The following is a 69,795-nucleotide window of genomic DNA, read 5'->3' on the forward strand; positions in this document are numbered from 1 at the left end:
CTCTTGACGTTTGGACTTCGGAGAATCAGATCGCGATAATGGGTATCATGGGTCATTGGATCTCACCCGAGTTTGAAAAGCGAGAAGAGCTTCTCGAGTTCACGGATATCAATGGACCACATTCTGGAGAAAATCTTGCGGAGATTGTGCTAAAGATGCTCGAGGAACTGGACATTGCGCCTAAACTCCTGACTATCACAGGAGACAATGCGGGCAACAACGGGACTCTCTGCGATAGTCTGCATGACGAGCTCTGCAAAAAGTACGACAACGATGATGACCGCTTTCGCATCAGGCCGCTAATGCGGTTCCATGGACGACAGAGCTTTATCCCTTGCCTTGCCCACGTCCTCAATCTGATTTGCAAGGACGTGTTAGCTTCTTTGAGGGCCGGCTCGGCACGAGAGGCGAAGGCGATGCTGGACGACTTGGCCGTCAATACTAGCTCAGCATTTAACTCCCTTCACAGCACGAAAGGAGCAATCATGAAAATCCGGCTTTTGACGCTATGGATCGCCCGCAGCCCACAACGCCGCCAAGATTGGAAAGAAGTGTCACCAGGCAAGCAAATCAGCTATGATGTTGACACCCGATGGAACTCAACATATGTCATGATCCAAGACGCCCTCCGGCTACAGACTGAGCTGGGGCAATTTGTCCGGATACATCCAGAAGTCCAGGCCCTTCAGCTCACCGATGACGAATGGTCGACGCTTCAGCAAGTAGCCAAGACTCTCAAGCCGTTTTGGGACCACACAAACTCCGTATCAAAGACTCGCCCGACAATTGTGGAAAGTCTACCAATTTATTGGAGCTTGGACGACTTGTTGAACGACGTTCGGAATGCCGCGGGAGACTTTGAAGATGTGAACACTGAAATTCGAAATGCAGTGGAAAGAGGGATTCGGAAGATGAACAAGTTTGCCAGGAAAATGGACGACAACCTTCTTTACTACGTTGCTTCCGTGTTGGATCCGCGTATCAAGTCGTCCTTGATTGTATCGCAGATGAGTGACCAGGATGCAGGGCTCATCATTTCTCAAGTGCGCGAGTTTCTAAAGAAAGAATATCCTCCGGAGGCCTTTACCTTGCATGAATCTGAGAACTCACGTCCGCCAGGGATGTCGGAAACCATGTGGAAAACTCTGCGCAAAGTTCAGCCTGCCCAAGGAAAACTTTCATCTGATATCGATAAATATTTGGACTCACCACCGGTCAGCTGGTCCCACCATATGATCGGCGATGCGGACAAAGAATGGGTCCTGAAATGGTGGAGGGCCAACGAATTTAATTTCCCTCTAATGGCAAAAGCCGCTCGCGATTACCTATCGATCCCCTCAGCAGAGGTCGGTATTGAACGTGAATTCAGTAATGCCAGAGATATGTTGGGTCTCCGAAGACACTGCCTAAATGCAGAGACTATGCGATGGTTGATGCTACTGAGAGAACGGTATCAAGCATAAATTTCTGGTAATTCAAACTTCAAAGCCTCGCATTATTACGCTGCGTAAGAACAAAATGATGAACCCTATTGATGTATTGGGATGTAATGAAATGAATGGTAATGTATGGGATCTGCGTATTTGGGATAAATATGAATTATTCATTTATTCATGATTAATGCGAATATGAATAGACGGCTTATTCATATTCATATTATTCAATTCATTTAATTCATATTCGCAGATATTCATGATTATTCACAAATAATCATATTCTTTCGGAGCCCTACGCGGAGCACTGACGGAGAGCTGGTTCGGACTCGGTCTGGTGCGCTGTCAACGGTTTCCTGTCCGTCGTTAGCTTGTCGATCGGCAAGGCAATGCATGACTCACATGTTCTGAAAGACGACACGGGAAAGGGCACCGTGGCTGGTGTATATTGGATGGAATGCATGGATCTTTGTTTCGCACCGTCTTTGAAGTCAGTCTAGTCTCGGATAGGGTCGCGCGGAGACAGACTTACCTCGACCGCTCTTCTGCATCGGTATATTCAGGAGCGGACAGTGGTCGGCTGCTATGGTGGACAGATGTTCGCATAGGTACTTTGACTAGCTAACCCAAATCTGCTTCTTGATCGGCTGGCATGAGTGACATAGTGGACCTGGTGGTCGTCGCGTCTCACAAGCACTTTCTAGCTTGTCGGTCCACGATGTAACTATAGATGTCAATACAGTGAAATTCCAGTAGGTCAAAGGGAAGAACTTATCAGGAATCGAAGACCTGCTCGACTCTGCATAGCCAAGTGATGGTAATGGAGAACAAATTGCTGGGCGAAGAGGACGTATTTATAGGTTCTCGGCTCCTGTAGCACGCGGGCTCTACTAGAGAGCAAACGTTGAACACGATGTCTATCCTAAGTGAGGCCTGTTGCAACCCATGCCTTCATTCTACCGCAACTATTAGCAGCGAAATTCGTGGTGCGATCTTAGATGCTCATCGGGAAAACATGCTAAAGTCATGTTGAAAATGAGTCAAAGTGAGTCAGTCGGTTAAACGTTGGGTCACTGTTGAATCTACGGTCTTAATATTGAGGCGACGGAAGCTGTTCATTCTTTGATCTTACCAAGAGCGCTCACATTTTCATCTAAGGAAGATGGAAATTTTCTGGCCTCGCTCGAGTGTTGATTGTCTGAACTGTGTGTGGTTCTGTTCGTCTAGGCTGCGGAAAGCGTCAGGCCACGGTCGTGCGCGGGCGCGGGTACGTACTCGACCCGTCAACCCGTTGAAGCTTGGCCGTCCTTGTTGATGAGAGTCAACTTTTGAACTTGTGATCATGGTTGAGATGGATACCTTGTTTTTTCGATTTTCTTTTTCAATCCTCTAAGTTTTACTCTATTTACTTTTGGAATTTCTGAGCTCTCAAACGAATGTGGAAAATGCGTTGTGATTGAATATATATCTTTTGGACCGTTCATCACCGGAAGCCAATAATATGAGGCACATTCACCAACCATCAACACCACGAGACTGATCACCAGCACCATCATTAAACGGACTGCTAACAGAGTGCTGAGATTGAAAAGCGATTGAAAAGCTGACTACGCTGATTAAATTTCATGGTGAAATGAGACTGAGTACCTAGCCACCGATGTCTTCTAGTCTATAAAAACCTCCAAGAATTAGTGGACATACTATTGCCCAGATACTCGACTTTCCCCTGCGATCAAGATGGATGCCCTTAACAGCACGCCAGACCAGGAAAAAGAAGGAGAACAACAGCCCAGTGCATTGTCAATCGTTTCTGAAAAAGAGAATTCGCAGGAGGCTTCTGATAATATCCCTCCACTGGTAAGTATGGCGGCTCAGCTTCCAATGCTCTTGCTGACCGTCGCAGCTCTCTCCCTCGCAACAGGAAGCAGAAACAAGACATACCTTGGCGACCGAGCCCTTTCAACCTATTTTGAAGGTGCTAGCAGACCTCGAACGCGACGATCCCAAGTTTGCCTTTCCAGCAGGTCGAATTGTCGGACTCTATCGACGCTTATAGGAGTCGTGCGTGTCCAAACACATCGATGGCCAGAAGCTAGAGCAGAGCAATCAGACCTTGAAGGAAGCTAGCAGACACCTGACTAAAGAGAGGGATGGACTTCAGCTGCGCCACGACAAGCAGCTGTCTCGGCTGCGCTTCTTTGAGCAGGCACTGGAATCATCTCGGGGTCGATTGACTAGGATCCTCGATGACTGGGATCACCCTTGCAGACTCAATCTACCAGGGTTCTTGGACAACGCAAGAGAAGAGTGAAGCATTGCACATTTATATCTGACCTATGTCTTACTTTAACAACTTGGAGATAATACGACAGAGCCGCAATTGAAAAAGAATTACCGCATGGAAGCATTCTATATTTGGCACGTATTTACAGAAGAAGGGCATGAATAGCCGTCGAGGAATGCGGTAAAGGCTCCATACTAGGCGATAGGGTCATGCGGAAGCTAATGGCTATTGCACCAATCCTATGTCGGGGGACTTTGTCTAGCAACTGCCTGCGTACTCGACACAGATTCCCCAGGACCGTTTCAACCCGGGGAAAAAGAACATATGCTCTCCTATAGTCTCGCCAAATGTCAACCAGACCGAGCTAGTCGACACTCTATCTATTGCACCTCTTCGGGGAAAAACAAGCGAACGCTGACATGTAGAATTATCGCTAGCCTGAGTAGAAATGAACGGAGAATCTGGACCCGTCCACTTGAAGCCGGAGAGATTGTCGTTATTGGGGTTAAAAAACATTCATTCAAGGGAGACCCCCGGTCCCATATTCTGCAGGCTCGGTTTCATCCTAGATAATATGTCGCGGATCCAGATTCGTGGCAAGACATGAGGGCGTTGTCGATATACTAGAAGACTTCTGCCAGATAGCGTGAAGGTCGAGATCCAAACCACAGTCACTAACTTTAGCGCAAAACACGCATTGAAGAAACATGTACAGACAATACTTGTTCATTTCGTCCATTTCAACTCAGGATCTGCTGGTGGGAAATTACAGAAGTGTATAAAGAAGCAATTAACGGGTTGGGAGGGACAAGATGCCGCAAGCTGAGCAGAGATCTTATTTATCTTCAATTATAAAAGACCAGGGCACGTTAGGAGGGCTTCACGGCCAGATCCTAAGGTCTCGAAAACCAAGCGCTGGAAATATCAACAGCTGTGGAACGTTGACACTTCGTCACAGAACCCAATTAATTTCATCCGCAATTGCATTCGCATTCTCTATAATCAGCGAAGATAACTGGTAGAGAGCACCAATACATAGCAGAAATATCCAAACGTGTCCTTACCCAAGCGCGTCAAACAATACTGAGACCTTATCAATTCCCATCAACATGATAGGCTTGAGGATCGCTCGCTTGCAAGGCTGAAACCACGCCGTTACAAAGGGCCTGAACTGCTCGTTTTCGATCCCACAATATCAGTTTCTGTTCCTCGCAAAGCTGCAGAAGGATGTCACTGTCGCTTGCTAGCCACTCATTCAACTCTTGAAGCTGTCGCTGCTCATCCTCAAGTCGCATCTTCTCGGCAGATTTGACCACGTAGCATTCCCATAGGCAAAAGTACAGGTCAAGCAGTTTCAGGGCTGGCGTAGCGAGGGTGTCATTGTATTGTAGAATTTTCATAAACTCCGCCGTCAGGGCACCAGGTGTCACTGGGATCTGCAGAGTGTTAATGTATCTGTTCATTTCCTGCCGAAGAGGGTATGACTGACCTTGGGCTCGATGATTGTGCCGTTTGAAGATTCTTGTGGGTGGTTTTCCAAGGACTCATCTTCTCCATCTTGGGACATCCGACGCTGCCTCTTGGCTGGCCGATCAATTGGAGAAGGCGAGGTAGGATGGTCCATCGCGGCTGTAGAAATGAAATGGAGGAAAAGTTCTGCTCGAGAGCCTTTTATAGACCGGCAAGTCACAGCAAGGCTGCTGTGATTGCACTCGTATCCCCTCGGGTCTGGTTTTCAACAGCGCTGAATAGTTCAGTAAACAGTTACTCAACTGTTGATGCTCGATCTCGCCTGTTGTTCACCCAAATACTCAGTTATATGAAGAATTGGGCGACAGGTGAAGCCTTGCAACACACATCGCAGATGATATCCCTAATGGTGGCCTGCAAGTGTATTCCTGATGCATTGGATCCTAAATCGAGTAGAGTTCGTTGAAGTTAATTGTAACGTTATTGTGACTGCGAACCATCTGAACGACGGTGATGCAGATTTCGATTTCAGATAGCGCTTCATATCACGGGAGTTACCTAAATTAAATATCACTCGCTCTTACAGACCACGGCCCATGTGTCTCCCTGGCAACGGCGCCAAAATCGTTTGACCGGAGTTATCGTCTTCTATCCGGTTCCCAATGATCCTTCGGATGTAATAGTCACTTCCCAACTCTAAAGATCTCCTCAAACTACCATTTTGTCAGACTTCTACACACTACAAGTGCAAATACAATCGGGACTTATCAAAAAAATGTTAACTTCTTGTTTCCCAAAGCTTAAGCGAAAGCTTCAAAATTCATCCAAAGTCTTTTCTCCCTGTCGATCAAAATATCTCCCAGATATCCCTGCCACCGCTTCTGAATCCGAACGCATGCGGCGATCAGCTGCCCCATCCCCAGAGGTGTCCCCAACAAACATAAAAAACCATGAAAATGAAACGACAGACACCTCGATTGGCTTGCAGTCCGTCACCACAGAGCGTCACAAAACAGAGTCAAGCTCAACTCATCATCTGACTCAGATCCCGCGAGGAGAGTAGCAGGCGGGGCGGGTGGGTTTTGAAAAAGCAAAAGTTTTCGGGTGGCCACTTCCGTGGGAAACATGCGACAGTTGCCAGAGAACGTCAATCAACTTTCTTTATCGGAGAACACCGTGCTTATCACTGGAGGCATGTAACGGATACAGCTCAACTGAAGGGGTTTCTCGTCTTGAGAAGATCCGGACGACGGATTTTCACGGCTCCGGCCAACCTAAGCACCGCTCGATTTGCCTCTTCGGGCAGTCTTTCCTTGTGTTTGAGAATGCTTCATTGGGGAACACGGCCATGTCAACGCTGTAGGGCATGCTGCTTGGCCACGCATGTACCAATAGAGGCGAATCATGAATTTCCGATTGACCCATGACATCTTTGGCTTGATCCAGGCGAGCATCTAACAAACGCAAAATTTGGTCGGCCCACACCTTTCGTCGAGAGCTATGGCGTCTGCACTCAAAACAAAAAAGTTGCTTTGCAGCCAAAGATAATCTTTGCGCTAAAGGATATGCGAAAGAAGAGTTCTGGGAGAGCTGAAAGCACAATACTCCGTTTATCCGGGAATCAATCGGCACGGTGTTTTGACAGTGATCCCATATGCACCGCTCACGGTGCAGGGGATCGCCCAATGCTTGGCCCAATACCCGTTGGAGATGAGTAGGATTCCAGGCCATGATGAGGAATAGCTGTAAATGCCTCGGGGTGATTGTGAGATCTGGGGTGTAATCTTCCGTTTGGAGAGTTCTATTCTCGAGTGGTATCTGTGATCAAGTAGGAAGAGTGCAATATATAGATGCTTGAGAAAGCACGTAGTGGGACTTTATTCTCGCTGGGCCCTTACATGCTTGAGCATGAAGTCTGGGCTTATTTGGCGACCGAAATTTCTCGTCTCATTCCTGAAAAACGGTGTTAGTTCCTGGGAGCTCCAGTCGCGTTGTTCAAGGTTATATATGAAGCAGACGCGATGCGTGGAGAAACGATATGCGGGACGTGTATCTGGGATCCCTTGAATGCGAGGAAGCAGAAGCGGCTTTCTCGCGCTGCGTCTTGTAGTTAGAGTCAACTATAGTTGTTCTTAATATGGATTATTCACCTCGAGACAATACCAGCCTCTATGTATACGTGAGGCTTTCACACCCGAACCAAAAGCTATTGGGAGTATCGCTTCATTTCCAGAACGAAACCGAGTCCCAATATAGTTCTGACGCGCTAGTACCTTGTCTGGGGTTTCAGCTAAGTGCAACCTTGTTGAGTGTGAAGACACCCAACTTTGGGGTCGGCGAGATAATCTTTGACAAATCCTTTTGTCAGTTTTGATTGGACTCTGGGAATTAATGCATTGGCCCTGGAAACGCCAACAGCAATCCTAGGAGCTGTGTATTCATTGGGAGCATGTGAGGGTCTCACTTATACATAGAGGTGGATAGTGTATCAAGATGAACAGTCAATCTTAAGAACAACTATAGTTGACTCCAGGTACAAGACGTAGTGCGAGGAAGCAAAAGAAAGGTAGCTTCCTCGCGTTCAGGGGAACCCATGTACACCATGTGGGTCCCGCGCAGATCATATCTCAATCTCAATCCGTCCCGTACACTTCATGTATATCCCTGACAGAGCCCCAAGTTAGCTCTTAGGGCCCTTCATATTCTCGAGGAACCAAAAATTATTCCTGGGGCCTTCAGTACAGTTCCTGAATAAATAAGAAATGGCTTTGGGAACATTTCGGCTGGATCTAGGAACACTTGCACTCCTGAGACCTTGTTTCTGGTTCCTAGAGCTAATTTTCTGTCTCCGAGGGTCAAGTGGAGTCCTCACAAGATCCCCTCGCCAGACCTGCGCACAAATCCGCGCCATTAATTATTCCCAGAAGGCCAAGCTGTGGTCCCAGGAGTTAGTGAAGCTGGCAACAGGAACAGGACTTTCGATTCCTCGAGGCGGAAGTACAGGGCCCCAGAATTTACGTCGTGTTTCCTGGAGGCTACATGGCTCCTAGAAGCTGTTTATATTCTCCCTGAAACCGCACACAAGCCTCTGGGAGCAGGAGAGCTCCCAGGCCCATGATGAGTGTTCCTAGCACTGATAGAGCTGTCAACAGAAACGTGACTGATGATAGTGGGCATGGACAGACCTACAAGCTACTGTACGTTTGATTTCCTGGGGCTCTGTGATTCCCGGGCTACTCACATGTTTCCATGGTCAGCTTTTGAAGTCTTCAAAAACAGAAATGCTGGTGAATACTTACCAAAAGGGTGGCCAACTATTATCTGTCTTTTAAATTAAGCCGCTCAGAGCACTGCTCCATGGCCGGCCACGATGGACCCGCTAGTCAGATCAAGAGATGAACACGCTTTAATTCCAATTATCAAATCCAATTGCTAAATTATTTTAGCAACTCTGGAGTAAATCTATTCCTTTGCATGACTTTGACCGTCGTATTTTTCTAATATTTTCGAATTCCACATCTTCTTCACTCATCCATCGAAAATTCATCATGACTATTTGCGACAGTATTCATTCGAAGTGCTCGCTATCTAGTTCCTTCACAGCCCTACTTGTTGGAGCACTTCGGACCGCCACTTTCACTGTTTTGTCGGCTCAGTGTGCGTATTCAGCTAGAGACCAAACAAGTCACGTACGACAAAACGAACAAGTGACAAGATGACCACTAGAGACCCAAAAGCGGCCTGGCCAATGGCCCCATAATACATAATCTTGTAGTATGGAAAGTGGTCCTCACTGTCAAAAAACTCGAAGGATGTCTGAAACCCGTGGACGTGGCTGGCAACATAACCCCCTAGGGAGAGAACGGCCAAGCTCACGATGATTTGAACGCAACCGTAGTAAACTCGAGCGTTGCAGTTCTCTTGTAGCCACTTTGGGTAGATCACAAGGACAAACCCAAAGATGGAAAACAAGGCTGAGATAAGGGCCACAATCACCATGCCCTCGACGACGTTGTCCATGAGGTTTTGGAATGTGACGTCCAAAATAGAGTCGCTCGGGGTGACGAGGTCGGATTTTGCGCAGTCCCTCAGGACGACTGCAAAGCGTACAATGGCCGAACTGAGACTGGCAAGGGCCAGCCAGGTGGTGGTAAGGAACAAAATCAGGAGACGTAGCCGTATCACGGCCCCAACAGTATTCAGAGGCATTTTGAGTCCACAAGCGCAGATTTATCGAATGCAAGAATGTGATGCAGGTGTCGTTTCAAGGGAACAGTTAAACAAAATATGGAGTGAGAGGGAGAAAGATGAAGCAGGTCAATATCTTCGGGCGCCGTGAAGTTTATATGTGCTATGTGCTCTTCACACAAAGGCTGCCTTTTCAAAGAGCAGCACAGCCGATATCGAGCCGCCACAGACGCCTTTTTAATCACCTGCTGCCTTATTGGCAATCCTTATAGGAATTTACCGGATGAGAATGTTCCGAGTTGGAGCACTCTTACAGTAAAGGTTGACGGCCTTGGAAAACGTGTCCGATCCCTTGGGAGTAACGCGGGTCCTGGAATCGTCCCGTGCGTTCCCAGGGTTTACTTTCCTGTAGAACGGGGCAAGAATACTTTCAACATCTTCAAGATTGTGACAGGTTGTACATAGGCCATATCATTTTCGGTGAAATCGTGAGACGAGGAAGCTATGCTTTGCTGTTGGTTGACAAACTCCCGAACCGTTCCTCAGGAAAATGTAGCCACCAATTTTTTGTCTCCTCTGTTGAGCTTGTTTTGCCAACAATGTTAGGATCTGTTTCCAACCGTGCGACAACTGCCACTGTTTGGTGAATCAACGCGGCCGATCAAGAACGAGTTTGCACTGATCAAATTAAACCAAGTCCCACTATCAAGAATGTGAGCAACACGGCTCAGATAGATATCTTCCATGGGCGGAGGATTCACATGTTTTGGTGTTCATTGTTGTTTCATGTTTTAACGTTGATATGGACATGATATGTGACACCATTCACCACCCGTACATCCCAGAGATGCTGGAATGAGAACACTCAACTGATATTTTCATATCGGCACAATAATAGCGGACTGTGAACCAATAAACCTGAAGGCCCCAGCGCTCGTGGAACGGCAAAGAGACTCCGCTGGTTGAATGTTTCTTTTTGTAGCTTTCGGGCACCCAAATCATGACGCAATAACAACCGCCGAGGGACCGGAAATGCAACTCCCTTCCACACGTTCCAATTAATAACCAACTATGATCTGGCGGCCATGTTGCTCCTGGGAATAGTCGCACGAAACCCCGGGGGCAAGATAACTCCTAGGGCAAATATGTGCGTTCCCAAGGCTGATTGAGCCATCAACAGGTATATGACTTTCACAACTCGAGGTGGAGTCAGTCGAGTTCAACCATAATATGACACGGTGCTTCGCGCATCACCTTTTATTCCTACTAGTGTCTTTTCCATTTGGTATCCTGATGCTTTACTAGCAGAATTTGCATAGCACAAAAACAAGCCACGTCCAATTTTAAAGGTAATTCGGCGCAACTTTTCACTCAAACTTGCTACCATCTAGTAGAATGTAAGTCATTAAACAATCATCACATGTAGTGCTATGCAAAGTGATCAAATTCAATGCTACCGTGTCGATTTAATATACTCCACCTTCAATTGGACCTTGCTGCAACTGGAGGGGATAGCGGCGTCATGATCGCGGTTCAAGTAGAACAACTGGGGCACATTGTGATACCAGTCGCAGACTATCGAATGTTAGGACTAAATCTTCTTCTGGGGGAGAGCACCGACGCTGGGGCCTTACCGAGCCATCCACCGAAGCTGCTGACTTCTGACCACTGGAAGTTGTTGCCTTTGACAGAGAATCCATTACTTCCTTGGCCTGCGTTGATCGAGATCGGATCCCAGGCTTGACAAAGTTCGTTAGTCCGTATTCAAACCAGTATGCGACGTTCCAGGGGCGAGTACTCACAGGTATATTTGGTATCGCCGGTGGCGACGACTCCCCAAGAGAATTCAGTGTTGAAATTGAAAAGGGCTTTTGTGCCAGTTAAGAAAACAGAGCTTGCAGTATTCACATCCTTGGTCAGAGCAGCATCATTGAGGCCTGGGCCCGTGTGGTATGCGTAAACATAGAGGTTGTTATGCTCTTGGTTGGTGGCGCCTCTGGACTTGAGGTGGAAGTGTTTGGGGAAAGAACTGGCGATAGGTGCGGCGATAGCAGAGGCAGCCAGTAGGGAAAGGCATGTGAGGGGCTTCATTCGGGAGGTTGGAGGGAGTAAATTGTGAACTCTAGGTTAGAGTTGGAGAGCGAAGTAGGTAACTGAGTTGTGAAGTGGGAGTTCGTAAAGTTCAAAGGCCGGTCAAAGGCAGGGAGCAAGCAGTATTTATATGCATTGGGTTCAATGACTTTTTATTGCAAGTATAGTGAAGACACATTACATTATCAGCACACGATATTTCTAGCTGAGTTTTTACTTCTCTGCTTTTTTATTAAAAAAGTAATTGAGTGCGAGCCACGTCTTCATTCTCCAGTCTGAAATGCAAATTTGCCTTACGGTGAATATGACAAAGGCAAACAGAGTTCCGCAAGAGCATGAACCGCAATTGGTGATGTCGATGGAGCTATTGAACATTGCTCTATACATTTAGTAAACACTGCTACTCTCTCACTGACACAGATATGTTCAAGCGCCTCACTAAAGCATATTTAGTTTGACACGGATTTTCATCACCACCGTTCATTCGCCGCGTTTACCCTGGTTCAGTGCAGTCCATCAACCATGTTGCCCATGAGTTTACAAATCGAAATTATGGACAGTTCATCTCATTCTCCGCTAATCTTCGCGTCTAAAACGCTTTTTGTTTCAGTACAACAATCTCAACTTCCACATCATCTTGGTATATAGGGTTCAAAAGGGTTATATTGATGTTCCAACTCATCCGATAATTTCACGGTCAAACATGAAAAATCCGAACAGTTGTGGGATCTGCAACTGTTAGAAGTCTTTTTGGCAAAATTTGTAATGCCGTGACTTACAGCTTTTGTCCAACATGTATGTTTCTTCGTATGATTTGACATGAAACATCTCAATGGCAACGACTTTATCCGCCTTGGACCGCTGGATCTCATGCGTGGTCTTGAAAGCAACGTCCAGGCGCTGTGATGTAAGTGACCTGAAAATGTCGGCGAGACGTAAGGCCAGGTTGGCTATACCCATGTCAAAGACCGTATCAGTCTGGATATCAATTTACTTACTTCTTTCAAGTCCTCTCTCCATATTGCAAAGTTGGTGCGGACCAGACAGGGTAGGGATATCAATAGCTTCACCCAAAGAGTCCAATATCTTTGGCAACAACATCGGATTCAAAGCTAGAAATGCCCTTCGGTAATATCCCGCCACTTCTAATTGGCTATCAATTCTCAGGATCCGGGGTTCCATGCTGGAAACACGGATTTCTTCACACTGAAAAGCTCTCTGTAGGCTTAGTATCATAGACTGCAAATGATACATTGAGACCTCGGCACCAAACAGTGGCGATTCTTTGAGCCGGCATGCCATCGTTGACAGAAAGGTTTGGTCACGAGTCCAGATTTCCTTGGATTCATATCCCTCAAGTTCACCAGCCTGTATGCCTTGAAAAACATGACAAATCAATGCGACGCTTGCCCTCACTCCAAACGGCCGGTACGGAGCGTGTTCGGTTTGCAAGGTTTCAGCTAGAAAGCTCGAGTGAGGGGATGCATTTTGCCCGATAAGGAACAATATATACCTTGTTTGGAGTTCTATGTCTTCCAATGTTACTGTGTGCAGCCCGTCGGACTCAGTCAAAGCTTCGCGGGCACCGATTAGCCATCCTTGAAGATGACCATCCAGCAAAACAAAGCTCTCTTCCCAGTCACGGCCGCGGCGACATATGACCTTCCACAGAGCTCCTACATCCATAGGAAGCATTGAGGAAATGAAAAGATAACTTAGAACCAACAAGAGTTGGTGGACTGTGGGTGGACCGTAAATGCTTTTCCCAGCTATGGTAAAATCAAAATTCGGCCGTGGAGGCAAAGAGGTCTGGTTGACAGTCAGTCGTGGGTCTCAAAGCCTCATAAATTGTGATTATCACCGGAGGGGTCATCTGCACAAACGGCTTTGTCGTTTGAGAGGTTGACAAGCTTCGACCCCGTTCCATAATATCTTCAGCAGCTGTAGGGCCATTTGTTTGGGAAAGCGACTCCGCCACCGTAGCCGCAACAATCTTTGGTAGTATCTCGTAAGGCGGATTTTGATCTTGCTTGAAACCCTTCTTCTTCAAGTGCTGAATATGTTCATCATCTGTACACCCTACGACGTGGTGCATAGCCTCAGCTGTACTCGTTCCGTGTTGCAAAGCCTGTTCGGTTGGCGGTTCTTGTACTTTCCATGTAGTTTGGTAATCACCAAATTCACCCTCTTGTACCTGCTTTTGCTGATTTGGCCGTAGCTCTGAGAGAGCAGGTCTCCGGTCTGTCCCTTTCATTGCATAAACACACAATTTACCACGCCTGACACAAGCTTGACAATGGGGAACTTCACGATTGCATCGAATTTTCAAACTGCGGCATGATTGGCAGGAATGAAGAGGCATTGTGGTTGGACTGGTCAAAATTGCAAGCTACCACCGTTGCATTCCAACTGTTTAAGCAAGACGTGTGATAGCTATAGGACGCGTGGACATAACAATTGGTGATAGACTGTCACTCCCGATGCACTGCAATAGGATATGTCAAACGCTCTTCTCAGCAGGTGCAGAAGCGGAGGGCGCATTGCTGAAAGGCGGTTTCAGCTCAGGGCGAGTGGTACTGCGACGCAGAAGAATCCAGTATGTAGCGGCGATTGTTGTAGCACAACACGGTCAAGGTAACCTGAAGCTATACGGGTAGAAGTGAAACAGTCCATAGAAGAGGAAAACCGGAACTTATAGTGTCTGTTGGTTTCAAAGACTGTATACAGTAACTCAAGATATGTAGCCAGGTTTGATGATTACAGTCCGCTGATTCCGGATAAGTTCCTAGGAAGGGGTTCCTTCGTCCTAGGAGCAACCGGCATTATTGTCAGAGATCGAGCATATATAGTAGCTTGGGTGTTTGGTCGCTGACCAAACATTGTGCCTTTTTGGCCAGATGGCGTAGTGGTAAAACCCAAGCATCCATGAACCGTACAATTATCTAGATGATTGAGCTCTGACAGGAGGAGTTCCTTGGATATTAGGAATTATGAACAGTGCCCTGGGAGCCGCATTGCCTATCCTGGGCTCGGCTTTCTGCTGGAAATTAAAGTTAGAGTCCAAAAGCCTTTTGGTAGGATTGAAAATCATTAAGCAAACTTCAAGCCATTTCTGCACACTTCTTGCACTTACTAGTTCCCCGCTGTTTCCCTCATCATTTTGGGTATACCACCTAGGCCAAATTCCTGGAAGCCATTCGCTGAAGAAAGAGACCCCCTTTCACCATACGTCAGTAGCACATGATAACCTCAAGAAGCCCATGCGCGTTTTCAGTAGGGCAACTTACACACATTCAACTTCAATTTTGCTAAAAGTATTGGGAAATCATTGAAATGGACTGCTCGTCTTTTCGGCAGAGTGATTTCTAAATCTTAGCTGGACAAGGCAAGATAACCCCTTTGCTGCGGCTGTTTTCTTGCTTCTTTCAGTTAGAGGGCAATGTGACTACCTATTGATAAGTGCCTTCTTCCCAAAGGTATTAAATACGCGCTCTACCCGCCTATCAGCGGAAGGAACCTAAGCGCCGGTATCACACCGAAATTCATCTATACTGTAATTCCACTGGTTTGATTTGATGGTCTTATAACTGATTAGGGGGATGTAATCTTTGGAGACACGGTATACCATTGATGCTCTTGCTTGGTACTTAGTCTCAAAGTTCTCCAGATATCGATTCCTTGTGTTACTCTGTACTTAAATTAGAAATTCGTTATTAAATGTCCGCCGACCGTACAATGGGGATTTGAAGACAACGTAGATGGCTTCCCTATTTTCTCATGGAAGAGGCTCGCAATTTTTCTCTATATCGCTTTAAAAATTCGGCGATAGATATCGACTTGTCCATTATTATCTATGTAATAGAAGAATCTCTAAAATATGTCCCATGAAAGCAACTGAGGTAGGAATCTCGTATATCTTCTCTTTTTTGATGCTGCAGGTCTCTTAAGGGACGGAGAAACGATGACAATGTCAAGCTTCCTTGCAGTTTATAGTGTGGTGGTCATTGATCGATCAGCCGAGGCGTTGGGTCATTGACGTACAACCGGACTGGCCTGCCCTGAGCCCACCCTGAGCCCACCCTGAGCCAACCCTGAGCCCACCCTGAGCCTACCCTGAGCCAACCCTGAGCCCACCCTGAACCAACCCTGAGCCGACCCTGAGCCCACCCAGAGCTTACCCTGAGCTTACGTCAACTGAAGTGGGGGAAAATCCGTAGGTGTCAACAAAAGAGGGTCGCAATTTTACTAGTGCGTCCGAGGAATATTCAGCACCCCCTCTGCCTGATGATCGTAAGGCTCTCAACGACCTTACTAAGCTCATCCCCTATTTATTCTGCACTTTCTATAGTATATAAAAAACACACTCTCAAGTACTCAATTGGCTATGCCCGTACTAGTCCGTACTGTAACGACCACGTTCCGACAGTAGGCTCCCCGCACTGTATTACGGTATTCGCTTATTCAGCAACAACCACATTACCGTGTTCTGTATGGTAATTGCGATCATACCGGAAAAATTATGTCGTAACACGCAGTACATAGCTCATTGGATTATTTTACTAATCTAACAGATCCTCGATCAACCATCTTCATTAGCCGACTATATTCGTTACTGGCTGAATCGGTATCCAGCATCCTGAGAATCCTCCTCATTCGAGCAATTGGGTGCAATGAGATTGATTGACTTGGATATTGAATAACGATATCATCCCTTGTGACTGTATTGCCCCAACAGGATGTCAACACTGGGTTGGGTTCTATTTAACAATTTCAAAAGTAATCAAAGACGATGACCAATCCAATTCTAGAGCCCTGATCATCACAATCTTCACTTCCTATGCGTGGCTAGACAGACGATGGGCCTTTTCAGTCTTCGAAGATCCACCTCATGCGCTAAATCAAGTCCATATATGTGGCAATTTCAATAGTCTAAACAATAGTCTAAAAGATTTTATCCAATATGTGAATTATGCCCAGCAATAACAATTGAGCTACTCGAAAGCAAAGCGCTGTGGCAGATCTGCGATCCTGAAAGCTACGCGCACACACGCTGAGACATACCGGTACGTCTGCAATTGTTATCAAAATGACTTGAAGATTTACGATATTTCCAATGTCATAAATAAAAAGAGGCAAGACTAGAACATCATGAGATCAATCGAAGGATAAGGGAACGGATGACTGTTTTTTCTTGTGAGTTGTACTCCAGTAGACTTGTATTGACCCCTTGCTCCGCCCGGGGAATTGACGTGAAAATTGCTTGATCACCTCTGACCAAGAGAGTTTCTGCTTTTCTCTTAGCTTCGTCAAAAGGTGATCTTCCTCCCCGGACCACGGCTGTCCTTTTCTCGAAAATGTACCTTGCACTTCAGCCCGTTCAGTGTTTAAGCTTGTGTGATCACAGTCGTAGCTCACATCAAATTGGCCGGGGACCGGTCTTGACGGAGAAGCGGCATCGGGGCTGGAAGGCGAAGAGGCGCAATGATATAGAGCACCCTCAAACAGCCAGGAAAGGAACTGTAGTCGGTCTTCGACTGAAAGGGCCGAGAATTGAGCACGGACTGTAGGGAAGGAAATGCTTTGACGATGACCAGAGCTTTTATTGAACCGGCCGGGGCTCTTGTTTATGTGCCTTTTCCCAGGACTAGAACGTTTTGTGGTTTTCAATTGGCAATCAGCGCCCACCGTCGCCTTTGAGTTCTGTCGTCTGCGTTGGAGGGATGATGCTTTCTCCTGAGAGCGAGTGGACCTCGCGGGACAGTCTTCCCGGATTGTCGCGATACCCTCCGCTGTTTGCGGCTGCTCAGCATCCTGAGAGTCATTGCCGTTCAGGATTGCAGGATCAATTATTTCAATACCTGGTAGCTCTCCATTCTGAGCATCGTCTTCAGAATCGAAAATTTGAGGTTGTTGACCAGCAAAGCCGGTAGGCTCCGAGCCGCCCGATTCCAAACCCAGGGGTTGATGCTCAGCGTCCCGACGAACACCATCAGCAAGAATCGCAGGAGCGACGTCATCGGCGCACACTATGTTTTGTGGCTGCAGAATGTTCTCAGAGTCGAAAGACTGGGGTAAATCGACAGTGGAAGGTGTCCGACCTGAGCCCTCCCATTCTCGTCGAGTGGTTTGAGTCTCCGAATGCAAACTATCCAAGCAGACTTCCGTCGGCGGGCGGGCAGGAAGCGGATGTCGCTCAGGTTTGTTGGAATGAAGTTTGTAGCTCTTTGGGTCTTTATCGCTTGAATTGGAGGGTGGCGGGGTCGCAGTGATCGAGACCGGACTTGGATAGCGACAAGCACCGGGGGGATCACGCAGAGGCTGGGCTTTGTCTTGGAAAGGATTCCATGGACGAAATGATTCCAGGCGAAAGTTAGTGTTTGACATGTTGAAAAAGGTAGATGGCTAGAAGAATCCTGAAGGTGTTGCTTTGGGAAGGGAAAAGGAGGGGTTGGAGGTCGAGTGTGTAGCAGGGTTAGGGGGGAGGGAAGGGGGAACTGATGGATTGATTGAGCCATTCGAAGGAGATTGTCATCTCCTTTATAGACAAGGATTTCCCGTGAGACAGCGCAGAGAATTCACCGCGGATTCAACTCGAGCCGTTTCACCGTCGCATCAAGGCGCGGAGCCACACCGGTTGCACATCAAGGGGCCGAAGGCCATCAGCAAAAGCTTCCGCACACCTCGGTGGCGGGCCTTTTGTGACCCGGCTCCACAGTGGTCGTCAGCCTAATCTCCAATCGCTCATGTATGCGCGCGGCGGCAGCCGTCTGTAGAATGTACTATCGTCCGCCTCGTGATGTAGTACTTGGCATCGACTGAAACCAGGTGAGAATGCGGCAATTTCGCCATTGGTCCGTATCACGGCATGATCGTCCGAAGTCTCGTCGACTGGGTAACAATGGTCAGGAGAAATAGACTATGACGAAAGTCTTACCACTAGGCAGTCGCGAAGCGGACGTGGGTGGACGACTGGGGGCTGTACAATGCAACCTCGGACGATCCACAGCAAATCAGGAGCGTGTGTATCGAGGGTTTCCGAGACACTGTTCTCCGGCCGCGCAGAAAGAATGCCAGCGAAATGAGCGAGGCACTCGGCGAAATGGCCTCGTAATAGGAGGAATAGGAGGGTTCCTCGAGAGCTTCCTAGTATAACCAACCGTCGGTGGAGATGCTAGCATCATGTTGTACGAAGACTTCATGATCTCAATGCATCAAGTCGCCAGGGATTAGCCCGCGTTGCAGGCAATGCCGGCCAGAACAGTCTCAACGGTGGATCGAACAGCAACTCCGGCGGAAATGAAAGGGGCGATGCATCAGGTGGCAAGTCAGTGCGTAGAAGTTGGTGGGGGTCGAGAGAAAGGGAGTCAGAAAGGAAAAAGAAGAGAAAGTGCGTCGACAAAGCTGCGAGGAGGACGAGCGGTGTTTTATAGATGGAGGTGCCGGTCGGGGGACGGTAAAAGCGGCCAGAGGTGGCACTAAACCCGAACCGGGACGCGGACGAGGGCACCAAACCCGAAGGGGCAAGGGGATGGCGGATACGGGCAGGCGGTCGAGGGCGGCAGGACGGCGGTGCAATGGGAGCCGGTTCTGGCCCCCGCTCACCGTGTCCTCGTATACTACGAAAGCGATATATATATTGTGCATGGGGACCCGAAAAAAGTGGAGTGGGTAAATACTTTTGAACGCCCATGTATTAGGTTCAACGTCAACGCCCCAGTCCTAGTATTGTAGAAAGCAAGTATAAAGCGTAATGCACTGTGCAAAAGTAGCGAAAAACATGCTCTCGAAAAGAAAAAGATCTCCGATATGTACGCCATGAGCTCTTTGATATCTTACGAGCGGTTTGTGGATAAAGTCTCAGCGAATTTATGGCGACGTTGGCCGACCATGCTCAACACGGACGTGCATTCGATTAGTTTACCTGAATGCAATTCTACGCATTAGATGTGGTCACCTTAAGACGATCTTTTGGCCTGATCGAAGCGGGTTACGACAAGGACGAACTTCTACATGCTGTTCACGTCGGTTCGATGAGCTACGGCTCCATGGTGGGGTTAGTGCTGAGGTTCATCAATTGTACCTCTGGTTTCAGAACGTCTTCCCTATCAAAAGCCACGGGGAACTTACGCAACGAGTTATACGCCGGGAGATTGGTGCCACAATGCAGAACGCCAGTTCCAGTGATCGCAAGGACTTCCTAGCAGAGCGTATCGAATCAAGAAAAATTGGCAAGCTTCCTCAGTTCACAATCAACGATGTGATTGGTACCAATATCGGAGCTGGGTCGGACACGACTGGTATCAGCATGAATGCTGTCATCTATTTCCTCAGCCCCAGCTTGCTTGCAGAAACTTCGTGATGAAATTGACACGGTAACTCAGCAAGGAAACCTTTCTGACCCCTTCACTTTCCAGCACAAAATCTTTCCTACCTGCAAGTTACCATCAAAGAAGCGTCGAGACTGCATGCGGGGGTTGTTCAGATTCTAAGCAGACTTGTTACTGAGGGCGGCGCGCAGATCGTTGGTGACACTTCCCACAAAGTGTAAATTACAAGTACCCCCGAAATCATGCTACAGTCCTCAAAATTAGTGGATGATCGTAGACTCGTTGGCAGACCGTGCTGGGTCTGAATGCTTGAGTAATCCATAGCGATGAAAGCATCTGGGGCAAAGATGTACAGGAGGTTCGATGAGAGCGTTTGCTGGTGGGCAAAGAGCAATTATCCTTTTTTAATCAACAATTTTTGGCAGTAAGTGTGCTCCAGTCCATATTCTATCATACTATCATGCCAACTAGAAACCATACTGACCGAGGCTCCAGTTTGATGCCGGCGCAAGAACATGCATAGGCAAGAATATTTCTCAATTCCAAATGACAAAGCTTTTACCGCAGCTGGTGCGAAGACTTGATTTTGTCCACTCAGGCGATAGTCAGTGGATCACCAGTAGTGGGTGGCCTGTGAAGCAAAAGCTCCAAGTTACAGTCATTGACAGAAAACCTGAGACTAGCGAAATTGTCTCGTAGGTTTGAGATTGGCCGGGTCATGTTAGAGTGGAGAACTACTAAGAACGAGGTTTTTCCATCTGTACAACTTGTGCTCGGGTGTCTTGAAATGAATATCCGTTAGCAGTCATAAACGTTATCCAAGCGGATGGGTGGTCCAATTCGTACTGCTCTGATTCTGGATTGGGTCAAGCATGAGAACCGTCGTATTGGAAACAACAAAAAAGGCTCTGCCTCAATTCCAGTTCCGCGGAGATCTGGAAATTTCCGATCTTCGTCACATTATAATGACGTTTCCCTGCGTTGATTTGGCCTGGTATTGTTGCGTCAATATACCCATACGACGTAGTAAGACGAGCCATTTGCTGTTCCTAATAAACTACGGAATCTCTATCTTAAAGTACTAAAGGATAGCAGGTTTCGACAACTGAATCTAGCTCTAGCATATACAAATTTTGGCCTGTGAGAGTAATTGAGAAAAGGCTTGATGGATGCACCATTGAAAAGACGTAATGTTCAAAAGGGTTTACATGTAACGTGATTCACGGTCTCCCGGGCGACACTGCCGGTCGGGCGACCCCATAAAAAATCCCCCTCAATAATAAAACATGTTTTTTAACCACAACAAAAATGCCCCCCCAACGCTCTGATCGAAAAAAAAGTTGATAGAGCAGGAGGGCCGTCTTTTATTAGCTATAAAGGCTATAAAAGATGGTAAATATCCCTCTGCTGCAGCTGCTGCACGATCATTTGATTTACCTGTCTCAACTTTGAAGTATCGGATCAATGGGCGCGAATCTTTGGCTGAGAAGAGACCAACTGGCCATATTTTCACTGAAATTGAAGAGCAATCAATGGAAAATTGGTTACTTGATATGGATACCAGAGGTGCTGCTCTCACGATGCCTATGTTGCGCGATATGGCCAATCTCCTACGAAGTGCCCAGAAAAATACCCCCTCCACTATCGGTGTCAATTGGCCTACTCAATTTATCAAACGACGCCCGAATTTATCCAGTCGACTCTCTCGAAAATACGACTATCAGAGAGCACTTTCAGAGGACCCTCGAATTATTAAACCATGGTTTGATTTGGTCCAAAATACTATTGAAAAGTGGGGTATCACTTCAGATGATAGGTTCTATTCGGGACTGTTGCGTGAGAGCCCCTTGCGTCGGGCCCACGATATCCCGTGCTGGACATCGCACACAAATATCGCCTGGCCTTCCCCTCCCTCGAAAAGAACATCGCCGTTTCGAGGGAGAGCCGGGCTCTCTCCGCGACGGTTTCTTCAATAGTTCCTTTTACAAGGACAACTCTTTCTTGGCAAAAACGTTTTCTTGAAATATCTAGCCAATCAGAGGTCTCACAGCCTCGTGAATTAGTTCATCGTAATCGTAACCTCAAGCGCTACGACCTGATACCCTTTTAATAGGGGAGATGGCAGCGATGGTTGGGACGGGTGCGAACGCACAGATTTTGCCCCCTGACAGGAGAGGAACACCAAAAACCACGGCCCTCGCGGATCCGCCCCGATCCATGGACGACATCGCGGAAGGGGCCCGCAGGGTGCTCAACCACATCGAAAACAATGGCACGGAGGACCGATATGTCACTGGGTATATTCGCGCCGTCCGCCAGTACGCACTCAACGCCCAACGGGGAGACGGCCAGGGGATGGCCAAGGTGCTTGAGGCGCTGACCAAGATCAACGCCGACACCGAACGTCTGAACCAGCGAATGGATACCATTGAAAAGACAACGAGCACATTATCGACGGCACTATCTACCCCCGCGGCGAACTCTGCGGCAGCGTGGCGCAACTTCCGGGCCAAAGAATGGCAGCGCGACTTGGCTACGGCTGCGGCTCCTATCACCCGGAGCGGCGGCACATCGTCACCAGGAGTACCGGAAATGGAACTTCGCGAGGACCGAGAGGTCATCGTCAAGGTCGGAATGAACCGCGAGCAAATCCGTGGATTGACACCAAAAGATTTGGTCGAGAGGGCTGAACGACAGAGGGTATCAAATGCCCGTCAGAAGAATTCAGGGGTACTGGCCGGACAGGCTTTCTTTGTCGCTGCTCGAAAATTGCCGTCGGGGGATGTGGCAATGATCGCCAACAGTGCGGCAGGGGCAGAGGTCCTCCGCAAACATGCTGCGTGGCTGAGAGCCTTTGGACCAGGCTCGGTGGTCCAAGAACCGTCATGGGGAGTGGTGGCGTACCATATTCCCGTGAGGTCCATGAAGGTTACTCCGGAGACGATGGCTGACGTTGCGGCTGAGCTGCTCAGGCAGAACAACTGGGGCGAAGGCGCTAAGATTCAGTATCTAGGATGGATGACCCGTCCGGGTGAGAGGGCGGAGGGCTCCATCCTGATCGAGTTCACCAGCCCAGTCGTGGCTAATCGCGCGATCATCTCGGGAGTCGTGTGGGGGAAGCAAATTCACAATGCATCACGATTCTGTCGTGAGGGGCGGATAAAGCTATGCAGAAAATGCCAAAAGCCGGGGCATATCCAGTCACACTGTTCCAACTTATTCAAATGCGGTCACTGCGCCAACGGACACCCGACCTGGGAGTGTCCGTCGACGAAGGGGCAAGCGATACCAGTCAAGTGCGCCAACTGTGGTGAAGGGCATCGCCCTACAAGTCGGGAATGTCCGGTGAAGGTTGCAGCGATGAACGAAGCCAAGCAAGCGCTGGCCAACTGCCCTGCATATCACCGCGTTCCTCTGCACCTCCGAGTGACGGCAAGCACTGGCAAAGAAGCAACTTCGACCAGGGCAGACCCCATGGCCACGAATGGACTCGAAGCGTCGATACACGCTCCAGAGGAGCAACGGGGGAAGAGCCCCGGCGGAACCCCCAGGATGCTGTAATCGACGTGGAGGCTGCAGCAATAGAAGTAGAAACATCACCAGAGGAAAACACTGAGCCTATTCAGCCTACTCAGCTCAAAAGAGGTCCTGGTCGCCCAAAAGGCTCAAGAACGAGGCCAAAGAATCCGAAACCAGCAATGATACCACTAGCATGCCAAGGGTCAACAAGGCTCCAAGCGGCCTCGAAAAGGCGCCGCACAGGCGAGCCGGACGACACCATGGACGAGCAACCAGACGACAATGAATGGCTCAGCATTCAACCCACTCCGGCCGATCTCCCTCAACCTGACACTCCGCAGGATAGCCGGGAACACCGACTTACCCAATTCATTAACGAGTTCACCTCTGTCAACATGGCCGGTAACACGTCCGAGCCTGATGACGAGGACGAACTGGACCCGGAGAGCCCCGAATACCGCAAATTGGTGGTTCTGAAATACAAGCAGCGACAAGCGATACCAATCGGATCTTCTCCGCCGATTTTTACGACGGATGCACCAACAATCGAAGACCCAAATGATGAAGTATGGCACGAGGCCAGCGAACGAAGCGATGACGAACAAACTCATCAATGAAATCGTTTGAGATTCTTCAATACAACGTACACAAATCGTGGCCAGTGATGGCAACGTTCCTCAGAGACAGAAATGTCCTCGCGGCGGACGTCGTCGCGGTGCAGGAGCCATGGAAGAACAAAATGCAACACACAACACACCAACCAGCGACGGCAACATTCCAGCTAATTTACCCACCAAAAGCAGCTGCCGACGGAACAACCCAAGGCCAGGACAATCAAGTCCAAGCCTCGGATCTCTCCCAACCGGGCGTATGCCTGTTTGTGTCTAAAAGGCTTGACCCGAGCACTTGGTCGTGTCAACTCGTCTCACAGGACTACCAGTTACTGAAACTTAGAAAGGCTCATCAGGGCAGAGACTGGACAGATCTCTTCATACACAACATATACAATAGGCCGGGCAGCAATACTCTTAGACATCTGAGAAATGAGCTGTCAAAACGACCTCATGGAGAACACATCATCCTTGGAGATATGAACGCGCATCACCCGAGATGGGGAGGAACAGGGACCAGGCTCGATCAGGAGGCCGAGCAACTCCTAGAAATCGCCAACGAATGGGGACTCGAGTTGACGACCCAACAAGGCAGACCTACCTGGTCTCGAAACGATCAGTCGTCGGTGATTGACCTCACCTTCATCACATCCAACCTTGTCAACAGGCTTATCAATTGCGAGAGGGCGGATGACATCGAACACGCATCCGACCATTTCCCGATCAGGACTGTGCTTGATATTATTACACCCATTGCAGTACAACAGAAGAGAAGAAACTGGAACGCAACCGATGATCAGAAACTCATCCAGAAGATCGAAGGAGGTCTACGGACAGGAGGCCTATACCGGGCAAATCCGCAAAGGATAGAAGCCAAATGCCAGGAGCTGATGGGAGCGATCCAAACAGCAATCGAGGAATCAACCCCATGGGCAAAACCATCCGCGTGGTCGAACCCCGACTTTGACGACGAGTGTAAAGTTGCGGTCAAAGAGGTTCGTCGCCTCCGTCGCAAACATACGAGAACTCAAGACCCCTACGACTGGATGTGCTACTCTGAAGCACGCAACAGAAAAACACGACTCGTCAAGAGAACCTTGTCAAGGGCGCACCGGCGCCGAGTCCAGCAGGTCATTGAAGATGGCCCACAGGGTATGTGGCGATTGGCTAAATGGGCAAGAAACCGAGATGGGGCCTACGAGAAGGGTATCACCCCTTCGCTGAAAATACAGGATCCCCAAATGCCTGGAACTCTCGCAGAAACAGTTGATCAAAAGGCAGAGGCATTCCGGATTGCCTTCTTCCCCAAACCGCCGCCAGCCGATCTATCCGACACGGACTCATTCCAGTACCCACAGCAAATCGAGTTTCCAGCAGTCACCGCTCAAGAGATACAGGAGGCGGTGCGAGGAGCGAAAGCAGGGAAAGCACCCGGAGAAGACGGTATACCAAACTCTCTCTGGCACAAGCTTATCGAGATACCGGTGGTTCTAGCAACAATGGTCCAGTTATTCAACGCATGCATAAACACGGGATACAACCCGTCACATTTCCAGCGCTCAATCACGGTGGTGCTCCGGAAGCAAGGCAAAAGTGACTACCAGCTCGCAAAATCCTACAGACCCGTCGCGTTGCTGAACACGCTCGGAAAGTTTCTGGAGGCAGTTGTCGCGCGACGGATCAGCTACGCAGCAGAAACCAACGGTTTACTCCCACGAAACCATCTAGGCGGGCGAAAGGGCATATCCACCGATCATGCTATCCACACTATCATCGACCGAATCAAGACTGCATGGGGAAAGGGCAAGCCAGTGGTATCTCTGCTAATGCTGGACGTGTCCGGAGCGTACGACAATGTCTCCCATGAACGTCTACTACACAACCTCAAGAAACGTCGCTTGGGACATTTCGTTCCCTGGGTGAGGGCCTTCTTGACCAATCGAAGCACAAGGATCCGCATGCCCGAGGGCACATCCGATCGAATCCTGACACCTACAGGCATCCCTCAAGGATCACCGATCTCACCCATTCTATATCTCATCTACAACGCAGACCTCGTTGAGAACTGCAGCAACGGTGTGACAAGCAACGGGTGGGTCGACGATGTTTGCTTCATGACAAAGGGAGACAGCGAACGCGAAACCATCAAGAAACTCAGAGCGGCATGCCGCAAAGCCGACCAATGGGCCGAGAAACATGCATCAGTTTTTGACCCGAAGAAGTATGCACTCGTGCATTTTGTAAACACCAGGGAAGTCGACCCACAACACACATCGCTTTCTCTACGAGGACACACGGTGACAGCGACGAGGACGGCTGAGCGGTACCTAGGCTATTGGCTGGATCCGGGTCTGGAATTCCACCATCACCGCGAGAAAGCGGTGGCCAAGGCCGGTGTCTCTCTCCACGCACTACGAAGCCTGGCAGGATCAACGTGGGGAGCCTCACTCTATGCAATGCGAAAGATCTACCAAGCGGTGATAATCCCGCAGATGCTCTTTGGGGTTTCCGCGTGGTATCAACCTATGCTCATCAGTCACTCCAAGGCACGCATAATCAGTCGGCCTTTCGTGGCAATCCAGAAGCAGGCAGCATGTCTCATCAGTGGAGCTTTCAGAACTACGGCAGCAGAGGCACTGAATGCAGAGCTTCACCTACCGCCTATTTCTGTTCACATGAATCGACTGGTGAAAGAAACGGCCCTTCGACTACGGACAGGACCAAAGTTCGCTGTCCCGCCAACGATGTTACGTCGACGACCGGCAGATGAGAGAGACTGGGCTGGATGGTCACCGATGGAGGCGCAAGCTTGGAAGGCGGGCGGATGTCTTATGGCTCCCCCGGATACTTTGACGAGGAAATGGGAGAGTCGAAAGGCATTCGTCCTGGCACCATGGCAAGCGCCACCAGAGGTAATCATCGAGGAAAGAGAAGCTGCGGTGAACAATCACAACCAGATCCTGATGAAAGACCCAAGAGAAAGACCCTTGATTCTGTACACCGACGGGAGCGGAATTGATGGAAGGATAGGAGCGGCAGCGGTCGTGGACCTTGAGGATCAACATGCTCATAGCCAGATGGGAGATGATAATACGTCCACCGTATATGCGGCAGAGCTTCGAGCCATTGAGATGGCACTTGAAATGGTTCTGGAAAGCACAGAGCCATGGGCTAAGCAGGCGAAAAACGGGGTAGTCATCTTTGTAGACAGCCAAGCAGCGCTGAAGGCGCTGAGACGACCGCGGATGCCGTCAGGACAGGTCTATCTAGCAGGATGCCTCAACCTGATCCGACAACTTGCGGGCAGAAGCATTCGGACAGAACTCAGATGGATTCCTGCGCACCAAGGAGTCATTGGCAACGAGATCGTGGACCAACACGCAAAAGAAGCGGCGCAGGAACAGGACGGGCTGCATAACCCCCTCAACCGAGACATATGTCTCGCAGCCGCAGCGAGACGACGAATTCGCAGAGAAGCGAAGCTGGAGTGGGACAGAACGTGGGCCAAGGAAGCGACCAGTCGTCCGACGAAACGCTTGATTGAAGCACCAACAAAGAAGACGCTGGAATACTGGACGGGCTTGCGCAAAGCGACGACATCGATTCTGATGCAGCTTAGAACTGGGCGAATTGGCCTAGGGGCTTACCTGAATCGTATCAACCGACGCGAAACAGCGCGGTGTGATTGCGATCTTGGCAGCCAAACAGTAACACACGTCCTACTGGAATGCCCCTTGCACCAGGACGAGCGAGACTGGATGAGAAGCGCTCTCTCATACCAGGGAGTCGCTCTCCACCGGGACGAACTCCTCACACGACCGGAGGCCCGCACAGTTGTGGCCGAATTCATGGTCAAGACCGGCCTCCTAGGCCAATTTCAGACAGTCGACCCTACGGCTCTGGGCGAGGAAGGGGACGACAAAGGAGCGGAGACAATGATCCCTTAGACAGTGTGACGGAAGAAGAAGGATGGCGCCCATTAGGAGTGCAGTGCCAGGTCCACTGTACTCCCTTGATCCAAGCGAGCGCGCAAGCGGCAGCCGACAAGACTGGACAGTTGGAGAGAAGAGGGCGTGGGAATGGTGTGTTGAAGCGGGACCCTGGTCCTACCCGCGACCAGGGGTAAATGACGTTCATTTTGGCTTTGTGTTTATCATGTTTGCATCCGTGCATTTCTTTTGTTTAGTTTACGTCTTTCGATTCGAGGGCGATTGATCAGAAATTCGCAAGGCGAGTTCCCTGACGGTCGCCCAGTGGGCTGGCGACCACCTTCCAGCTGTCGGCAGGCCTGACAGCACTCCCGCATAGCAGCATATATATAGAGCGAGCTACATCGGGCAAATGAATACATCATCATCATGGGGAGAGCGGATATTTTGCATACACGGTGTGTGCGGCAATTTGGCATTATCCGCCGTGGACGACATTGGGGGAAGCTCTCGACCGAAAACTAGAGAGCTCAAGAAGTGTCCAAAGGTTTATTTTTTTTCCAATTAGCAGAATCCATTTTTTGGGTTTTCTCCTCTAACCCCAACGGGGTTCACTTGAAGAACGGATATTGTGAATTAACCACGGCTGGTCGTTTTGCCCCTTGGTTTATTCGGTCCGAGTCTCGGTTTTGGTGTGGGATTAGTCTGTTTGATATTATTAGGACACAACTGCTGGCAGCCCCTTCTACGTTTGAATCGGAAGTTGCGAAAATAACGACGATCTATTTGCTAGGAAACTTAAAAAAATTCTCAGGCTCGTCATTTTGGGCACGGACCTCCGACATATTACGCCGAGCGATCAAGCTACTTCTAAAAGAGCAATTCCCCATGTGAACCAATGATCAAAGGCTATAGACAGGCATGGACTCTCTCGTTCATACACAGTCCCCAAGCCCGAACCACATTGGCTTTCTATTGCAATATTGTGGAGTAAAGCTCAATATGCTCCCACATTCTGTCTGCCAATGCCTGTTGGAAAGATGGATTGATCTGATTGCCCCACTAGAAAGTTTGAGTGGTGAATTGCCGTACTGGTGGCCGCCAGAAATCCAATATAGAAGACCCTTCAATCTACCTAAATCTGGTATGTATCTGCAATCGAGTGAGATGGTTTTAAGTTAATGAAGAGAAGCTCTTGTGAAGCTTTTGCAGCATCTGTTATGTGGGATTGATTACGACAGGGTTTCCATCAAGAGACTTGATATGGAGACACGAGATATGCCAGCCATCAGGGAGTCAGAATTATATCGGAATATTTTGATGGATATTTTCGTTGCTATAACCAGCAGTATCTCCTCGGTCTTGCGTTTCAGACAGCAATACCGAACACATGTACAGGTGAGCCTCTTGAATATCCACTGCTGAAGTATCGAACTGCTGGATGACAAGATGATGACAGCCTAGGTCTTAGACGACATCAGAACGGAACCATGTGACGCAAGCCGGATGGCGATTGGGAACTATCTTCCATTCATGCGTAAAAAGAACAAAGTAAATTGGCATGAGTCAATACATTGCTTTTGTACGTACTGTATCGTGCGACGGGTTCCCAGGATCGTGGCACGAGTTCCTATCGACCTGTAGTTGACCTCTAGGAGCTTACGTCGGACTCTCGGGACCTTCAATTTCCCTTCGGACAGGGATTTTATCCGGAGCAGCAGCTTACATATAATACCTATGGAGCAAATGGTAAACTTATTGGACTATTTGAACTATATTTTGAAGGGGATGGAAGCTATTCCAATGTTGACGGGACGAATTCAACTTATATTACACAAAGATAGCCAAGTGGACATCACGCACAAAATTTGGATTCATAAAGTCAGTTTAATATCCAGTTCAGCTGGCCGGCAGAATCTTGGCCGGAGCCTTGAGTTTGAAGGTTGCGCTTATCGTTGGACATGGGTATATCTTGCGGTGAGTAAGGTGAATTCGGCGTGGAGTATTTGGGCTCAGTGTTATGCCCATGCGTTTTGGAGGCTTCTAGTCTGTCGCCCACCCCATGGTGTCCATCTTGCGTAACTCCGATGGAATTTGGTTGTTGATCATTCTTGGCCGACTTCCCTGAGTGCGGAGGGAAGTTGACCTTCAGCACCAAGGGGCTCGATCGGCTCGACCGGCTCGATTTCGAAGGTCTTTCCGGCTTTCCACACTCTACTTGGATCCCCATTCGCTTAGCCTGCTGCCTTAGAGAATTGACACTAACCCGATTCCCCGTGGTCTTCCAGTAATCGTCTGCTATCCTTGGCCAGGACATATGACATCGGCCACGCATAAAGTCCGCATATGCTGTTTTTTCTGCCCTGGTCCAGCGGTGGCGAGGCTGTGAATGAAGCACGCCTTCCCCCTCAGTCTTTGTGCAAATGGTTACTCTTTCAGATGCAGCAGGGGCCCGGTGCGGCGTGATTTGCTGAGTTTGCACTAGTCGGGTATCAGGTGGGGGAGTTTGTGGTCCATCAATTGGCAAGGTGCAATTCTCTTCACCCCCCGAATTCCCAACTGAAGATCCGAGAGATGAAAGCCGTGAAGACATGATCGGCCCCTGGCTAACAGGCTCAGGGGAGGACGGTGCGATTCCGGTCGAAGCCGAGAGATTGCTGCTATAATCTTTGAGTTGTTTCACGACGTGTTGGATCTTCGCAAATGCTAATGGGATTTAGCCGCTTGGTACATAATTTTTCACGATAGCTGTGGCATCTCACCTTGTATCATATCTTTACCCAGCTCAGACATGTCGCCTAGCAGGGCAGTAATAGTCTCCTGCTCTGCTTTCAGATCCTCAGGGAGGAGCCCCGAGCAGAATATCTTCCGAAAAACAGGAGAGCAAACTGCTTCCCGGTCATGTTTGTTCATTTCTATTGTCAGGCCTTGCGTACGGTAATGAAACATCTCATTGCCATGGGGTTCGAACTGGCCAGGTCTTGCGTCCCGAATGAGATCTACCCAGCCCGGAGTAACTCCATAGTCATTCATCGGACCATTTGTCTCAACGATACGCGGGCAAGGGCTGCTGAAGGAGCCGCCAATGATGTCTTCCAATCTGCTGCCGAGTAGGGGTACGTTCAGGTGCCTCGCGATACCCTTTCCTTCATCGATAGCGGTTGAGTATGAGTCCAAGGACGCAAGAATTGACTCGATTTTGGCGCGTAAATCAGGAATTTTTTGCAATTGACCGGGCTTATGACGGACAAACAAGTCCAATTCGGAACCACGCTGGTCTTGAACCGATCGAGGAGGTTCCGGGGCGTCGGGGCTTTCTTCCATGTTTCGACGGTCAGAATCCTACGTTTGGCATCAAAAGGTTCAAGACGCCCGATAAATATTGTTGAACAGATGTCCAGATTGACCTCGTGGAGACGAGGGCAAATCTTCATTGTCATCTTAATTTGTCCTAGACTGGGTTGGAACGACCGTTCGCTTGCGGGTTGCGAGGGAGCAAAGCCAATGATATGTGGTATTGGTTGGTTGTAGGGAGCGCCGTTGGTGATGGATTTGATTAGCGCGCAAGAGGCTTGGTTAGCTCTTCCACTAATGCAAGCACATTGAAGCTAGTTTGATGCGAGACTTCCGGCTCGGGAAATGTGACGCGGCTATCCGCATCGGAAGTATCGGCAATCTTCTTTGCCTCAGAGACCCGAAGGAGTCAAGACTAACAAAAGTGCGAATGACGATAGGGCATGGGTATTGACGTTGATCCAGATTGGCCAGGCCTTGGTCCGTGTACGGTGGAACCCCCTTGATGTTTACCCCTGAGATTCAGTGGCTCTGTTTTCGACCCCATTTGCCTTCATTGAGCTGGGGACGTTAAAGGCAACACCGCGCAGATGGAAGCATGCCAGGGGTATGGCCGAGTAGCTTGACTACTCAAAAGTATCTAGGTGGGAAACCAAGAATGTGAGCCATTTTGGAAATACTTTCTACGAGCATAGGGAGCTGCTCAAGGCAAGGGGCAGGGAGCTCTTTACTTTCAAATTTCCGTAGTATGATCGACGATCCATGGTTCCAACGTGGAGGCCAAAGCTAGAGAGGCTTGGCCAATCTTAGGCGCTGACGGTGATCGACACGGTCGGGATCTGCCGCAGCACGGCCATATTCGTACAACAATTTCAGAATTTGTGGAAACTAGCCAAAGGCATTGAGAAGCTCCTACTATCCGCGCTACCCGATACGCTGTACCGGCATGAAGTAAAAGCGAATTTTTGAGGTTTTCATTGGTTGGTTGTACCATGAGAAAGATAACTGGTCGTTAGTGCGTAGCCGGGACAAATTCTGATATCCCCGATACGCTAAACCGTCAACGGCCCGCGTGCCCAGAGACTGACTGGAATTATCTTGGCACCCTAGAGATGTATATGATTCTTCGAGACCTACATCACTTGCTGCAATGTTAAATAGGTTCTAGTGATTGTCTAAGGATGTGATCTTGCGCATTTGTGTACTGCATAGGGGCAGGTTAAATGGATTGAGCAGAGAAGGGATTCCTGGTCAAAACAAAATTGATTGCTGGCGTCTCCTTTTGGACCATCAGCATTCCTATAATTGACTTGCGTTGTTATGAGCGATATAAAATTGGAAACCCAGGTAGTCTATCCCACTCCAAGGACATTCCCCTTCCGATTCAATCCTACTTCATGAAGTGCGTTAGCTGAGAATTGATCAGATAAAACAATTTGCATACCCATTTCTGAGATTGGAGAAGATCTTTCCGAACATCGAAGAGCAAGTGCCTTTTGACCGGACCTTACGACCGAAGAGGCCCTAGCAAATCTGTTAGACATGTGTTTCTACAATCAGAAACGATACTCATGCGGAGACTGGAGCTGGACTAGCTTTGCTCACCAGTGCACCTATGAGTATCGTACCGGTGAGACATGCGGCATTAAACTAGTCAACAAGTCTGAAACAAAGAGTACAAAGTGCGGATTTTGCGACAGGATTGAGACCAAATATCGACGGCGAGAGGCCGAGGAAGCTCGCTTGGCGCGGTGGATGCGCGAAGGAGCCATTTTGGTCGCTTCGATGGACCGATCTCGCAGAATCATTAAGGATATAGACAGAGAAATATTCAGTTTGCGACGGGAACGCGAGCACCGGAGAAATTCCCTTTTTGGAATCGGAAAACCCCATTCAAACCGCCGCACAGCCAGAATATTACCCTCAAAGCCCACATACTACAAGCCTTCGGGACAATCATTTGAAACCCTGGCGTGAAATGGCACGATTGTTGGTTCTTGTTTTCGTCTCCGCAATATCCGTAGCCGCAGTACGTGCTTCCTATATTGAGGGATAGAAAAAGCTCATGCCGAACAGATTAATACATTGGGCTGGCATTGGCCTGTGGAACCAGGGGTACGTTGGGATGGATATGGACTCACATCGAAATAATAGCAGACAATTTCGACATAATATCTCATCCTATGTTGATAACACTACCTTATATGCACACGGTGATATACAGCCACGGTAGCGTTCATACCTCTCCAATGATTGGGTATAGGGGAGGATAATCCCAACCAACAAATCAACCAATTGTTAGTGAACTCGCATATGTAGAATATGAAACGTGTTTTCTCGACTCTATTATATTATGTAGGGCTTAGCTGGAACAGCAGTTCAGCGCAACCAGTCAACTAACGCATTGGATCTGGAAAGTGAGGGCCGTCATGTGTAGACAGCGGTCGAACTGGATAGAAGCCTTTGCCTGTTATTCCCGACCTCGACGTGTCCCGCCGTTGCGTCTTATGTGCGAGCTCTTGGACCTCATACTTTGGCCCCAAGCTCAATGAAGCATCTGCTGGTATCCCAGAGTTGTGTTCCAATTAATTTCGAGTACGGATTCATTCATCCCTTTGAAACTTCGAGACTCTTTGCCGTTTGCTTGTTCCCTGATATGGAGCTGGATCAACTCGAAGTGGGACTAGGTTGGGCTGCAACTCCAAATTCCTGTCTTCGTGTTGGCGACCAACGAAAGGAGATCGATCCAGATTGCACGCTATGTGGTCTGGCCCACCCATGCTTGTGCCACGAGGTGACACCAGCTCAGATGGAAGGCCATAGATCGCCAGCCGTTCATTGAGAGAGATCATCGCATAATACCTTGTGGAATGATCCAAAGCGGCAAAGACACACCATCGGCGCGCCTGGACAACAAATTGCTGACGACACCCACATGCCGCGGATTTCATCCCACTCGGTACTGTCTGGCACTTCAGCTTTCGATTTCCTTCACGCGCAGGGGTGGTAAACTGGGGAACTTACCTGCGTCCGAGTGGAGAAGCTCCGATCTGGCGACGAAACACTCTTCTGCATGGAGGACGACTCGGTACTCTGGCCCACCTCCACCAAGTTTTCGAAACGACTCTGCCTCATTGTCTTCCCAGGTGACCAGAAGGCCTCCGGATTGGGGTCTGAGTTTGATGCTATGCGGCAGAACTCGAAGCAGGCGTCTGATCTGACGCATGTATTTCATCTCAGTCATACGCAGCGTCGAGGATGCTTTGAAGATCGAAGAAATGGACAGGTACAAGAGCTCCTCTACGACGTGACTGCAGAAAAACGGCGCATTCTTTTCGGTTATGGCAGCAGGAAACCATTTCCGACACGATGCTTCCTGGTGCGTCGCATCAAAGTCCAACCATCGATGATGAATTTTCAGCGTACCGTGTCCGGCGTCGTATAACACATCAAGCTTCCCTGTCAGTCCTTTGACATAGACTACTTTGATATGTTTGGTCGTCTTCAAAAGTGCCAGGCAAACCTTCAAAGCCCAGTCTGTTGTTTTTGCAAAGGCAGATTCGGGCGAAGCACAAATCTCAGCATCCTTGAAAAGCTCTATCTGCTCCTCCTTGACGGTCCGGATCGGTGAACCTGAGCGCAGCAGGTTCCAGAGGGCCTCTGGAACTCTTGTTGGCCTCTTCCCGGAGGTTTCTCGTATCATGCCCACACTCTGTTCGAGGTTAGTATATTGCATATCCAGCTTGACCATTTCACCGTGAACTGACTTGGATGCTTGATGTCTCGCTATAAAAGAATCGCTTTCTTCTCGTCACATGAAGCAAGTATTTCCAGATACGGGCCGTGGTAGACGGTTCCAGAAGTTTATCGGCTTGTTCAATATCGCCCACCTGGGGAAAGTTCTGAAGGAGATTGACATAAATTGGAAGTAAAGTATGCTCGTGCATGTGCAGGGCACACTGCCATATTTGCCGCACCTGATCTGCCACCTCACACTTGGCGACCATTCCTTGTCGATCACGGCTGAACTTACTCAGAGCAAAGTTGTAACCAAACTTGTAGTGCTTGACCCCTGAAGTAGTCATTGGTAGCAGGATCCCATGAAGGAAAAGCTTTCCGTGGAACTGCGAATCAAGAAGCAAGTCTCCTCGGGGCGTTTCTACAATCGAGGGGGGATAGGAGAGCCCGCGAATATCGAGAGTGACTCGCAGCCACCCGAAGAATGTTTCAGACGATACCGGTCGATTTTGATTGGCACGTCCAGCCCCAATCATTACCGTGATGTCTCTTTCATCCTGGAACCGCAACTTTGCCATATCATCAGCTGGGTCTCGTTGAATGGCTGGACTCATCTTTCGGGAAGGAGTGATGACACAACGGAGAGACTGGGACGTCCCATGCAGACCAAAACTCCACCTACAGTGGCTTGCAGCCACGCTCATTTTATATCCGTCTCGACTCATTATTAACGCAGCCAGCTTGAGCCCGTCACCGTGGGAGCCTGCCAGCTGGTCTTGCTCGTCCTTGGATGTGAACCCCATCACGAGAGACTCCACGGGAAGTTACATGCAGGAATTGGTCAAGGTGACTCGACCGGTCTTTTTCTCATATTTTATGTACCCCAGAGCTCGCCGATTGCCGTTGTCATTCGAGGTAGTCGGGACTGTGATGGAGAAATAGTCTTTCTTGTCTTCATAGAATGGCTTGAAATCCAATCGGTTTAGCTGAAATCTTCCTAGAATAGCATCTTTCCTATTCTGTCTCAGTGTTTATCCAATAGAAGAGAATGTCACATACCAATTTTGGTACAGCTCGCGAAATGCATCTGCAGAGTCCCAGCCTTTCACATAGGCAGGTGAAATCCCAACTGGGATAGTTTGCCGTGACGGCTCAGTCGCTGTGTGAGTGGCTCCTTCGCTTTGTTGTAATTCACGATCCAGCTGCAGATTCGCTTCGTCGCTCGTGCTTGTACAACTATCTTGATCCATGGGATCCTCATCGGTGTGATTACTCATCGTTAGGTACGCATTTGGAGCACTGCAGCAGAATGAATTATTGGCTTTTTGTGTCTCTGGGTCGTACGCCTGTTATTTATACGGCGCCCGAGCTTTCCTCTAAGACATCCTCCCTGAAATCATTGATTGCGGTGAGCAAAGACAGTGACATCCTCATTAATAATTTCATGAGGGAAAGTTTAAACTTGATATATCAAAAATGTGACAGTAAACTGGTTTGCATCCATGACTTACCAGACCTTTACGAATGACCAAACGGTGATGTTGAAGATCTTTACGGTTGACTAGTTAGGTCATATCCGGCAAACTCGACATTCAACGTTGAATACCCGGCATGTGAACCATGAAGGGCCACCGTGGCTCCGCATTTATATTAGCGTGCCAACTGTTGAGTTGAGTTCAGACACAATGCCGAAGTCAGCATGTCCAAAGATGAGGTATGCAACCCGTTGGACCTTAGAAACCTGCCTGTGGTTTCAATCAAGCATGCGTGAACGGTAGTCAACGGTGAAATGAGGTCATCAATGAACCGGGAAAACGTTGAAACATGCTCGATTATCTTTGAGGTTGACAGATCGTGAGAAAGCTGAAGATGGGCTTGCCTTCCAGATAAGACAAATCTCTGTTCAAAATACGCTTTAGACCGCGCGTGGTTGGCGTTGTGGAAATACCAGGACTTATACCCCGTGAATAAGGATAAGGTATGCGGGTATATTTCAGCTGGTGTTCCACTGATGAGGCCAGTCTAGGTAGCCCGAAACGACTTTGTCAACGTATACCGAGCATTTTGGAATCAGTGACTGAAAACCAGCACAAACCGCAAAGGGTGTTTATGCCTGAGGCACCAGATAAGTAAGCCAGTAAACATCCCCGTGACGGTTCGTTCTCCCAAGGCAGACAATAGCGCCCTGCTGTATTGACTGCGATCTACTCCGAAGCATTCGTCGACCGAAGGCAGCGGCAGTGATGAAGAATCGCATTCGCCATCCATCGCAGCAGCGGCTCGCAGCAGGTCGAGCCGCGGCCGAGGCAACAACCGCCAGTCGACTAAGGAAAGCGAAAGCACACGAGCCGATCGGGACAACAAACAGACCTCTCGAATAGACGGGCAATCTACACGACCCTACTGCACAATTGCCTGCATCCGCGGCATGGTCAGCCGAGACCCTCTGGATAAAGAATGCCCCCAACTGGAAACTCCACGGTAGCCAGAGACACACCATGGGACCACAGGAGTTCACACGCCGGCTTCACCGTCAACTTGCCCGAAACCGAAACCATGGGTTTGAACAACTTCACGTCTGTGGTCGGACCGGTTACCTCATCAAAGCCACTCTTCTATTACACGGATACACTGTGATAATCAAGGCTACCACGGCGGACAAGCAGCATCTCATTCAAGCAGAGGCAGACAATTACGGTTATCTCAGGAGCCTGCAGGGAAAGCACATCCCCGTCTGTCTTGGGACATTTACGCCACGAGTCTCATATTGGTACCACGGCGAACCAATGGAGCAGATGATGATCCTAAGCTGGTCAGGAAGCAGGCTTCAGCACGTCATCAACGATGACAACTCGAGTTTCTTCCACAAGGAGTGCGAGAAGGCCCTGGCTGTGCTCCGCTCACACGGGGTGGTCCATGGCGACAGTGAGTGGCGTAATATGTTGTGGGATGACATGGGCGGTCGTTTGATTGTCATTGACTTGGAGGACATGAAATGGTTGAAGCGCCCTCGGGCACTTGAACCAACCTCTGGCAACACGCGGCATGGTCATCGCGTCGGAGAAGAGAAAAGCAGACAAAGGCTCCTATCCAGCTCAACTGCTGTATGCACATGACGGCCCCTAGGCTCATGGTCATTTACATCTGCACCTTCAGATTACATCATTTGTTCGTGATGTCCATAGGGAAGAAAGTACAGTGTCGATGGAGCTGGCGCCTTGGTTTCGCTTGGAAATTCACAGATCGAATCAGGAAATCAAGGGGCCTTGGGAATCATTTACAAAGTCTTTCGAGATATGAAGGTCCTTTGGAATGAAAAGCTCGAACGGGCAACAATCAACGACTTTTACCCCTCTAGAAAATCGAATTTTGACCAGCTCCAAAGACCACGAGCAAAGAGACAACTGCTGCAAACGGAAAACCCAAGGGTCTCCTGTGCCTGTTTTCCTGGGCACGATCGACTTGGCCGAAATATATTTTCTTTATGGAGCTGGAGAGATTCGTCATATGCTCATGATGGGCTGGCCGGGTGGGAGGGTGGGGGAAGTACAGCATTGATGGACTTGACGCCTTGGCTCCACCAGGAGATTCGCAAATCAACAAAGGAATCACTCACGAAGATTTTCGGCGTGACAATTTTCTTTGTAATAAAGAACTTGGCCGGGCATTGATCATCGACTTTCACTGGTATATATTGAAATGTCGACCGACTTTGCAGCGATCACGAGCGGTACAACGACAACTATGTCAACCAGAGATGGGTGATCCAAAACGTCTTTGTGTAACGCGAAGCAATGTGCTTAGTTTTTTTGATTAGCAATTCAAGTATGCATGATAATGAAGCATGAAGCACTTCTAGTCCGCATCCTCGTGAATAAACCAGAACTTCGACCTATTATCGATCCTTGATGCCCGCTTTTTCACTTCACCTACATTGCCTCAAGAGTAACCCCGCTTCTATATGCGTTGACAATGACAAACTGATCGTCCAATTCTGGCTCTCGTACTTGACTTTTGTGTGAGGTGATGAATCATATTAAAACGTTGATTCCACTATGAAGCTTCAGTAACGATATATTGGACTGTCGTGTACAGTACTAATCGAACATATTGCAATGAGAGACCGACTGCTCGACAACCTTGAGGAACGAGATAATCCACGGGTCTTTTCCAGGTAGGTACTAGATATACATTCCATCAACAGGTCTCTTTTTGCCAAACTCCCTTGAAAACTTCTTATTAGAATCGGCTGCTAACTCCAAGTATTTGTAGGTCACCTGATTGACGTCAGCCTCAGCGAGAGCATGTGCGATTGCTGCGATGTTCTTGATCTAGATCATGTTAGTCAACAAGTGAGAAGTGCACAGCAGCTCTCTGGAACCCCACCTCTCGTCCATTTAGAGTTAAAGTCTCCAATCGTCGGAGCTCGTACTCCTCAACGAGTGCAGGTCCTTGCGTCGTACATGCCTTGGACAAAAAGATTGTCCAAAGATCTCTGCGAAACTCTCTCGTCAAATTTTCATACTCGATGGTCAAATGGATCCGGCTTAGAATTGCGTCATCAAACTGGATACCCCGATTTGACGTCAAGAAAAGAATTCCTTGATAATATTCCAGCTTTCGGAGGAAAATGGTCACAAGGCGATTGTGGGTATCGTGGTATGAGGTACGCTGCTCCATGAAAGCGTCTGCCTCATCCAAGAGAAGGACGGCATCAAAATGTTTCGCGATCTTAAATACTGTTTCAAGTTGCTGCTCGAGCGCGTTGGAATCTCCGTGGTCTACAACAAGTTCGCCTGCGGATATCTGAAAAAATCAGTGACGCCAAAATCAGCCGAGCTGGATAGTTCATACGGAATAGAGGGGGAGCTTGAAATACTCCGAGGTTGCCTCAACCGTGAAAGTCTTTCCGACTCCCGGTGGGCCACTAGCACGAGTTAGTTGGCAGTCTTGATAGTATAGGCGCTTCGCCGACATACTTCAGAAGAATGTTGAATCCTTGGCCCTTTCCGTCAACTACGTCGTCGAACGGTACCATCGGTATCATCCCTAGGCGGGTTTTTGCCAATGACAAGAGGATGGTCTTGGTCTCTAAAGGGATCTTCAAGCAGTCGAACGACTCAGGTGACCAATCCACGTCTTCAAGAGCACTGACTGCGCACTCCACTGAAATCACATTAGTCGGACGCCAAACATTGTCAGTAGACTTACATACAGAAAATCTTCCCCTTGAAGCTGAAACAGCATACTGTTGGGCAGGCGACCAAGAAATCGGTCTCGCTCAGTTTTTGTGCATCCACTCCGTCTCCTTGCATTCTCTCCTTCTCCCGCTCGCGATCCTCCTTGAGCATCGCACCTATGTTAATAACTGCAATTCCATCCTTTTCCTTAACCCCTAGGTCGCGGAGTGAAGGTCGGGAGTAGTTTGGCTGCATTTCATGAAAAAATGCGGCGTCCACTCCCACTCGACTGTTGACGTTGACTTTGATAGCCTTCCCCTTGTTCATAAAGAACGCGCTGCCTCTACAGTGCCGAATGTGTGAGCCGGCCAAATCGCGAAACTTTTCGCCTCTTTCGACCAAGTCTTTCCGGACTTGCCCGTGCCTTGGATGGTAGCGGAGAGGGAAGGCCTCAAGACTCTCGATCGGCTTTGACCCCCGGAACTTTGCCAGACGCAGAAACATTCCGGCCTCGCCGAACTTGACTCCGTCATAATCAAAGAATCGGCATTCGAGATTCCACCACGTCTCGTCATTTTGTGTCATCTCTTCCCCCGCGTCGAATCTGACACATCGCGGCTCCTTTGTGCCAATGCATGTGGTATAAACATGGCAACCAGGCTTGAAAAGCGCCCAAAGAAGGTCATATGTAATATGACCGTACTGCAGCATTGATTCGAGACGCTGCGAGATGGCTGAATATGCTTGCTTGAGGTGGTCGATGAGCAAGCGGAGGTGCTGACGTGGGGATTCACCCTCTGAGTTGTTCATATTTTCGGCATATTTCTCGAGCTCTAGGAGAAAATGAAAAAGAATATTTTGCTCGATCTAACCAATGTCAGCGATCTTCGTGGAGATAATACTCTGTCTCAATTACCGATGGCTTGTCTTCCATCAGGCTAATGGCCTTGACATCATGCAGCACCTCACGCAGGATGTCGCGCAGGCCTTCCGATTTGATGTCAATGTACGGCGTCACCTCCTCAGAATTTCGTTCTAATAATACCATTAGTCTGGTCTCGGTTTCCAGGCAAGACGTTACGTACCAACACGTTCACGGACAACGAATGCATATTCAGCATCGTCGTCCAGACCACCGCTGGTCTCAATCGGTTCGGCGATCTTGTATTTACATGCTTCTTTGTCCCAGCTAGATCCGTGTAAGCCATTTTATAAAGAAAAGAGAAAAGGGGGTTGGCTTGTGTCTCATACGTTTCAACGACCGTCTTGAATTGGGGTGTCAAGGCCCATTTTTCGAACGATTTGAAATCATCCGGTGTTGTACAGATGGGATGTTTGAGACCAAATCCATCTGGCCCAGGAACGCTCCCCTGTTCATTGCTTACAGAAGAAGACTGAGCAGGCTTATTTGCCATGGAAAGTTCAGCTGAAGCACATTCCAGCACCTGCCGAACCGCGTCGGTGCCTGGTGGGGACTGGTCCTGAGTGACAGGAGTGTTTGGAGGTTCTTGGTTGGTAAGATCGAGCACATTTTCAAGAAACACTCCAAAGAGATGCTTCAGATCCTTCACGGTAGCTTGAGCTGAAGCCGACCCCTTCGTTGGGCTATCGGGCGGCGTCAGGCCTTGGTGGTGGGTGGAGGTCTCTTTCAATGCAATGTTGTGCTCTGGGAAAGGCAGATTTGGGCTACTCTGAATAGATGCCATGTTGTTTGATCCAGCCGATGGAATTTGTTGGTAAGATGGAGAAGAAAGGATAAATCAACAGGGTCAAACACTGATGTCAACACAATCAAAGAATTCCAAGAACGAGAGAGGTTGCACCCATTTATAACTTCGTCGCCAGCCCCTGCAACTTTTAAATCATTATCGCCCTACTTCAGCCATCGATCTCTCGTTCTTAGAACAAAGGTACGAAAGCCGAAGTGCATGCTCTGGGTGATATTTGCGCTCGAATGAAAAGATCCGTCCGATTAGCTCTAACAGTTTGCATCCACAGGCCTAGACCTACTAATATGCATGGGAGGGAAAATCCTCACCTATTTTGGAGCAGATTTTCTTTCGTATTCTGCTTGGGTAAGGTACAGAGGCTATAGCGCTTGCAAGTTGAATACCACGAAATATGGGTATGTATGCAATCTGGGCACAAGTTATGGATGTCGATAAGCCAATCACATCACGCCATGGAGTCGACTACTCTCCCCGGCAGGGATCAAATCAAGCATGCAGCACAACATAGCGTAAGGATAAACACAGATTCGTGGTCCATACCCAACTCAGTTACGGTTCAGATCTGTGCTTTGGCTTGATAAGGAAAGTCAACTAATTCGTGCTTGCTCCAAATGAGGAATAGTGTTAAAAGCGTTCGAATGGAGGTCATTTGACTGGACTCCAGTACCGTAACATGCTTTTCGGAACGGAAGTTATATTTCCCGGCCCCCACACCTCCTGACACTCAACCCCTCTCGCGATAGAACCTATCAGTCAAACACAGGTTTTCGCATTTCATGTCGATGGCTGCAATCGGTTCGACGTCGAATTTAACTTTCAAGGGTGAATTCGTCAAAGATGGATACGTATTCGAGAAAGATGCGGAGACAGGACAACAAATCGAAGAGATGGAAACAAACTGCACACCTTTCGCATCAGAGGCAGGGTTGCAGTTCTATAAAACCAATGTCCTTGACGACCCGGTATTTCTCATACAACCGATTCTCCTTTATAAAAAGGCTGATTTTTGGAAAGCGCAAGCGACAGGTCCTTGATCATTGCTTCCAGTGGTTTGGACTGGGGCTTTATCGAAGTTTCGGTGCCATGCCCGGCGATTATGCCTTTCGACAGAGCGATCTATCCTCAAAGACCGAGTCTCTCCTGATACAATTTTGGAAGAAGGGTTCGAAGGTTACATTTTGGAAAGGTTCACACATTCAGCAGGTCACTACCATGAAGGGTGACAATAATTTGTGGAGAGCTCCTCGTGTGGCACTCACAAGGCTCGGCCTTGAGCCTGTTCACGTTATATTTGAGGATGGGGGGTTGTAAGTGGAGTTTTGAGTTATCTCAGTGTCATATATCTGATCTTCCTAAATAGTTCTATCCGTGATACCCGCCTTTTTGTCGAAGTATTGGAAGGAAGTGCTATTACATTTGGAGTCGCCTCAGAAGATGTGTTGAAAAAATGGTGGGCTCCGATGAAGCTTCCCAAGTCCCTCCAAACAGTAGTCAGCAACATGGAAGGACCCAATTTTGGCATGAACGTGACCTACTTCGATGGCAAACATGATTCTGTTACGATTGGCGTCAGCACGCCTCCTGATTAACTCATTCTTGCCTCAGAAGTTGGCAAAGCGCTCTGATCATGATGGGAGTCTGTTAGAAAAGTCGCATTCTGCAGCGTTGATGAAAATGCATATGACTCTTGTACCAAATCATAGCATGGTGTGATGGTGATATCATCAAATATTGGCGCGTACGGCTGGGGTACGAGGGTGTCGTAGGATCGTTGCATATGCTCAACAGAGGGGTTTTTGGACGGGAAGTCCTCGTTGGATAGGTTTGATGGATACGTGAGCGGATGCAGGTTACGTGGCGCGATGAACGGTACTTGCAGAGCCTCTCCTGCATTGAAACGTCCTACTGACGGTGTTAATATTTATTCGATGGAAAACAGAGGGTAGATACCATCAAACCCTTCACTGTCCACGATGTTCTCTCTCAAAAGCGTTGCATTTCCCTTCCGCAGTTTACGAGGGCTGGTTGTTTGTTCATCACAGCATTCAGTGCCTCGTTTATTGGGCCGTCTACTTCGGTGCTTTGCACTTGCAAGCATCAAGTTTAGTTTATCGATAGATATCCTCTTTAGTTGAGCACACCGCTCTTTTCTGTAGAACTCTCTCGCTTCGTCGTCGGCCTTTTGCCTCGTGCGGCATGTGTGTCGTATGTATTGTCGTCTTTGTTGAAGTAACTGACGACAGTAGATGCATATTTCGTGGCAATGAACATCTGGAATGTACCATTAGCATCAAAATATGGTAGATCCGTCAAAGTCGCGTACGTGACTCGAAATGGCGCTCAAGGCCCGCTCGGTTCAGGAAGCGCCCTTTGTGACGGCATCTTGAGTGAGGGCATTTTGTTGAGGTGAGATCGTCATCTTGATCGCTCAAATTGCCATCATCACTGTCATCGTTGTCGTATCCATCGTTTGCGAGGTTACTGCTGTCGTCATTTTCCTGCTCGGTGTCCCAGTCACTGGCAATCGAATCCGCTATGTTATTATCCATCTGTAGACCGTCGATTCCGGGATTTTGGTGTTTGTGAGGCAAGTGTGCTTGGACTTCAAGTAGCCGTGCGGTCAAGAGCTGGAATTCCAACTAAACTGGCGAGTCAGCGGATAAATTGGAGAGTCACGACTTTACTGGCCTGATAGTCTGCGATATGGTCGCGGAGTTCTTGTTGTGTTCCGAATGAATTGAAACAAGTCTGGCATTGCGGTGTTTTCACCCTTTGCTTCTTTCTCTGGCTTGGATAGACTGCAACAAAACGAGGATTCGGCATCGCGTTGGGTATGTGGAGAGCCGAAATGTGTACAAGCCTAGTTGGGAGGGTCATCGGGAGCTCTGGCCACTGTCGGGGTTTGCCACCCAACGAGTTTGGGTATCGGAACTGGCGGGCTATAAATATCCTCTTTCTTTCTTTAATCTTGACTTTTCTACGATAACTACAACATCCCCTGTTTCGCCCTTCCCCGTACAAGAATATCGCCATTTTACCCTCTGCTTTTGAATCAACACGTCGGAAAAGAAAACATGCCTTGCACTGAATGCAATGATGTGGGAATGGTTGGTACATCTATATGCACCAAATGCAACGGTTATGGCGGAACCAAGAGAGTACCTTAAAATATTCCTGGGAAGAAAGACAGGAAGATATTCTCCGACCCCGTTGAGTTAGTATGTTTTTGGTTATTCCAAATATGTAGCTACTCCTCCGTGATTCAGATATTTACAATGCTAACTGACAGGTGGTAGTTTATGCCTCGAGCCTCCTGGAAATAGCAAAGAATAAGATGGATCCAAAGCTGAGTTTGGAACGGTCGCTGTCTTACTGTGGATTCCCGTGCCGAAGAGACAATTGGTTGGTGCGGGGAAAGCCACATTGGGGATGACTTCGCGCCGGTGCCGCGCCCGAAACCCTGAGATTGGCTAGTTCAGTCACTTCTCCCCACCCTGGCACTGCCCCCAAAAAAGCAATGGCCAATGACGGGGACCATGAGACGAAGTCTCATGCATGCAGGCACAGTGTATGGAATACAAAACAGGAAGTTTCTCGAAAGTTGATTAGTTACCAAATTTGGAAATAGCACCAAAACTGGCCATAACTATATTAGGAAGTAAACCCAAGACTGTGCGCAAATGCATAATCATGGTCTGGCAGGGCGGTTGCCCAAAAGAGGGCAATGCAGACACCACACACAGCCCCATTGGCCAACATCGGCATGAGCCAACAGTATCGTCTGATTGAGCGAGTGCTTTACCCCTCCATGCATACATGGAGCTGTGCATTGTGGTTGGTCTTGGCCTTCAGCCAATTAGACCTTTTCAGAGAAACTTGCAGTACAATTATTCCTAGACCTCCAAAGGGCGTACGGCTATCGAGGATCTTTGGCCCAGCCCTGATAGCCAGATCAGCTAAGGCAGTTCAGTTTGCCTCGTGCACAGAGCCGCGGGACCACCGAATAACGCAATGACGCCCCTCCTATGATTTAGACCTCACACTGGGCTGATGGATGGTTCAAGGACGATGACTAAACATGCTATATACTTGAATTGCACCAAGCCTTCTTCCCAGATATTGAATTCTCACTGGCTGCTATTTGGTTCTTTCATCACATATGCTTAAGTCGTCAGTTAACATTGACATGCGCATGGAATACGAACTTCTATTACCCAAGAGGGTTGGAGTCCAAAAGCAGACACCTAAAAAAGATTGACGCCGAGAATGACGTTATATTGCATTGCTAACCTTGATTGGCGTGGATATGCCATGCAGGTGAAACTTCCGTGCGGCGCAGGTTGCATTACACGGCGAGACGCACAACATGAAACCTCTAATGGTCTTCCTTTCCTTTGCCACCGTGAAATGCACTTGTTGGGATTTTGTCCCTGAAAGTAGGGATAGGGGACAACGCGATGTCAGTTGCCGTCGTATAATTTTTAGCTAAGCGCCCAGATAATTTCGGCCACTTGCATCAGCATCTAGATGTCTCGAAATCTAATTCAAGCACTAGTCTAGACTGTGGCGACTATTGCACAATGGGCTTCCGCCGTAGGCGTTTCACCTGTGTATGTATCAACAACGACTAATGATTGGCATTCATCATCCTCGAGTTGAAAAGGGCGCTAAAGTGATCAAAAATACGTTACTACAAACTTGCAGTAGAAAAAAATTGTTTCAGTTCATTCGTTTTCTACTCACATGGCGTCCGAGGCCGAAAATCATACCGTCTTGTCGGTTCTCCAGGCTCAACCCCTTTCCTGTAGCTTTTCCAATTAAGTATTGCAGAGGGTGATGGCGGTGAAGATGGTTATTTATTTGCCGGACTTACCTATTGGTCGACAGTCACATGACTTTGTGCCGTGTACACCTCACTCACTCCCCCGACCTGACAGTTTCTTACTCCTATCTCCTTTTTACTTTTTAGTTTTTAGTTTTTATTTTTTTCCCTTGCCGCAACTCCTCGATGGCCAACGATGGCACGGAAACAACCCATCTATGATATCGGTCCATTTAAATCAAGCACCAGAAACACAGACACGCAGTTGAATGTTTATGTCTCCAACAAACGCTTTAAAATCGATCTTTTTACTTCCAGCTTCGAAAGCTCGCCTGCCCTCCTGGCCGAATATCTTCGACACGTTCAACGTCAAGAACCAGAATGGATTCCTGATGAGTCTGAGATAGATGTGGAGGGGGAGTTTGAAGACCCCCTTGATGAAATGCATGATTGGATCTTGCAACCATTTCTGCCAATCTTCCACGAAATTGCTCCCCTGGACCCGAACCAAAAGTACACTCTCGAGGATTGTCTGTTTGCAGAAGAATTGCACTACACTGTGCAGGTAGTTGGAGACAAATTAGTTCCCGTTTATCTCAGCAACACCAAGAACATGAGAAATCATCTCATCGGGGCCTCTTTACCATCTTCTGTCGACTACTCGGATTTTCCTGTCTACCATCCAAGGGAAGTCCAGGTTCCAATTAGTGCAGATTCAGCTGCACTGCCAGGAATACCTCATAAGGTATTTATTCATGGGCAACCACGGCCTAGCTTCTTCAAGATAGTCTATGGGGGTGACATGGGTATTACCGCAAGAGAGATTCTCACTTATTCAAAGATTCGCATGGCTAAATTCGATCCCCCGATTCTCACATCACAACTGGAAGGGCTGATCCAAGATGATGATGGGTATGTGTTGGGATTGGCTTTATCATACATTAATTGTGATGGAGCTACACTCAATTGCATTGATGGACATGATCCCAAATTTTCCGAGCTCCGACAAAAATGGGTTGATCAAATTTCGCAGACACTTAAACACTTTCATTCACATAATATCATTTGGGGAGATGCGAAGGCAGCCAATGTGCTCATTGATGTCAATGAGGATGCATACCTGATTGATTTTGGAGGAGGCTATACTGAAGGTTGGGTTGAGAAGGAGAAGTCTAACTCGACCGAGGGAGATCTGCAGGGACTTGAAAATATTAAGCGGTACCTTTTTGAATGAATACTAGATGACTATCGTTCTGGGCTTATACTGTCTACTGTCAGCTGTTACACCCTCTGATAGGCTAAGGCAACAATTTCCTTTACTCTCTTTATACATTAATCTGTGATTGGTTGCAATGCTTGGTCCTGTGTGCATTCACTATGTTTGCATCTTGATTCTGTATACGTTGTCTACCTCTGTCTAATTCCAATTTCCTGACTTTTCGACTTCTTTTTTCCCTTGTTTCCCTTTCTCCTTAGTCTTTATTAAGCTCTTTACTAAGAAATATGCAGTACTCCAGGAGTCCTGCAATGTGACATCTACTCACTATCTAGACATGGATGTGAGAGATTTTCATCCACATATGGAGGAGAAGAGGGGTCAATAAGTTGGATTACCTAACGGGTGAAAGTATTTTCGACTAAGCGCTGTCACAGGGCAAAGTCGGAGGGGAGGGAGAGTAGCGGGCGGCAACAAGCTAGATGACCTAAAGGTGAGCGCATTTTCTAGACCGAGTATAGTCAGATCTCGAGATATAATTATATCTAGTTTTAGTATCCTCGTTCGTCGAATATGATTTTTCTCTCTTTTATGTATATTTTACTGTATACAAGAAATCGAGGACCTCCCTCTGCTTTCTCCTGGCTTCTGAAAAGTGAGGCCCGGTACTTAGTGCTTTTTCATTTATTAGGCTACAAAGTTGGCGGTTAATGTAACGTCACTAAAAACCTATAATTACTTCGAACTCAGAGTGTCATGATTCGCATGATGTAAAACGCTACCATATTCTATAACGAACAACCTGACATCCTGTAATTAGTGGAATTGACTAAGATAGTTTCAGACCTAAGCGCCAAAGGTTCGAAGTGGCAACCGCCATGTAGCCCCTCAGTGTCGCATTATCAAGCCAAAAATAGGACAATACTATAGGCATTTGGACATATAAGCAATAAGGAAGCTTCCAAGATCCTCTTCTTGATTCAGATACTCAACGAAGACATATTCAAAATATTCTTTATCCAATTCACATCGTTTCGGTCGACAAAAGCATTCTGCACGTATTTCTCTTTGGTTTTTATTAAAAACAATGTGTGGTCGCCAGTATCGAGTCTATCGTTGTGGACATCGAATTCTCCAACGAGGTATAACATATTGTCGTTATGCTAGAGTCAACCAAAGAACAGGGAGACAGACAATGTGTGGGCAGGAGAGAACTGTCACAGATGTTGCAGTGGATTCTCCATGTGGTGAAGCGTATTGCTTTGTCCAGGATCTAATCCGCATGGGCTGGGAATGCTGTGACTGCCACGGCAGGAATTATGGCCTCAGGGAATTTTGTGCAGGCATAGTTCTTGTTGGTGCCAATCGAAGCCCAGTGGAATGCCAACATTATGCTTGTCATCGATGCCACTATGCATAGAATGGTAATTATGCCACTGATCTAAATTCTATGGACCATTCTGTTCTAGATGCGCAGTAGAATGGTATAAGCTAACTTTATTCAGGTGACGATTTTCGAACATGTCAAGCTGAGATATGTGGATTACTGGACCTGGAAGGACCCGACCATATTGTTGAAGCCTTTTTGCCAAGCGCTTGGAGGTGACATCCAGATTTTGGGAAGATAGTCAAAAATGGGCGGCTTCGTCGAATCCAATTTTGTTGACATTGGGCATCGAAGGGGATTCAAACTGAGAGCAGGTGGGAATGAAATCTGAGGTCCTGGAGACTGGCTGGCTAAAAAACCTCGCCTTGTGATACTGAGAACCGTGGCCTGTCGCAGGAAACTGCTTGGCTGGCGAAAAAAATGGATGATTGAATTCATTGTACTTAAAACAATTCTCCATATCTCGCTTCCCGTTGTCCACAGAAGGAACAAGCCATCCTCTTCCGAGAATCGAGTGTTGTTTCTATCCCAGCTATGACAACGGGTACTTTCTTAACTAGACAGATCCGGACCTATTATCATCATCTACCTGTACCGACGATGTCTTCCTCTACTTATCTACTTTTTATTCCCGGGAGAAATTAGATTAGGCAGATATCCGGCTCTACTCCTTAAGCAATGCGACCGAAGACATGGTCGCGGTATACCCAATTTTCCTACAGTACCGCGAACTCAATCAATACCCGCATACCTTATCCTTATTCACAGTGTACACGTCCTGGTATTTCCACAACGCTAAACACGCGCGGTCTAAAGCGTATTTTGAACGGAGATATGTCTTATCTGGAATGCAAGTCCATCTCTTCAGCTTTCCCACGATCCGTCAACCTCAAAGAAAATCGAGCTGACAAGCTTCTCATCGTATGTTTTAATAGGGATTTCCGGTTCATTGATGATCTCAATCCACCGTTGACTACCGTTAACGAATGCTTGGTTAAATCAAAGGCAGGCTTCTAAGTTCAACGGATTGCATACCTCGTCCTATAATAAGACTTGTCAACGCTATATATCATTTTCAAGGAAGCCTAAATACTGCATTGCCGCGGTATCGAAAATTACGTCACTCTGAGCCAAAAATATGTATATCTTAATTCACTAAGCTATAGAAATTCTCTAAACTCTCTAAAATGGCTAGTTATCATCTAAAAAGCATTCGCCCACAAGGAAAAATGCCTACGCGAGCCATTGATGATTTAGCGTATTTGGGATCTCGAAATTTGCCCCGCTACGCACTAGCGGCCAAGTATTTTTCTCAGGTACAACCAAACGATGGATAAACCCAAAGTATTCGCTTTGAATTCTTGCTGGTATGGCGTAGGGGTAGTGCGATACTAGGAGCTTCTCAATGAATGTCTTTGGCTAATTTCCACAAATCCTGAAATTAATATACCGAACATAGCCCGGCTGTGGCAGATCCCGACCGTTTCGACCAGCGTCAGCGCCTAAAGATTGGACAATCCGCTCTAACTTTGGCCCCCACGCTGGAGCCATGGATCGTCGATCATATTGCTGAAATTGGGAAGTAAAGAGCTGCCCATTTCCCTTGAGCAGCTCCCTATGCTCGTGTAGTCTCTTAAAAATCCCTCACGTTCTTAATCCCACACCTAAATAGTTTTGGGCAATAGGTATAGATAGTCACGTGGGCCGGATCGATCTTACCAGTGAGTTAAACACGGTGGCTTTCTGGATCCCTACCTAGGAACCGATAACATCCTACTGAACTGCCAAGTTTGAGCGATTCACCGAGGGACTTGCGAGGGGAAGTGGGCGACATGTCCAACAGTAGATCCAAATAGTTGGATAATATGGAAAAGCAGCACACGGTAGATTCTACTGTCCTTTCACGACCAAGATTGCATAAGTGGTCTCAGGACTCCGTCGAAGCTTCAAACCGATTTTGGAGCTGCGCGCCATGAGAGCAGCTTAGCTGTGACCACGGATGTTAGGCGGTCATGACAGGCCTTGGCGAGACCCTAAGCTCGCTTAAGAAACGGAACGCGATACTTACAATACGAGGAAAGTAATATATAACGGGTTAGCCTGCATGTCGCATTCGGAGTTGATTTCCCAGCTAGACTAAAATACGAATCCGCTCAGCCTAGTGGGTTATGGTTTAGAATCCAACTTTCGGTTGCTACACTAACGATCTCATATAGATTTCGTTCCACTAAGACTTTCCCTGCTCTGACGAGCCTTTTACTCATCTTTCCATTCTAAGTTTTTGCCGATCAGCTAACTAAGATGTCCTGCAATTGGTGATAGCAATCTACATATTAGCATTCTCCGTTACTGCCAGACGCTTGCTCATGCGAAGGGGTGATGGTTGGACAGAATCTTAATAACCCTTGTAGTGAGCGCGAAGTCGTTTCACAACGTACTCGTCCCCTCTGTATCTGACCTCTCATAGTTTTCAATTAAAGCTTCAGCTGGTAAGCAGCTCGGACCGAAAATAAATAACCGATTTCGAAATTAATTCAACTTTCATTTCATGAAGTGATTACTGAATATCATCATGCTCCCCCCTATCCGTATTGTCCAATTCATCGCAGTTTTGAGTACGAAGACGTCGAATTTCAGAGGTCAACTCATCGCAAATATTTTGTACTCTTTCATTCTCTTTCTCAAGCTTCTCGCAACGATCATCCAAGGTCGTAGCAAGAGACTCGTTCCTCTGAATCCAGTAGGGGCACTGTGTGTGATCAGATTCCAGTTCATCGTAGTCTCTTTGAACTTTTGCCAATTTCGCCCGAGTGTCTGCGAGTTCGGATCTGACCCTTTTATTTGAATCTGTAGTGGTGTCGATCAAATGATCGCAAAGCTGGTGGTCCTCGATTGTTCCATCGGACTCCTAGCAAAGTGAGTTTGTCTTCTAGGAGGGAACTAAGGGTGGAGTGCCTGACTCACCGAAAGAATGGTGTCGATTTCACGTTGGAGACGTCGTCTCTTGACTGGTCGACACAAATCAGTCAAGTTTCGGCCGGACTTGGTTGCATTTGGCATTATGTCAAGCCAGATAGAAGATGGAGGATGAGGTAAGAACACAAATAATTTGGCTTCCTCCCGACTAGTTCTTGTGGTTGCAATAACCACGACGAGAGGGATATGGTCGAAAGAATAAAATTTTCAAAAATTGACTGACAGTCAGGCCAACGCGATTTAAAAGGAGCTTCTAGCTATGATTTTCGGCCCCCAGCCCGGGAAATAAGCTTTGACCATTTGAAGTCTAGCGGGTGCTAAGATGCTACCAGTGCTGTCTCTAGGCATTGTTTCCTTTTGGAGACAACATAGATGTATGATTGGCCGCATTGTATTTCGAACTTTGGCGAGACCTGGCACATTACTGGGTCCTTGAGGAAGAAAACAAGTGTGTCTGGGGTTGTCTCTTTTCGATTACCTCTTTACGAGGTTTGATTACCGAGAAACATGTGCCTTCGCTCGATGTGTCTTGACTTAGCCTGCGTAGTACTGGTTCTGTCCTCCTCTTGGTAATCTCAAGAAGCAAAGCTACAGTTTGTGGGCCACCAGATGGCCTGGAACACCCTGAAGGCTGATCCCGGTACGAAAGAAGCTAAGGGTGGAATAATTTCGGGGAAGTCGGAAGGTGGATCCCATGCTCTGCTAAAGCCGATATGGAAATAGTCAGATAAGCCGTGATCAGCCAAGGCGAAATTTCAACGTGATGGATAGATAAATCTCTCCCTCACGGTTTACGACATGCGGCCATCTCTCGATGGCGCTGCGCGGGATACCAAAACCAATAAATTCTATAGTTACAGTACCTTCCCTTTTCACAGACTCACTTTCTCGTAATAGCTCGCTGGGGCTCAAATCAGAATTGCGGCCCCCAGCTAATTAATTTCCCTCATCTAAGCCCCGCCCATGATCGGTGGATCGCGCTCACACCTCACGTCGCTTCCAATCGCCGCATTCTGCTCAAACAATATCTCACGGTGCAGGGAATCGCCCAAAACTTGGCCCAACGCTCGTTGGAGATGAGTAGGGTTCCAGGTCATGATGAGGAAATTTGATATAAATTCGTTCGGGGTCATGTGTGATTCCGGGGTGCAGTCTTCCGATTGAAGAGAAATATACTTTGTTGAGATTTACGATGTAGGTAGTAGGGGAGAAGAATATATAAAGAGATGGTCCTTTTCCAGAGAGATTGTTTAGGTCTGATCCCTCATATTATGAGGGATCCGCTATTTAATGAGTGAAAGCTTTGTTCAAGCTATAACTCACTGAGCAGGTTGAATGTTGATCTGATTCATTCCTGAGGTATCAGGATGGATGCCTGAAACATCAGTCATCCATTGTCAGATGCCGTATGAATCTCAACATACTTGAGTGGTTAGTGCTTGGGCTTGGAGAGAAAAAAGAAGGCTTAGAAGCCAAACTGATCAATGTTCTGTCTAACGGGGAGCATACAAACACTCCTAATAGCATGCAGGTCCGTGTATGTCCGAATGGTTCGTATAAGTCGACAAGCTGAGCGACGCGGAGAGGGGAGAGGGACCAGGTGGGACCGTATCAGACAGTGCTTCTTGGGTCATGGGCCCTATCTTTGGTTCGGTTGTCCTCGGTCTTGTCCACTTGATTTGAAGCTGAGATGGTTATTGTTAGTTTATTCGGCTAGAAATGACGGGATTTTCGCCTCACCTTCTCCTTGCACGCAAACTTAAATTAACAACCTGGCCATCTGCGAAAGTACGGCTCAAGCAACACGAAACATCAGCTCCTCCCGGTGTCGTCAGACTTTCAGGCTCGAGAGACGCGGACGCCATCCAAGGACAACGATGGTCACCCACTGGACGCCAGGGATCCAAGCCGCAAGTAGGCCATTCTATAAGAGGGTTCAAATGCCGGGAGACAGACACTGCTATGCGCTCCATTGGGTCTGCATCAGGTAGGCATACCAACGCATGATCTGATGAACCAAATCCACTGGAAGTAAGTCGAGTAGCGATCATCGATGCCACCAGTAGTCATGTGGAAGAAACAGAGTATGCGATGGTGTTGGTGCAGGGGAGGTCGAGCAGACAAGACATTTGCTCGCTTCGCAATCTGAGGGTGTCTCCTGTTGTGAGATCCGAGTCAGCATGTGTTGATCCAGTTCCACGAGATGTCGTGCTTTACGTTGTTCATGAAGAATTCCCCGAGTGTACACTTGAAGCAGATGATAAACAAGGATAGTGACCATACCAGCCTATCAACTAGATCACTGCCAATTCTCTTCTGCAATGCAGTCACCAATATGCCATGTTATATCCAGGTTCGTCGCACTCTCCGGCTGTCGCTTCGAGAAGTCGCGCTGGATGAACCGACAAAGGTCACAACGCGGCAAAGGCGCATGACGAACCCACGCGTGACAAGAAATTGTACAGTTGTACAGGGAGACCGCTTTGTGCAGAGAACGAGAGATTGAGGCACTCCGTCGTTCAGTGTGTGAAGGCGGTGAGGAGGGGAAAGACGCGATGGCGCGTCGGCCCCTTGGTCTTATCTGAGTCGGCGGGAATAGGTAACTCGCCACGAGACCTTGCGCGGTTGGCGATGGGCTGCTCCTGCAACGGCATGAAGATGTCAGTGGTGTTTGTGTCTGGAGCACAGACTGGCAGAAAATCAACAGCGGCGCAGCACGAGGCGCGATATTCCACTCACCTCATCGTGGATAACGAACGTCTGGAGCTGATGTATCCTGTTGTCCCGCGAACTTGGTTTGCGGTATTTTTCGTAGAAAATATCGCATGGTTTGAAGTGACAGGGCCAGAAAGGTGTATAAGCCATGATCCTGTGCGGAGCACTGACGGAATGCTGGTTCGGACTCACTCTGGTGCGCTGTCAACAGTTTCCTGTCCATCATTAGCTTGTTGGTCGGCGAGACAATGCATGACTTACAGTACATGTTTTAAAAAAGACACAGGAAAGGGCTCCCTGGCTGGAGTAAATTGGATGGAATGCAAGGATCCGGTTATTTCGCATCGTCTTTGAAGTCAGTCCAGTCTCGGAAAGGGTCGCTCTGAGATCTACATACCTGAATAGAAATCCCCTTTTTGCATCGATATATTCAGGGGCGGGACAGTAGTCCGCTGCTATGATGGACAGATATCGCATACTTTGACCAGCTAACCCAAATCTGCTTATTTGATCGGTTGGTATAGGTGGCACAGTGGATCTGGTGGGAATCACTTTCTCACAAGCCCTTTCTAGCTTGTCGGCCCACGACGTATCCATAGGTGTCAGTATGGTGGAAATTCCAGTAGGGTTGAAGGGAAGAACTTATCAGGTGCCTCAAACCGAGGGCCTGCTCGACTTTGCGCAGCAAGTGGCAGTGTTGTAGAACAAATTGCTGGGGGAGAGGGCGAATTTATAGGTTTCTCGGCTCCCGTCGCGTACGTGCTCTATTATAGAGCAAACATTCAAGGACACGACGCTATCCTAAGTGAGGTCTGTTGCAATTCTTGCCTTCGTTCTACCGCAACTATTCGCAGCGAAACTTTTGGTGTCATGTTAGATGCCCACCGAGAAAAAATGCTAGGGTCATGTTGAGAATGAGTCAAAGTGAGTCGGTTAAGAAACGTTGGCTCACTGTTGAATCTACGGTCTTAATATTGAGGCAATGGATGCTGTTCATTCTTTGATTCTACCAAGAGCGCTCACATTTTCATCTAACAATCATGGGAATTTTCTGACCTTGCTCGGGTGTTGATTGTCTGAGCCGTGTGTGGTTCTCTCCGTTTAGGCTGCTGAAAGCGTCTGGCCGCGATCGCGCGGGCGCGTGTACTCAACCATCAACCCGTTGAAGCTTGGCCGTCCTTGCTGACGGGAGTCAACTTTTGAACCTGTGATCATGGTTGAGATAGATATCCTTTTTTCGATTTTCTTTTTCTGTCCTCTAGATTTTACTCTATTTACGTTTGGGATTTCTGAGCTCTCAAGCGAATGTGGAAAATGCGTTGTGATTGAATATATATCTCCTGGACCGTTCATCACCGGAAGCCACTAATATGAGGCACATTCACCAACCATCAACACTGTTGGAATATCTGACTATGGAGGTTCTCTTGGCAAGAAGTTTTGTCATAAAAATGAGGTGTTTTAATTCTGACTCCCTGAAGAGGTACTTCTACAGCTATTTGTAGTAGTAAAAATACAATAAGCGAGAGTGCGACGGACCTGCAAGAGTTCCATGGTACAAAACATCTAATAAGCCCTATATGGTCGTTGCGTATGAATTCAGAGATGTTGAGGCCTCAGGCTCACTGAGCCAATATCTCAACAAACGCCACGAGACTGATCACCAGCACCATCATTAAACGGACTGCTAACAGAGTGTTGAGATTGAAATGCTGACTACGGTGATTGACTTTCATGGTGAAAATGAGACTGAGTATCTAGCCGCCGATGTCTTCTAGTCTATAAAAGCCTCCAAGAATTGGTGGACATGCTATTGCCCAGATATTCGACTTTCCCCTGCGATCAAGATTGATGCCCTTAACAGCACGCCAGACCAGGAAAAAGAAGGAGAACAACAGCCCAGTGCATTGCCAATCGTTTCTGAAAAAGAGAATTCGCAGGAGGCTTCTGATAATGTCCCTCCACTGGTAAGTACGGCGGCTCAGCTTCCAATGCTCTTGCTGACCGTCGCAGCTCTCTCCCTCGCAACAGGAAGCAGAAACAAGACATACCTTGGCGACCGAGCCCTTTCAACCTATTTTGAATGTGCTAGCAGACCTCGAACGCGACGATCCCAAGTTTGCCTTTCCAGCAAGTCGAATTGTCGGACTCTATCGACGCCTATGGGAGTCGTGCGTGTCCAAACACATCGATGGCCAGAAGCTAGAGCAGAGCAATGGGATCTTGAAGGAGGCTAGCAGTCACCTGACTAAAGAGAGGGACGGACTTCAGCTTCGCCACGACAAGCAGCTGTCTCGGCTGCGCTTCTTTGAGCAGGCACTGGAATCATCTCAGGGTCGATTGACTAGGATCCTCAATGACTGGGATCACCCTTGCAGACTCAATCTACCAGGGCTTTTGGACAACGCAAGAGAAGAGTGAAGCATTGCATGTTTATATCTGTCCTATGTCTTACTTTAACAACTTGGAGATTCCGGAGTCGAGGACACAGGAAGAATTGGAGGGATAGAATATTCATTCTGGGATCTTCAAACGAATGTCAGCGGGCTACTAAGCAGCGAGTATTGGATGACATTTCACTCAGTTCTCTATTCTGAGTTGCCTGTCTCTAGAGTTCAAGGCCTGTGGACGCTCGCAGCATGCCGATGAATCCCCGCAGCATGGCCTCATTTTGATCTCAGTGACATTCGTGGAGCTTGGATTAGGCCTGAAGATGATCGCTGCAATGGTATTCTGTTGTAGGATTCAAATGAGAGGTATGACTGGACATGCTGGGTTTGCAAAATCCCTGCTACAGTAGAGCTGAGGCCCCTTTGGTTCGTCCAAGGGATTGAGGGTTTTGACTCGAGAAACCTGGGAGCTTCCCACTTCGCTGGACAATTTGCAAAGGATCAGCATTTGATTCGTACAAAGAACAGAAGGCTCATCGTACGCTGTTGGCTCTTACCAGCCAGAAGGTCAAGATTGGGGCCTTTTAGAGGCAGTTCAGTGAGGTTGACTGATAACTGAGGGTATATCTGAGATATGAAAAATTTCGTGTAGGCACAGATAGAGAGCCAGCATCCTCTTGGATGGTCCAGTAAGGATGGAAAGGTGTAGGCACGGTAGAGGTTGATTGGGGAACGTCAGCGTCCATGTTTAAGCGAGAGGTCAGCGAGAGAGAAGTGCGGGATGGTGGCCCGCTTTTAGTACGAGTGAGGGAGCAGCTACAGGGTGAGAATTAACTAGCCTTGAACTAAGCAATGGCTGCATGGGTTGAGATAGAATTGCTGGTGCCTTTGACGCACAGGCGGCGCTCCCGCAACGATTGCCACAAAAGCAGTCATTATTTGAAGGGGCTGCCCTTCTTTGGCTTGCTCTGCTCCACTTTCCAGGCCAGTAAGTTCTTTTCTCCATGGTGTGGAACAAGGGTTGGTTTATTATGATGGAATCTTTTTATTGAAACGCTGTAACAAAAGATTCGACAAGTACAAGTACAGCTAACTGATTGGCACAGCCATCGAGGAAAAGTCCAAGACGATAATTGACAACCTTATACAGAATAGGAGAAGGAAATATAAGCATAAATATAAAACTAAATCGATCGTACGCATGATACTCATGCCATGGTATACACATTCCAAGGTCTAATGATACAGATAATGGTTAGAGACAATAAGGAAACCAAGAGGAAGGAAAATGGTGGTGGTGATGCATGAAAACGCGCCATAATAAGTACCAATATCAAGCGGAACCCTTCAAGCCAAGCGCCGCGCCTGTAATGCCATTATTGTACCGTAAATTCTAAGCGTCCGAATCTGAATCTGTCATGTAGTTCTCAGGGACCATCAGGGCAGATTTCTCCTCGCAAGTCCCATCTTCCAGGTGGAGATCGCTGGACCGTCGATGTTGCTTGTTTTTGTGGAGACCCAGGCGCACTGAGAGTAACATGCAGACGTAGCCGATGATGAAGCCCACTAGGCAAACTACCAGACCTGCGGCGGCGCCCAGGATGGCAGGGAGAATGACTGGGCGCGCCAGGCGCATAAAGGTCCGGTCACGGTCGTGGCGATGGGGGTGGCCGTGGCCATGGCCACGGTGTGAGTAGGCCGATGGGGACCAGTAGGGAGAGAAGATGAATCCGACCTGGGTGGCTTCCTCGATGTCGTCGGTCTGGGCGGTATTGCTGGGACGTGCTTGCGTGGATTGCTCGGTCGTGGCGCGAGAAGGCTGAACGGGAGACGAGACCTCCTTGTTCTCCTTCAGTTTGTCGGTGTGGTTGATAATCCCCGCCATCTGGGTTTGCCAGAACTTCATGTGCCAAGGTCGATCGTGGCCCTCGCGATGGCCTTTCCCGGGTTCCATTTGGATCCGCGTAATCCGCTGACCGCCATCGGGATGGGCGAGCAAATCCAGTACGACAGCGTTGGGAGTGACGGGTTCTCCCTGGAAATCCATTAAATCGACACGCACGCGCACAATCTTGGAGGTCGCGCCAGCTTCTTTGGAAGAAAGTGGCCGGGCATGCAGAGAGTAAGAGAGTTCTAGATCATCCTCGCCCACACGAGCGTTTGCCTGGCCTTTGAATTGAGGCGCATGTAGTTGCATGGGGATTGTCGGCGGGAAGATCTGATCGTTGTTGGCATAGAGGGACCCATTCGTCACGGTCCATTTGAGAAACTTGAATGTATATTAGTTTTCGAGATTGCCATTAACGGGAAATTGCGGAGATGGCTTACCAGATAGGCATCCGAATCATGTTCCGGGCTGAGTGACGGGAGATAGGGCAGATGCAGTTCGTGAGCGGTTGAGAGGGGGATCGACGATGCGATCGCACCGACCACGGAGAGGATCGACCACAGATGCAACCGCATGATGGTCGAGTGATATCGATAAACCCGGCGACTAGGCAGTGGAGAATGGAGATGAGGTGAAAGTTAGGATGATCCCAAATGAGATCGAGATGTGACGGACGAAGTTGCGACCAAAGAATGAAGTCGTGGTTATGGTTTTAGGATGGTCGATGAATAAATCCCGGAGGGGAGAAGCAGGGGAAAGTAGAGAAAGTAGCAGATCCCGTCGAGGGAGGGGAAGGATGGAGTAACAATAAGAGGGAAAAATAAGCGTGGACCCAAAGAAATAAGGTAAATTCGAAAATGGGAAAAATGACAGAATTATAAAGTGATACAGTACTTTGAAAAAGTCGTGCCGATAATTGAACTTTTTCATAATCATCATTGTTTTCCCCTTTTTGATTCTGTTGCCCTGATTGGCATCTAGTGTATTTCCATAGCTATACAGGCCATTCCTGTTACAACCTCATAGTTAGTTATCGCTTCAGCCCCGCTTACAAACAGAGTACAATTCCATGGTAACGAAATCCACGACGGAACGGATAACACGGCCGAACGGATAATCGGCCGCCTACAAAACTCACTAATTTTTCCGGATCCTCGCTACGCTAACTCCTAATATACCTGTTACTTGGACCTGCACTCTGACACTTTCGGTAGGCCAATTGCCACCTTCCTATCGCTATCACCCCTCTTAATAAACTTCGACGGCGGCCTAATAGAGTACCCGCTTCGGACCACTCGGATATTACTGATGCCAGCCTCACCAAAGGATATGGAATGTGTTCTGGGGATTATGCTCATTTGTTGAACGGCCGTCTGACATGAGTATGTCTTTATTCGCTCGAGCTTTTGCATCTCTGGCGAAGTACCGCTATTTTATTTATATGTGTATATGTATATTTTTCTTTATTTTACAGTGAAAACAGTGAATCATTTGATAAGGATTTGAAGAGATGCGGGGTAGCCTGAATATATTCGCTAGTGAAAGTGTCTTTCCCTAGTGCCGATAGAAGTGGCAGGAGCACGGCGTTATTGAACACATTGCTTGAAGCAAATGACTGGGCTAATTAGAGTTCTCGAAGTTCCGAGCCGTGTGTGCGGTGAAGATGGAGAAACAAGGCCTTGACTCAAGCCGCCCCCCAAACTTCTGTGGTTAGTTAAGACTTCTTAATCTAGCGATAAGCGAACTACAAATTCAAACCTCAAATTCGCCCCCTTACCCCACTTCTTATTTTGTATGCCACGTGGCGCGGTGGTGGAGCGGTGGTGGAGCGTTCATAGAGAATCCAACCTGGCGGATTATCGGAGAATTTGAAGTTTATTGTTACAAGGTTTAGTTGCAGCCCTAACTGTAGCATTCCAGAAACCCATTAGATCTGTTACGTACTACGAAATAAAGCTCTGCTTTAGGAGCTTGGGCATTTAAGTTCAGTTTGTTTATATTAAATTTTCCATGTCGCGAGAGTGAGCTGGGCATTGCGTACGTACTGAGACAATTTCTACTTACGTTCATCCTGCTTATTTCGCACCATTTTATGTCTTATCTTAAGGCTAGTGGGCTGGGTGGTCTACTAGTCTCCTAGAAAGCTTAACTAAAAGGGTCAATCAATCAATCAATATCTTTGACCCGATCTAGCTTCCTCCACATACAGGTGCTATGTAGGGGTTTACTCTCTTGCTTAACCAGCAGCAGACGCAGGGTAAATGCCACGTGCGTGCGTACAAGAAGGGAAGAAATGCAAATGCAGCAATCAAAGCCAAATGTGCTAAACAAAGGAAACATGCGCCTCTAAGGACTTCTACTAGCATATCACTTAAGTTCATGAAAAAATAAGAGAGGAAAAAAAGAGAAAAAATATTACTTAGTATGCTATCTTCTAGTCTCACTTGATACGATGTTAACCGTGAGACATACTAGGGTTAAACCTCTCTTGATCCGAGATGATTAGCTGTAGCTTCTACTATCGAGTGGGTATTCTGCTACGCGAAGATTATTATCGCTAAGAATGCGCCCAGCCCGGAATAGAACCATGCGACTTTGAACTGGGCTTCAGGTTGGGCCACCACTTAGTTGGAGGCTAAGCTCGGCGTATTCACCCAATGGCTACGTGCTCCTATTCACAAGTTGTCATCAAGTGGGTCTAGGATGGGACCATCAAGCCAACCATTCGCCCTTGACCGATCCACAATCCCCTCTTTCTCACCGCCTTGAAAAGCTTGCAAAAGCTTAGCATCAAGTTTATTTCAAAAGCGAGACGCCGCCGGGAGACACCTTTACAGAATTACAGAGTCAGCTGATAGCCTTGTAGGAGGCACTCACTAACGTATTTCACAAGCGAGCCGCCACCACAAGCGAGCCGCCACCCTACCTGAAAACGCGTCGAAAATTAGCATCTATTCTAACCATTGCTACACAGGCACAAATGGAGACGGATGAGATATTTTGGCCCGCACGGGGCACCTGCGGTCTGAACACTGGCGATGTAGGCCTCGTTGACGGAGGGCTAGAGCGCCGTGAGGGCTGCAGGCGGGCCCGTGGCACTCCGTATATTCTAGGAGGAAAAATAGCTATGCGGGAGCATACGTGGTATATACATGAGGGGGTTCCGCGGTGGGCGGGAAGAAACCGTCGAGAGAGAGCCCGGCTCTCCCTCGAAACGGCGATGTTCTTTTCGAGGGAGGGGAAGGCCAGGCGATATTTGTGTGCGATGTCCAGCACGGGATATCGTGGGCCCGACGCAAGGGGCTCTCACGCAACAGTCCCAAATAGAACCTATCATTTATTGATCTACATGCGTTTCCACTCTAAGTGTTTACTGATTCTTGGCAGCCTGCTAAGCCGGGACACCCATCAACAGAGCTCTAGCCGTTGTTCTTTTTTAGATGGCAGAATTTCGGCGAAATGGAAGTAATCTGGCGAACGAACTGGGAGTTAAGTGATTGATCACGGTTGGAGGCTACTATTCATCGCATTATTACGCGTAGTCGGAGGTCCGAATAGCTTCAGCATTTTGGCACGTTGTCAGCTTCCCAATTTATAATAGCTGATATCGTGCAAAACCCATGAATTACTTGCCACCCCACCTGTTCATTATGGGCTGATAAAACTAAAGTGTTTTGACTCGTCGTATGTCCTGAAGTTCGGCTAATACCTGGTCGCAACCCTAACTGGCCCATTTCCCGCCCCCTGTCCTAGATATCTCCAATTCCTAATCGCCATTTTCTGGAAAACTAGGACATTGGGCATACTCCGAAGCAAATGGTGGTTCTTTAATATAACTTGCCAAAATTTGGGGCCTATCTGATGACCATACACCTTTGTAGCCTGCCGATGAAGTTCACCTACAGTCTGGCATACGACTCGTTTTTGTCCAATAGTTAAGGAAAAGCCCTAGCCGGCAGTCTGCCTGACTGCAGCTGCCCCCGTGGAATAGAGTCACAGTAGTCCGAAAAGTAAACACAAGTAACAATGTTTGAACACGAAGAAATAAACCAAGTACATGAATGGGTGTCCTTATATATCCTTCACTTCCTTCTCCTTGGTATATCACTGAGGGTCAGATACTGGAGCCACTGTATACTCCCAGATATACTCCCGTGGAGTAGATCCAGAGTCACGATCACGTGGTGTATACCAGCTGTTTGGGCGTCATGTGAGGTATTGTAGTACTTTTTCGAAGTTCTCAACATCACGCAGAGCAGCATACCATGGCAGGGTTGTGCATCTATGCGCGTAAACTCCGATCGTTCGTGTCGTCAGTAGTAGGGGAAGGTATGGTCTCCTAAGTAGCGTCGCACCAGTGAGACATCACCTCTCGTGAATTATTAGCCATCATCTTCGTGATATCATTGTGTCTATCTGCAATGGAGCGTCAGTTACGTTTAGCTAAAACAGGCACAGGTGTGTTTCGTGAGTCTCACAGGATGAAGGGTCGAAGCAATTTAGCCGCGCGTTATCCGGAGTCAGCTCATCCCCATCACAGCTGGTCGGCGTGAGTGATGTGCAACCGAGGGGGTAATGAGGAGTGATTGCATCTATATCATGCCGTAATGCTAGTTCTGTAACATCGATGTACGAGCGCAGTCGGTTTATTACTCTGGACGGGCGCTCCGAAAGTTCCTTATATGTCCAGCCATATGCTATGAAACCTTGAAGAATCAATGCTGTAGCCACCTTGTCTAGTGAGCAAGCTTTCTCCAGAATTTCAGGCTGGTGCAACCTGAGGTACTCCAGTAGAAGAGAGACATCTCCCTTACTTAGTTTCCTTTCCCACCTGTTTCCATCTAGTTAGTTGCAACGTATGGAAGGCATAGTAACACACTTACACTGTGTTTACCTGGCTACCAAGCATGAGCAATAGCCCAGGTCCAGCATCCATCAGAATTTGCATGTATCGTTGGCCAGCCTTACGATCGGCTTTCACAGCGTCTATGGAGGCTGATATGCTCGCTGCCTGCAAAGACAGAGCTGCAGACTTTCTGCCACGGCCACGGGATAAGCGGAGGAGGTCAGAGGTGGCCAACTGTTCAAGATCATGTTCCAAGAATATGTGACAGAGGCGACTGGCACAGTCATAATCTTCGCGGCCACGCTTTACCCGAAGAAAACCATGGAACAGTCGCTGAAAGCGAGCGACTGGACCTGTACCAACGCCAGAGAAAATTCTTTCCCGAGTGGACCAAAGGTTCGCGTACCTTGTTCCGTCGGGTTCCATGACATTGATTAGACCCTGGAGCGCTCTGGCTAGATAGCTTGCCCTTGAGTTTCGAGACCCCAATCTTGCCCTGAAGAAAGCCGCCGCATTTGTATGTTTCTCCAGAGGAGCATAGGCCGCATCAGTAGAGCTAGTCTCAATCACCTCGTCTGGCCGGGAGGAAACGGATGAAGGCAATTCAGAAGCAACCAGCGACAAGCTGGTTGTCCCTAATCCCTCCGGAGTGAACGGGAAACAACTCCTTTCTTCCAGACCAGCTACAACAGGGCTTGATGCAGCTTCAGCTATGAGGGGGTGATATCAAGCGAAAGACTCTGTTGACAAGATTCCATAGACCTCTCTATTTCCAAGGCCATGGTAGCTTCCCCTTCTTGATATGATGGCGAGCTGAAGAGGATCCGTCGTTCGATTTCTGTGCATCGGAACACAAAGCCGCGAAAGCACCCAAGTAGACCCTTATAACGCCGTTCAGTTTTAGGAAATAAAAAGTGAGGGTGCCATACTCACCGGTGAGTCGACAATAAGAGTCGGAGAAAGCGTCCCGAGTATCCGGGCTATAAGTTGCCCGTTGGGTTCATAATCCATCAGAATTGGGTACTGCTAGGCCGTACAAAACAAATTGAGCGGGGTGGAAAAAAGCCGGAGAGATAACCAGAGCCGCAAAGTCCGTTTTTATAATTTTTTTGAACTGAATTATTCGTCCAAGTTTGAGAGACAATGACATTGAGTGAGGGAGGTATAATTCCTGACCAAGTTAACCGCGTTGCTCTGTATTTATTTACCCCCTATCCCAGATCAATGTGAAACCTATATAAATGCACTTGTGGAGTTGCAGCTTTAATTGGAGCTGACAGGTTGCTTTAGTTAAATTAAAATGCTGGTATTCAAACCTTCCCGCCACATTCGGTGGGATCAAGCCATGTGGAGCTCTAACATAGAGTTTCTAGTATTGCGCCCTGTTGTCTTAAAAAAACGCGGAATTTATGAGTGGAACTGACCAGCCGGTCAAGCTAACGTGCGTATAAAGACAATAGTAAAATAAGTTATTGTTCCACAAATGCTACGCTAACTGTGTTCCTTCGGTGAAATATAAACTTTGGTTCGTAAGGCCCCGTTAAGGACGCTGAGGAAATTATTCGGGATTCGGAAGTGAAACGCAGCCGAGACTTCCGGCTACTGCGCACCGCCGTTACTACCGAGTCAGTATCTGTCAATGGAATGGCTCGGAACCCTCGGCGCAATGGCAGATTCTGTTCAATCTTTCCAACCGGCGTCTAACCGGGCAGAGTTGCTCTGGATGCCTGAACAGGCGACTTCAATTTTTCGAAGCTCCCGCTTGCTTAGTAGCGATATTGCCTATCGAGAAGCACAATCCAATAGGCTAAGTAGATCCAGGGTATAACGAAGAATTATGGCTTCCAACTTCAACAGTAGGTTAGGGTTCCACACCGCCTGTGGCCAAAGACAATTATTACCCGTGGCCCAGCGACGGGTGTTTCGCTTTCTCTAAAGTGATACTCTTCTAGAGTGAGCTGCAAATTTCCAGTGTAGACACAAGAACGAGCCTACCTCTAATATACTGCGGTTAGCCGGGGCAGAATAGTATACATTAGTGCTGCATTAGTAGCCGTGCCATTCGATCCGCCCACATCATAAACTCCACCGCCCCGTATGCGATCTCTGCGACGGATCGAACCAGCCTGATCGTTAGTCGAGACTCTTTTTATGTCTTGGATAATCCTAGTGGGCTTGATTCGACTATATATGCGCCTCACGATCAATGGACCGGTGCAGATTGATAATGTGGTGGTGCTTGCTGGAAGTGTAAGTATAGCTACCTCGCCGTTCTTCCTCAGCACCCCCTTTATTTGAGAAAGGTAAATTACTCTGATAAGTTTTGGGTTCAAGAGACGGCATGATGATCTTTTGTGCTCATATAGACTGAGTCCAAGTGCGAGGAATGATTGTCGATCTTGGAGACTAAACTGATCATGATCTCCCTGCGCGTGCGGGACCCAAGATTTAGTCAGAAAATTCTTGGGTCCCGTTGAGCCGGAACCCGCGAACGGGTCTCTGTTCGGCATTCGTCCATCTCCTGATTAGGTCATGGATTACGATTTCAGAGTATTGCGATTTGCAAGTCAATTTAGGGTGAGGTTAACAGATAATAGTCCTATCACTAGTGGTAGGCAGAGAATGCATTGTCTTCGATAGAAAGATGCTCTTCAGAATGGAAGAAGAATTATTAATAACGGGTACAAGAGAAGAGAGAAACAGAAAGAATATGTATAGCCACGCAAAAAACTCTATTAAGCAGTGTCTGGCCAAGAAAGCGCCAGTTCACCGCTTAACAGGCTCTGGGGAGTGGCCGAAACAGACAGTTGGGTCAACCTCTGCCCGCCCCTCAGTACGAATTCCACACCCTAATATAATCAACCTCCATCTGAACAGCCTCGCCATCCAGAGTAGTGGCATTGGGTTGACCAGGCCAATTCCCACCCACGGCAACGTTAAGCAGCAAGAAGTGGCCCTTGTGTGCAATTGCCTCCCACGTAGCCGAATCATTGAATCTGGACCCTGATATCTCAAAGGTTTTCTTTCCATCAAGATACCATGATAATGTTTCCTTTTTCCACGTGTTTTTCCCCATATGTTTTCCAGCAGCCGTACGTCGGTCAACCTGAAAGCCAACAGTATGCCAGTCACAGCCCGTCCATGCCACACCACCATTTCCAATCCCATTATATTCGTTGCAGGGCCCTCCTGGTGCATACCCACAATGAAGTGTACTATACACCGTTGGCAAGCCGTTCACAACTTCCAAGATATCCCACTCCGACACATTAGGCCAACCAGAATAGCTTGGCCTAAAGTTAGTTCCTAGAGCCCAGAATGCAGGCCAGATCCCTCGTTGTCTATCACTGGGAGCACAGCCCGTTCTCAGCCTGCTCTCAATATAGAGTTTACCGCCTGCTGGAGCTGCAAAATCTGAGCGTCGAGTTTCAATTCGCGCAGACGTCCATGTACCGTTGGATGACAAACGTGGTGTGATTGCAAGAGTACCGAAAGGAGTGACATGTATATTTGCAGGGGAGTTTGTGTATATCTCAGCCTCATTATTTCCCCAATTTTGGGGAGCGTCAACAGTTGGGTACCTGGTTCCTAGGTCAAAGACCCACTTCTCAGACGAGGGCAAGCTGTATGGATGATATTCGAATTCATCGTGCCAGGTCAACTGATAATTGACAAGTTCAAGTGATATTGCAAGGCTAGGCAACAGAGGGCTGCGTTCCTCAACTGCATGGTGATGGCGATGAGAGAACCCCTTTCGGGCTGCTGTGGCACCGAGAAATAAATAGAAGACACTAATGAACGGCAACATGTTTCAAAAGAGTGACAAGATAAGGAGTGACGAATGGTTTTGATAAAAGAAAAGACAACTGTAAGGCAGGCTGAAGAGGCGATGGAGCAGTCTAGAAAGCGGCTGGGTCACGCCCTAATATATATCTGAGGTAGTTAAAAAAATTCCATCGTGCTCATTGAATAAATGAGCATTTCGAAAGAAGATCTGATCTTCATATTGAAACTCCGGAATCCTTGCAATTTTGCTGGCACCACATGTTGGTCTAATTATCCTGATTTAAACTTTCTCTATCATTTAGGTGCATGTCTGGGGAGGTAAATTTTGGTTGACACTGTCAGATGGTGGTTTTGATTAAGTGACACAATGTAAGCCTATATATAGAACATAGTCAAACCAATACAGTGCAGGCGTATCAGTACCCAGCTCCAACAAGAACAACTATCTCGGAATACGAAAGTTTGGGTTGGGGGAGAAACGAATTTAGGTTCTCCCCTGAATTTCCGCTTTTTGACTGTTCAGAAACTGGGAGTGGTCAGTATGAGAAAGGGGAAATATTCTTGCAACCCCACTAAGAAAGCTGGGGCTCTTTATTGGACTGATGTACGGAGTATCCAGGTCCCAATTTACACTCCAATCGAAAGGGAATGATAACTGAAAGCAGTTGTTCAGGCACGTTCTCTCCCGGCATGTGACGGAAGTCAATTGGAAATTTCAAACTTTAAGACTGAGTTAAACCATTTCCGGTCGTAAAGGCGATCCGATGGAGGAACCCGCGCGTTAATGGTGAAAAAATACTTTCCTCTCCCTACGATTTTATAATTTAATTGCGGCCAGATCGGACGATTTTGGGAGCGGTGGCTGACTCGAATTGGATAATGGTATGCTTGGCGGGGTTGAAAATTGCTAAGTGGCGCTGTCAATACCCAAGACCGCCACACGACAGGGAATATGGCATCCGATAAAATTATTACCATTGTAGCTGTATTTATTTGTAATTCTTATACTGTACCGTTGAGCTGGAACTCTAACTATTCTCATTGGTGACTTGAGGAGTAACTCTGCAGTTTGGAAGCCAGATTCATAGAAATTGTCCTGTTCCTTGTGTGATACGACGAATTCCGGACCGCAATTTCTAGATGCCAATCCGGCCCCTGGCCCGAGTACTTGGTGCTAGGGGGAAAACACGTACACGGTAGAAAGAGGGAAACAGCTCGTTTGGAAAATTAAGCTTTTGATGAATGGCAGCGCTGCGGCCCGAGCGGCCGGCGCATCCTTGGCCTGTCGCGTCCTTTCTACACTGTAAATTCTCAGCACTCTCAACTCTGGCTGCCGCCCAAGTATACCCGCACTGCCCTCCGTGCTATTGGCCGCTACTCCTTCAGAGATAAATGGAGTTTCTCGGCGTCGTTTTCGTTCCGTCTCTTTTTTCTCCTTTGCCTTTTCCTTCCCACAGGTCGCTCGCTACACTCGAAGCATTTCTGCTGGTGCCTTTAAGTTTTTCGGTCCACTTTGGCCGTTCTTTGACAACTGTGGACAATATTCAGGCTTATACTACCGCTGCGTTTCGGAATAGGCCGGGACAATGACAAAATGACAGATAATGTTCCTCTTAATCTGGCAATGAAACTTAAGTAATTTGGACAGATACTCCTAAGACCACCATCTAGCTCTCATCTATGCATCAGGTCAGGCCGCCACTTAGAGCTAAGCTCGGCATATTCAACGAATAGCTGCGTGCTTCTATCTACAAGTTGTCAGCGAGTACGTCTAGTATGCGACCGCCAACCCAGCGTTCGCTGCGGACCGATCCACAACCCCTCTTTCTCACCGCGTGGAAAGGCTTGCCAAAGCTTGGCATCATCAATTTTATTCCGAAAGCGACTCAGCCAGATGCAATTGCCATTCGAGGATACCCGGAGACTGCGTGGGAAAAACAAAAGGGTACCAAAGGTTGGAAGTGTACAGTGACAC

At 48.0% G+C, this 69,795-nt stretch overlaps 13 protein-coding genes across 13 annotated transcripts; 4 read left to right on the forward strand and 9 right to left on the reverse strand.

Annotated features, from left to right (window-relative positions):
- Window positions 1-10,828: 10,828 nt before the first annotated feature.
- On the reverse strand, window positions 10,829-11,466 carry N7446_012214 (uncharacterized protein; the record flags this gene model as incomplete). The annotated part of the gene is made up of 3 exons (XM_058520956.1): window positions 10,829-10,950; window positions 11,010-11,114; window positions 11,178-11,466. The coding sequence occupies 3 exons, from the start codon at window positions 11,464-11,466 to the stop codon at window positions 10,829-10,831; spliced, it is 516 nt and encodes a 171-aa protein (XP_058366322.1).
- Window positions 11,467-16,620: 5,154 nt separating this feature from the next.
- Window positions 16,621-17,850, reverse strand: N7446_012215 (uncharacterized protein; the record flags this gene model as incomplete). Its single annotated transcript, XM_058520957.1, has 1 exon — window positions 16,621-17,850. One exon carries the CDS (start codon window positions 17,848-17,850, stop codon window positions 16,621-16,623), a length of 1,230 nt encoding a protein of 409 aa, XP_058366323.1.
- Window positions 17,851-19,272: 1,422 nt separating this feature from the next.
- Window positions 19,273-20,014, forward strand: N7446_012216 (uncharacterized protein; the record flags this gene model as incomplete). Its single annotated transcript, XM_058520958.1, has 3 exons — window positions 19,273-19,381; window positions 19,671-19,763; window positions 19,881-20,014. 3 exons carry the CDS (start codon window positions 19,273-19,275, stop codon window positions 20,012-20,014), a joined length of 336 nt encoding a protein of 111 aa, XP_058366324.1.
- A 9,720-nt stretch (window positions 20,015-29,734) lies between these two features.
- On the reverse strand, window positions 29,735-31,176 carry N7446_012217 (uncharacterized protein; the record flags this gene model as incomplete). The annotated part of the gene is made up of 2 exons (XM_058520959.1): window positions 29,735-30,558; window positions 30,615-31,176. The coding sequence occupies 2 exons, from the start codon at window positions 31,174-31,176 to the stop codon at window positions 29,735-29,737; spliced, it is 1,386 nt and encodes a 461-aa protein (XP_058366325.1).
- A 2,961-nt stretch (window positions 31,177-34,137) lies between these two features.
- On the reverse strand, window positions 34,138-35,687 carry N7446_012218 (uncharacterized protein; the record flags this gene model as incomplete). The annotated part of the gene is given in 3 exon segments (XM_058520960.1): window positions 34,138-34,157; window positions 34,171-34,858; window positions 34,914-35,687. The coding sequence occupies 3 exon segments, from the start codon at window positions 35,685-35,687 to the stop codon at window positions 34,138-34,140; spliced, it is 1,482 nt and encodes a 493-aa protein (XP_058366326.1).
- A 21-nt stretch (window positions 35,688-35,708) lies between these two features.
- N7446_012219 (uncharacterized protein) lies at window positions 35,709-36,222 on the reverse strand (the record flags this gene model as incomplete). Its single annotated transcript, XM_058520961.1, has 2 exons — window positions 35,944-36,222; window positions 35,709-35,898 (listed from the first exon to the last, which is right to left on the reverse strand). The coding sequence occupies exons 1-2, from the start codon at window positions 36,159-36,161 to the stop codon at window positions 35,709-35,711; spliced, it is 408 nt and encodes a 135-aa protein (XP_058366327.1). The 5' UTR covers window positions 36,162-36,222.
- Window positions 36,223-37,382: 1,160 nt separating this feature from the next.
- On the forward strand, window positions 37,383-38,000 carry N7446_012220 (uncharacterized protein; the record flags this gene model as incomplete). The annotated part of the gene is made up of 1 exon (XM_058520962.1): window positions 37,383-38,000. One exon carries the CDS (start codon window positions 37,383-37,385, stop codon window positions 37,998-38,000), a length of 618 nt encoding a protein of 205 aa, XP_058366328.1.
- Window positions 38,001-39,065: 1,065 nt separating this feature from the next.
- On the reverse strand, window positions 39,066-41,770 carry N7446_012221 (ATP-binding protein; the record flags this gene model as incomplete). Its single annotated transcript, XM_058520963.1, has 8 exons — window positions 39,066-39,215; window positions 39,271-39,690; window positions 39,739-39,811; window positions 39,864-40,050; window positions 40,100-40,931; window positions 40,981-41,099; window positions 41,150-41,253; window positions 41,316-41,770. 8 exons carry the CDS (start codon window positions 41,768-41,770, stop codon window positions 39,066-39,068), a joined length of 2,340 nt encoding a protein of 779 aa, XP_058366329.1.
- Window positions 41,771-42,576: 806 nt separating this feature from the next.
- N7446_012222 (uncharacterized protein) lies at window positions 42,577-43,383 on the forward strand (the record flags this gene model as incomplete). Its single annotated transcript, XM_058520964.1, has 3 exons — window positions 42,577-42,756; window positions 42,809-43,101; window positions 43,155-43,383. The coding sequence occupies 3 exons, from the start codon at window positions 42,577-42,579 to the stop codon at window positions 43,381-43,383; spliced, it is 702 nt and encodes a 233-aa protein (XP_058366330.1).
- A 1-nt stretch (window position 43,384) lies between these two features.
- N7446_012223 (uncharacterized protein) lies at window positions 43,385-44,343 on the reverse strand (the record flags this gene model as incomplete). The annotated part of the gene is made up of 5 exons (XM_058520965.1): window positions 43,385-43,432; window positions 43,488-43,696; window positions 43,745-43,881; window positions 43,936-44,065; window positions 44,118-44,343. 5 exons carry the CDS (start codon window positions 44,341-44,343, stop codon window positions 43,385-43,387), a joined length of 750 nt encoding a protein of 249 aa, XP_058366331.1.
- Window positions 44,344-46,812: 2,469 nt separating this feature from the next.
- Window positions 46,813-47,850, forward strand: N7446_012224 (uncharacterized protein; the record flags this gene model as incomplete). The annotated part of the gene is made up of 1 exon (XM_058520966.1): window positions 46,813-47,850. One exon carries the CDS (start codon window positions 46,813-46,815, stop codon window positions 47,848-47,850), a length of 1,038 nt encoding a protein of 345 aa, XP_058366332.1.
- Window positions 47,851-51,776: 3,926 nt separating this feature from the next.
- On the reverse strand, window positions 51,777-52,279 carry N7446_012225 (uncharacterized protein; the record flags this gene model as incomplete). The annotated part of the gene is made up of 2 exons (XM_058520967.1): window positions 51,777-52,127; window positions 52,184-52,279. The coding sequence occupies 2 exons, from the start codon at window positions 52,277-52,279 to the stop codon at window positions 51,777-51,779; spliced, it is 447 nt and encodes a 148-aa protein (XP_058366333.1).
- Window positions 52,280-58,693: 6,414 nt separating this feature from the next.
- Window positions 58,694-59,763, reverse strand: N7446_012226 (uncharacterized protein; the record flags this gene model as incomplete). Its single annotated transcript, XM_058520968.1, has 2 exons — window positions 58,694-59,569; window positions 59,629-59,763. The coding sequence occupies 2 exons, from the start codon at window positions 59,761-59,763 to the stop codon at window positions 58,694-58,696; spliced, it is 1,011 nt and encodes a 336-aa protein (XP_058366334.1).
- Between the last annotated feature and the right edge of the window lie 10,032 nt (window positions 59,764-69,795).

This window comes from Penicillium canescens, assembly GCF_028828765.1.
Source record: "Penicillium canescens strain IBT 15451 chromosome Unknown utg000010l_segment0_segment0, whole genome shotgun sequence".
NCBI classification, from domain to species: Eukaryota; Fungi; Ascomycota; class Eurotiomycetes; order Eurotiales; family Aspergillaceae; genus Penicillium; species Penicillium canescens.